The sequence below is a fragment of the Drosophila ficusphila genome, unplaced genomic scaffold (assembly GCF_018152265.1).
Source record: "Drosophila ficusphila isolate 14025-0441.05 unplaced genomic scaffold, ASM1815226v1 contig_758, whole genome shotgun sequence".
In the NCBI taxonomy this organism is placed as follows: domain Eukaryota; kingdom Metazoa; phylum Arthropoda; class Insecta; order Diptera; family Drosophilidae; genus Drosophila; species Drosophila ficusphila.
Window position 1 is genome coordinate 167,872 of NW_025064700.1, and position 60,948 is coordinate 228,819.

Here is a 60,948-nt window from a genome sequence, read left to right on the forward strand (position 1 = left end):
AACAAAATATCTCAAACAAACGCTGCAAGAGTACAGCGAAAACCAAATCAGAAGACGGCTGGAAAATCTGGGAACAAGGACATCTACAAACTACTCCCTATGGAAAGCGACTTAAAAAAGTGACAAAAGCAACTATACATAAACTTCCAATAAAGACAAATAAAAACTCATGGGCAAGAACAAACAAAGAAAAAGCTGACACACTGGCCGAACACTTTGAGGAAATTTTTACGAACAGTATGGACAACCAAAACCCAACTGTGCAATCAGAAAAACGACGATACACGAAATAAGAGAAAAATATTAAAAGTCAAAGGCAAAAAGACACCGGGCTATGATCAAATCAGTGGTAAAACACTAAAAGAGCTGCCAGACAATACGATTAGGTTTATAAGAGACATTTTTAACGCAGTAATAAGACTGAAGTTCTTCCCTTCGACGTGGAAAATTGCCCAGATTACAGCAATCCCAAAACCTCATAAAAGTGCAGCTCTTGTTAGCTCATATAGACCAATCAGCCTGTTATTAATCCTATCAAAAAATTTTGAAAAAATTTGAAAATTGCCAGAATTTAGCAATCCCAAAACCTCATAAAAGTGCAGCTCTTGTTAGCTCATCAGCCTGTTACCAATCCTATCAAAAATTTTTGAAAAAATTTTTAATGGTTCCATGATTGCAACCTTTGCTGACGATACAGTGCTAATGGCCTCTAGCTACACAGAAAAAAGAGCAGCAAACACACTTCAAGAGATCTTAACAACAACAATGTCATGGTTTGAGAAATGGGGCATTGAAATAAACAAGGACAAAACACAACAGGTGGTATACACAAAAAAGAAAATAACTACCCCAAAAACTAAGTACAAGCGCAAAATACCTGGGACTCACTATTGACTCAAAGGTCACGTGGAAAAAACATATACATAAGAAAAAAACGAAACGAAGTAAAAAGCAAATTTCGACAACTCCTTTGGTTTCTGGGAAGACAATCAAACTTAAAAGTATCCAACAAGCTACTAATCTATAATACAATAAGAAGACAAATCTGGACATATGGAATAGAAATATGGGGAACAGCCAGCCAATCCAACCTCATCATAATACAAAGAGCCCAGTCGAAAATATTAAGACTAATATCTAACTCAGACAGATACACAAAAAAAATGACCACATCCACAGAGAGCTAAGCACGAGACGATCCCAGAGATAATTAAGCAGAGTTGCATAATCCACATCCAAAAATTACTTTCGCACCAGAATCAAAGCCTTAAAGATATTCCGAGAAGAGAGGCACAACCAAGAAGACTAAAAGGGAGAACTCCCGCAGCACTAGCGCACCAATAATTTATGCCAATGCTATGGTGTTGGTAATAAGCTAATAAGCTTGTCTTCAAGAAAAATTACTTATTATTCTATTGATTGTAATGCATAAAGAGGTTAATAAAACAAGAAAAAAAAATGATACTGAGGAGGAGACGAGACGCACGGGAGTTCCAATTAGTCGATGAAAAATTCCAGATGACCGAGGACGGTCATATTCCTAAGGGGAGAGTTGTTAACACTGTTAGCGAGTAATCACAAGTCGATACAGATCTTGGGTGAATATTGGATCACCCTAGTGTTTAGTTGCAAAATCAGCATAAACGCCTTTAGAGGCCGAGCCTGGTTCCTATTGGTGCACGGTATGGTGAGTTATGAGAATTTTGCTAGTGTCAGCACTTTGCTGCACGAGCGGTCGGCTTGCCGGCCGCGCATAGCTTACGTTAAGTCATATATGTTTTCAGTTTTGGAGATTCAATAAAGAGCATTTGCTTGAATGTAAAACTCCGGCATTGGCCGTCAACATTTACTTTATTAATTGAAATTGTTTATCGTGCCTAAAAGGCCGTTAGAAACGGAGTTAGTTACTCCCGACGTAGTCTTCCTAAACGAAGAGAGAAGAGAGCCTGTGGCAACCGCCCGGCTCATCCATAAGAACAACCAGCCACGGTGGCAATTGCGTCCTCACCCAGAACCAGTCAATTGGATCGTTACCCCTTACCCTCATGAACAGCGGCGAGGGACAGCGCCAGTGGCGGATTATGTATTTTGCCGCCCTAGGCCCTGTCTGATTAGCCGCCCTTTTTAGAGAATACATTTCATTTCTTTGAATCCGTTCATATTATTTAGATATAACATTTATTTCATAAAACTATAATTGTTAAACAATACAAATAAATATCAACAACATAAATAACAGTCAGTTTTCTTAAACTATAATGTATAACTTAACTTCTAAATATCTTCTTTCTGGCTTTCGTCTGGGCAAAATCATCAATTATACCGTGGTAATCAATTTCTTGAACTAGTTTGGCTTCAATTGACAGTAGTGGTAAAGCATTGAGTCTCTCTTGGTCCATACTTGCGCGTAAATAAGTTTTGGCTCTCTTCAAGGTGGAAAAAGATCTTTCTCCTGAACAGTTCGTAGCCGGTATACTCAAAAAAATTAAGATATCGAGAATGCAATAAATTGAAAGTTCCCTGCGCGGAACGAATATCTTTTGGGTTCATTAGAGAATCGTTGAGTTGACAATCCAAATGAATACATTCAATCGCGAAAGTCTCTTCCAAATCTTCAAAATACCAATAACTAATTCATCTGCGCGAATTTTTAATTCATTGGTATCAATTTCATATGAATTGTCAAAAAAATTTAACTTTTACGTCGTGTCAATTGTACAATTAAAGTATCTAAAATTGGTTAGTAAACGTTGGTTCGAAACTTTTCTTCTCCAGAGAAAGCTGTTCTTTCATTTTCCCGTGACTTGTCAGCCTGAATTTTTCGGGTTAAATAAATATTATGGATCAAAATTTATGTATTATTCAGACTCACAACAATATCACATGTATGCAACTATATCACATCATTCGGTCGGTATATCTACATAAATATGTACTTGAATTTTAATAAAATTTTACAATAATTACGAATTATTGCTTTAAGCTATACAAGTTCGTTAATATGCGTCAATATAATTGCCAATATTGCGAAAATGAAACATCAATGTTATTAAATTTTTATTTTCTTCAAGTTGTTTCTATTTTTCAAAAAATTGACGATAAAAGGAATATATTTATTTGATTCTATAGAAATCATTTTGAAGAATAAAAATATTTTTATTTAGGAACAAAAAGATGAATTTCAAATGAATACTTACATATATCAATTCATATATAAAACACCGGAATCATTGAAAATAAAATAAGAAAACATCGTTCAATTTTAGAAGCGGCTCAATTGTAAGATTAACTTTACTAAAGATACAAAAAGTCAACAGAGCTTTGAAAATTCGTCAGCTTTTCAATATGCAGTTATTTCTGTTATGAAATATTTTTTATCAGTATTGCACTCACTGGTAAAAAAGTTAATTGTTAAATGAATTACTTTTTATTTCATAGAAATTTATTTGTAATATAAAAAAATCAGAATAAATCCTTAAAATGATTTGTCGTTATATTATATCAGATTTACAATTTTGACGTTCTGAAAAATTTGCCGCCCCCCAAGCTGTGCCGCCCTAGGCCCGGGCCTCACGGGCCTAGGCGGTAATCCATCACTGGACAGCGCGTGGTTACACAAATAAAACATTATTTGCAGCTAGTCATCAGCCAGGTTGCCCATTTGGATACATCTGATGAGCATCTGAGTGCCATATACATATCAAAAAGTGTGGGTATGTGTGTGTGTGCCAGGAGTTCACGAATTTTCATTTTAAAGACAGGTCCACTTCGGTAGAGACGCCAATCGAAATGTGCTTTCTGAGCTCGGAAGGAGTCTTCACAGGCAAACTAGATTCAGGAGAATCGTGCTGATTCTTGAGAAGAAACGCTGGGCCTCTGAACCAAAGGGCAAATTCCAGAAGCTTACTCGGGGAAGCACGTCTTGACAAAATGTCGGCTGGTTTGCAGTCAGTAGGTACTTAGCGCCAATTCATGCCACTGAATAGTTCTTGAACTAAAGATATTCGATTAGTAATAATTACTTGAAAACGTGAAGGTTCATCGCTTATCCATGACAAAGCTACAACAGAATCCGACCAACAATAAAACGGGCCATCGAAGAGATTCATGTTGCGTACGTCCCGCATCAGTTGCGACAGTAACCAGGCAGCGTACAACTCCAATTTGGGAACTGTGAGAGTCTTCAAAGGCGCCACACGAGACTTTGAACCAAATAGATGCACTTCTCGTTTGGATGCAACGCACGTCAAGGAAACTTCATTTGCTGGGTACGACCAATGTCAGATGACAATTTCAGCCATGATGTGTTGAGTGCCTCAGGAAAGTTCTCATCCCACTCCAAGTTTTCTCTCCAGACTGGTTGCAGGAAGAACCACAGGACCAATGACACCAAGAGAATCGTAATACCGAGCAATTGTGGACAACACCAGTCGTTTACAAGCTTTTGGAGAGACCTGTATGGGAGAAAAAGAAAAACGAAAAACATCCGCTGCAGGGTCACAAGCGAGACCCAGTGTCTTGGTAAAGTCGCTGTCATCGTCAAACTTTAGGAATGTTTTCTTTTCCGAGTCAGCAATTTGATCCAGGACATCGCGATCGGTGGAACACCATTTCCTGAGTTTAAAGCCACCTTATGACAGCAAGTTGGTGCTTTGAGTCATGATTTCGAGGACCTCCTGTGTTAGTTTCCCTTCTGTGATCAGATCGTCAACGTAGAAGTCTCGCAAAATGGTTTTGGAGCTGATTTGAAATGAGCTCTTCTTATCACTCGCCAACTGATGCATCGTTCGAACTGATAAAAATGCTGCAGGCTTAGTTCCATAAGTCACTGTATTAAGATTGAATACCTGCACCTCCTGGTCCGGTGAGTCTCGCCAAAGGATACATTGAAGGTAGCTATCGGGTTCAGCCACGCGAACAAACCGATATATCTTGCAGACGTCACCAGTCAATACAACAGAGAAAGTCCGAAACTGCACCAGTGCGTTGAACAGCATCTGTTAAATGGAAGGCTCTGCCATTAGAACCTCGATCAGCGGGTATCCACTTGACATTTTGGCAGACCCATCAAAAACGATTCGCAATTTAGTTGTGTTGCTATCTTTCTTGGAAACGCAGTGGTGGGGCAGAATATATATGCAAAGACACAAGGAGTCTTTGGGCACAACTGACATGTGATTTAAATCCAAATATTCACGAATGAATACCGAATATGGAATCTTGACTTCTGGTTTGCACTCTAGCTTTTTCTCTAAATTGAGAAAGCGACGATTGGCTTGATTGTACGATTCACCCAGCAATTCTTAAGTGCTCTTTGCAGGTAATTGTACGGAATATTCACCAGAGTTTAAACGACAAAAATTGTTCATGAAATGAGCCTCACACTCCAATTCTTCTTTGGTGGCTGTGACCACGCCTTCACCACAATTCTCAACCTCCCAAAAGCGACGGACTAGCTCATCCATACGACCTTCAACGGCAACCAATTCACGCTGCATAGCTTGACTCTGTAATGTAATGTCTGTAATGCCTTGATAGGAGAAGATTCACCTCCTGTTACGACCCAACCAAGCCTCGTTTTGTGCAATAGGGGTAACCCAGCAGCTAACTTAGTCTGTCTTACAGATAATAATTCAAAAAGCATGCTTGTTCCAATGAGAAGATCTATACGCTTTGTTTTATAAAATTCAGAATCAGCCAACTGAATATTAGAGAGAATATTTCAGCTATCAGGCTTAACGTTCAAATTGGGTTGATTGTCAGTAATCGCTGAAGCAACAAGAGCAGATAGGCATGCGAAGTAATCGGAGGTAGGCGACTTTAACTTAATGCAAACTGAAACTCTTTCAGAGCCAAATCGAGCATATCCAAGACCAGCAACTGATACGGTTGACTTCGTTTTAGGCAATTGCAACTGGTGAGTGAGTTGGGAACTTGTGATCCCGAGCATGGTAGCCAAGCACCTGATCGACTTTGAATGCTTATGACTGCAGTTGCAAGAAAGCCAATATCAGAATCCACATTTTGAGCCAGCAAAGAGGTAGAAGGGCTTGAAGCAATTGCAATTTGGCTTAATTTGCAAAAGGCTATAATGCTTAGACACGCAAATTCGACAGCAGCCTGACCCACAATTGCGCATTTGATGCCCCTTCTTTAAGCAACTAACAATACGCCAATCCATTTGCCTTTTGCACTCTTGTATTGACAGATTGGCGTGACCACAGCTATAAATCGAGTGATCACTGTTGTCACACACAACAGATCCATGTCCCAAAGTGTTGGTGGCAACTATGATGCTTTTGTTGCGGGTTTTTCCTGACTGTGAACCATTTGAGTACAAAGCTGCAGTGTGCTCTACATTTTCCAATTTTTGACAACACTTGGACAAAAATGTAGTGAACTGATCAATCGAAGGGATTTCATCAAACGCGGCAGATTCTTCAAAATTGACCTGAGTTTTGCTATCTTATTTCTGCAGTAAGACATGTACAAGAACGCAGTTTGAAATTTTCTCAACCGAACCCATTGACTGGAGAGCACGTAGATTAGCATTTATTATGTCCGACATATCTCTTAGGTTCGTACCAGACTGCATGTCCACTTTAGGGAGACACAAAATTGTTATTATGTAAGGTTGGAAGCTGAAACGCTTATTATTGAGACGGTTATTCAACAAATCCAAGGCTACAGCATAATTATCTTCACAAATTTCCAACGAGCGCACTGTATCCAAAGAGGAACCCTTCAGGCAAGACTTTTGAATGCTGCAGCTTCTCAATATTAGTGAGCTCAACGTCGTTATTGATGATGGCCTTGAACATGGACTGAAGTCGGAATATTCGGTATAGCCACCAGAAAATTCAGGCAATATCAATTCGGGTAAATGAGATCTTACCCAATTCTCGATTTAACTTAATTTTTCGGAGATTATTAGCTCCTCAAAGTAATCGCGAACCTTCGTTTAAATCCAGCTCCTCAAGGTTGTCATGGACTTGGACAAATGCAGCTTTGCTCTCGTCCAGGCGTCCAACACGAAGTTCCAATTCCTCCTTAGTCATTTAGTTTTATTATTTTTAATTATATTGCACTGTGCAATGATTTGCGCCAAAATTCTTGACCACCGAAAAAACTAGCGGAATTTATGTGCGTCTTTTTGCATATATGCAATAAAGGCAATGAACGAAGGCACAAATAGGAAACGAAAATCGGAGTTTATATTTTACAGCTTGCGCTTATGTAAATACATAGAACATGCCAGTTATATACATACCATGCGCGATCGCCAACTTTAACCGAACGAAAATAAAAAAAATATTTTTTTGGTTGCACTTTAGTTTTGATTATTCGAATTTCCATTGCTTTTATGTCACGTCGGGGTCACCAAAAATGTTGGGTCAGTGAGCTTTTTCACTTACCATAACCTTTGGGGGTGCCCAAATAAAATAAACCGCACAAATTTTCACTTATTATTGTACTTATTTATTTAAATAGCACCAACGCCTTAATTAACAAGGTAAATGTTTTTTATATTTGGTAAGGCAGACAGACCGATTTTCCTAAGCCTTTTTACTAGTAAAAGTATGTTGGTCAGGCAGACCGATTTGTCAGTGCCTTTTTAAAAGCGAAGTACATATGTTAACGAAAAAGAAGAGGAAGGCGATCAGCGATCGTGCCTTCTGCGAGCGAGTACAAAATCGACAAAAAGTTCAAAAGGAGCTATCAATTACAATTATTGATAGTGTTGCCGCGCAGGGCAAATAGAAAAACAAAGCCAAACATCGAGAATTTAATTTACGTTAAGATTTTAATTTCAATGATTTGAGTTAGGATGCGGCATAACCGAACAGCATGTTTAATTCAATCAAATGAACGTGTTTTTTTTCTGCTTTGTTTGGAGAATGCTTATAATGTAGTTTGGCTGAACATATAACACGAAATAAGGAAGATAAAGAAGGAGGAGAGTAGCTTCGTGCGAAGAGCGTACACAATGTGAAGTGTTAAACTACGAGACCCTGACTAGGTACTGGCGACCTCCTCCAAAAATAGCGTATAATTTTAAAGCAGGGGTGCAACGCCTATACACTGAGTGCACTTTTGTTTTTGTAGATGCTCTGTGCTTATGGGTAGTGCGCGCATAAGCACCGTGCATATGGGCTTCGATTTGCATGCGAAACAAAAACAATTTTGCTTGTTTCTTCAATACATCTCTATCCGTCGTCACGCTTCGCTGAACGCAATGTATTTTGTTTTTGTTTTTTCCTCGAGCACATGCACTGAAACTTATTTTTCTGTCTGCGTTGGCTTTTGATTTATTTCGTGGTGGACCATCGTTAGTGTTATGTTAAGTTTTTTGGCGGATCAAAATGAGTGATGAATTAGAGAGCAGTTTTTTTAGCATAAATTTTAAATGCGAAGTACAATGCGTAATATGCTTCGTAGTAAATATTTAAAACTTTTTTTTTTTTCTCTTAGGCTTCGGCCACGCATTGAGCGATAAGCGACTGAGCGACTTAGCGACGCTCTCTCGAGCGACGTTAATGAGCGATCGCTTTGAGGGAGGTGGCCACGCACTGAGCGACATCACTCGAGTTGATTAGTTGTAAACATTTTAAAATTGCCTTATTCTAGAGAGGTTCTACGAAATCTGTTTGAAAGCCGTTATAGTAAATATAGGCAATTAAAAAGAATACAAAGGCGTAGGTTTGGCGTTCATCCCATTAATCGATTGATTTTATTTTTATTTTATTTATATACATTTATGTATTTCTATTTTTGTACACTTTATGAGTGTCGTTCCATAAAACGATTCGGCTTTGAACAGCCGAAATTAAAGTTTCCGCGCATATTTTTTGCATTGTTTGCATTTCGTCGCTCAGCGATGCACTAAAAATTAAAACCAATTCTAGCGCTGAGCGACGTCGCTCTGACGCTCAAGAACTTCGCTCGTCGCTCAGCGGCTGCGTGGCCACTCCAATGCATTTTCATAAGCTTTACTATTTTACGTCGCTCGAGAGAGCGTCGCTCGGTCGCTCATCGCTCAATGCGTGGCCGAAGCCTTAGTGCACAGCTGCGTCCCAACACAAACGCGCCGCTACATATGTACACGTTTTCTTGTGGGTGTGTTAGTAAACGCACTGCCATAAGACGAATTTGAGCACCCCTGTTTTAAAGCAATTAAAAAAGCGTCATCAACAAAGATGTCGAGAAGACAACAGAAAAAAATATTGCTAAGAGGGAACACATTTATATTGAATAAAACAGCAAATCATGTGTATTGTTCATTGCTTATGATAAATGTTTATTCAACAAATAACAACAAGGAAGCATTCTTCGTAAAAAAAAATGGGAGTGGTGGAGTTCATACGAAATGAATGCCACCTTGCAAGAATGGTTTCCGAAAACTAAATGATTTTGCATTTAAAACTGTAAGTAGGCAAAAGTGGAGTCCTTGTTATTTTTCGGAATATATCGTAATTTATTTATCTATCGTTGTCTGTTTGACACAAGAGAAATTTAAGAAAAATTATCGCGAATGGTAAAGGAAACACATGTATATATGCTTTGCTTAAAATATTAGTTTAAAATCCATTCTATTAGTAGATTTCCGATTTGTGTGGCCATACGCGGCGTGTTCGACCTAAATTCAAAATTATTATACAAGAAAGCATACCACTGCAAGCACCTTGTGTCGGAATACGGTATTAGACAAAAATCGTTACGTGTTATGATATACCCAATGTACAAAAAAATCGTTCCACTCTTCCATAGTTTCTGAGAAACGATTTGCTTTGTTGTTTTGTTTTTATTATAGAAATATCAACAATAAAGAAGTAATGTAAGTCCGCATTTAATGCATTTAAACAGCGCTTAATACATGTTTTAAAACTCATCGTTTGCTACCTACAGCATTTTTTCTAAATAAAATGTATATTCAATGAGTTTGCTAACATTATACTTAAGTGCTGTGTTAAAATTCCTACCATTCATACAAACTTCTTTAAATTTAAAATGTATTGTCGCTTCTTTCTACCTTTATGGAATATGAAAGTAAACATATGTTGTGTGCGTAAACGTATACATACATGTTTTTAAGTTTTAGAGTTTCAAAATGGTGTTATACGAATAAAAATGCTATATCTATTACTAAAAGAATTACGGGCCTACATACCTGCATACATATGTGTACTATGGACATGTGCCAAAATTTTTTGGTTTTTAAATTGATTTTTGTATACAAAATAGACACTACATTTATACATTAATATGTACATCGATAGTATACCTTAGGGAGTTGTTTGGCCATTGTTTTGTCAAGAACATTGACTTTTTGGTTGATGTTATAATATGTACAACAGGAAAATAACATATGTACATACATACAAATATTGTTTTAAAATTGCACGTATGTACATAGTTCGAACAAAAATTAAGGAAATAGCTGAGTGCTGTTGTCGAAGAAAAGTCGTTGTTGCACTCGATCTAAACAAGTACGAATGTATGAATTATTGGCCCAAGCCATCTGTCTTGAACAACACAATCAAGTTTAATTTAAATTAATATTTAAAACTAAAATAACGATAACAAGTGCCGAAGCGTCCTGATCAAAATTAGCTTCTTCATATTTTAAAATTTTGCACAATTTCAACGAGTTTTTTTCTTTAAGCTGACCGTTGAAAGCGTCGTATTGCGCGGTAAACAAAAGGAAACTGCCGATAGCGGAGCGGCAAATTGTTTTGTAATTAAACGATAAGAGGAAATCAATTGGTGAAATGGTGGACAGAAGCTGCAATAGAAGCATCGCATTTGGTTAAATCGAACTCAATGCAATAAGAAGCTGTTGGCCCCATTTAGTAGTATTTTTTTAAGTTTAACTTTCATTTCGGTTTTTTATTATGTTAGCCAATAATTTTGTTTAGAAAGATTCCGCCTTCGTTTTTGTTATTTTAATTTCTATACCCTTGCAGAGAGTGTTCTAATTTCAGTCAGAAGTTTGCAAGATCAAATAAAGGATATAAAGGATAGATTCCCAGGCTCCCCGAGAAAAAGAAACTGTTTTTTTTTTTTTTCAAACTCCATAATTTCTATGCTCTACCGCTCACTTAACCGTAACAACACAAACTCGGCTGCCCGGACCATTTCTTTCAGATGGTGTTTTTACCCTTGTAGAGCAAAGGGTATTATAATTCTGGCCAGAAGTTTGCAACGCAGTGAAGGAGACACCTCAGATCCCCTAAAGTATATATATTCTTGATCAGCATCACGATCAGAATCCAAATACGTCAGTACGTCTGTCCCCGTCCGTCCTCCTGTCCGTTTCTGCGCAAACTAGTCTCTCAGTTTTGAAGCTATCTTGCTGAAACTTTCCCAAAAGGTGTGTAGTTATTGCACGCAGTATTTAAGTCGGAACGGGCCGGATCGGCCGACTATATCGGATAGCTCCCATAAGAGAGAATGAAATAAAAAATTCTAACGCCGTCATTTTTGATCAGATCGACTTGATTTTTTCAAGAAAGCGTTTTCGAATTGTTATTGAATTTCGGATTAAATTTGATCAAAATCGGATAACTATCTTTGCAGAGGTGCCTGGAGCTTCAGCTGATTTTGGTGTCTGTGTGCCTGTTGGATGGTGGATATCTTCTCGTCCATGAAGAGAAAACTTTCCCAGTTTTGACCTGCGGCCCGACGCTTCAGCTGACGGCATCTCTGTTGTGTCACGCGCTTATTGTCATCCGTAAGAAGCTGCACATTTTAGAGCTTGTAGGGTTTGGGATAAAGTTAATTTTTGGCAATCAACCGAACACTATCGATTCACTCCGATTTCACGGGCTATTTTTCTGACCGAGACACTGCAATTCCGGGTGATCCGCTTTTTCACGATCTGGCGAATTTGGGAAGTGTTGGCGGTGCATGGTCTGCCTCGTCCGGGAAGGTCACCTTCATGGTCAAACTCATAAAATCGCGGGATAGCGTCAGAGACAACAAAGTCGCATTGGGGGATTTCCTTGTTGTAGCAGTTTTAAAATTGCACAACGCTTGTTAGATATCCTAAAACAAATATCAAATACAGTAGAATCCTGTTATAACGACTCCGCCTATAGTGCCTTTCCGGGTATTGCGACGAAAACTCGATGGCTTGATTGGTCCCCAGACAGACTTATACACTTATATTCTTTAGCTTAGTGCGTCTTCCGGGTATAACGACGAAACCTCGTCGGTCCCTTGAAAGTCGTTATACTGTCGCTTCTACTGTAGATCGAAATCGCAAAAAGGGTAATATATTTGTTTCAGAAAAGCCAAAAGCTATTGAAAAATCCATTTCTGCAAGGCCTGCCCCATTACATATTTGTAATCCATTGCTTCCAAATTTGCCCGGGTTATTTCTTGTCACCTTGTATAAATAATGGAAAAAATTATAGCATCGTTGTTTTTAATCCCACGAGCATGATTTCAAAATATGGGCTGTTTTAATAACCCTTGAATCGAGAAAAAATTTTTATTAAAATCTGACAACGTTATCATATAGCCATAGGAAATATCGAAAAATCTATATAGAAATAACGGAAATAAAATTATAACATCGTTTCTTTTCATCAGACAATCATGATTTTTGGTATATTAAGTTTTCTAATGACTTTTGATTAAATTTCATCAAAATCGGACAACTGTATCACATAGCTGCCATATGATCAATAGTCGAAAATATGGAAAATTAATAGAAAATTCGTCATAGCTTCGATGTTGTTTAGCCTTTACGTATTTTGTTCGACATATTTGATGACTGCAAGGGTATATAAGCTTTAGTTTATCATGTAGCTGTCATAGGAAAGATAAAAAATATATATATGGGTGATTCCATATCAGATTTACAGTCGATATTGGGAAATTCGATGAGATATTTTTTTCATGCTCTTTATCGAAAATAAATCGACACGTATTATATTTTTTTATATGGCTCAGAAAATTTTTTTTGACAAAGTTATGATTTTTTGAATTTTTGATGAACTGCCTTTTTATTGATTGATTGATCAAAATTAGTTTTTGAGTTATAGAATATTCAAGATCATCATGCACGGTCCGCGCGTCCGGTCTCAGGGCGTGCGCCGACCAACGACTCTAACGAGCGTCAATTCGCTTCGCGCGCGCATAGTAAGGGTCAATGAAATGAATTTTTAATGCTATTTAATTCTATAACTCAAAATCTACTTTTGATACCATCAGAAGAATTTAAAGGATTTATTGTGATAAAAAAAAAAATCAAAATTGTCCAAGTTGGAGAAAAATTAATTTGTTATAAACATTTGAACTTTTTGTGGTGAAAAATTGTTTAAAAAAATTATTTCACGAAAGTTTTGCAAAGAAGAAGGAAGGTTGAAATTTTTATTTCCTGTAGATTTTTTTTCTGCGACGTACGGTTATCGAGTTATTGGGGCTGGAAAACGCGACTATCATCAATAAAAAGGCAGTTCATCAAAAATTCAAAAAATCATAACTTTTTCAAAAAAATTTTCTGAGCCATATAAAAAAATACGTGTCGATTTATTTTCGATAAAAAGCATGAAAAAAAATATCTCATCGAATTTCCCAATATCGACTGTAAATCTGATATGGAATCACCCATATATAAATAATGAAAACAATTATAACGTCTTTGTTTATTATCCCACGACCTTGAACTTTAGAACATTGAGTTTTTAAATATAAGGTTGTTTGGTAATGACATATCGGTTTCTTTATTGATTTTTGAGGACGATTTTAACATAGTTAGCATTGTCCGATTTAAGTGCTATATGCACCGTTGTCTTCGATGATTTTCTGCCATTTTGATGGTAACTTGTATATCCCTCTCCTAAAGAAGTCCTTGTTCCTACTGGCGAAAAACTCGGCGATTAGATTTTCACAATCCTCCCTTGAACTCAAAATTTGTCCATCGAAAAAATTTTGCATGGCCAAAAACAGATGGTAATCGCTTGGGGCAATGTCCGGACTATAAGGTGGATGCATTAACACTTCCCAACCAAGCTCCCGTAGCTTGTGACGCGTCACCAAAGATGTATGGGGCCTGGCGTTGTCATGATGGAACACAACGCCCTTACGATTCACCATGGTTGGCCGCTTCTGTTCAAGTGCAATCTTCAATCGCTCCAGTTGTTCACAGTAGAGGTCAGAATTGATGGTTTGGCCATAGGCCAACACTTCATAATGGATAATTCCTCTGAAGCCGTCAGTCCTGGCTTTGCCACCGTTTAAGACGACTCACCGTGCTTCGACCAGGATCTTTTACGCTTTATGTTGTCATATGTCATCCATTTTTCATCACCAGTGACTAACCGATCCAGAAATGAGTTTATTACGGTGCAACAAAGATTCGCAGATTGATACACGGTCGAAAAGGTTTCTTTGGGATAACTCATGAGACACCCATACATCCAGCTTTTTTGTTAAATTTTTCGACTTTAAATGCCTATGGACTGTTTCCGTGCTTAGTTGCAGCTCCTCTGCGATGGTTCCAATAGTCACATGACGATCTCGATCCACTATTTCCATGATTTTATTCGTATCAACGGTCACTGGTCGTCTGGAGGGCTTGTGTGTTTCGGTATCAAAATTGACACTTCGGAATCACCTAAACTACTGTTCGGCGGTTTGAATCGAAAGTTTGTTATCTCCTAAGACAGCAATAATCTGTCTGCGAGATTCCGCAGCAGTTTTTCCCTGTGCGAAATAAAATTTCAAAATTGCCCGAATTTCTGCGTTTGTGAACTCCATTTCAATTGATTGTAATTTTTTAACGTGGAAGCTCATGTAAACAAACTATATGTCATATTAAAGGTGATGCCAATACCTTTCAAACGATATACAGCCAGATACGATTATATTTGACTTCACAAGCGAAGCGTGAATTTTGAATGTAAAAACCGTTATGTCATTACCAAACAACATAATACCTTTGAATCGACAAAAAAATTAATAAAAATCGGACAACTATAACATATAGGAAAGACCGAAAAATTTATATAGAATTAACGAAAATGAACTGGAAATAATGATAACATCGTTGTTTTTCATAAGACAATCAAAAATTTTAGAATATATAATATACCCTTGCAGAGCAAAAGGTATTATAATTTCAGTCAGAAGTTTGCAACGCAGTGAAGGAGACACCTCAGACCCCATCAGGGGCGTAGCTACCGCCGTATATGCCGTTGGGGGCCAAGGAGCCCCCAAAGTGTGTAAGAGTGAATATTTAAAATTTGATTTTTATACCCTTGCAGAGCAAAAGGGTATTATAATTTCAGTCAGAAGTTTGCAATGCAGTGAGGAGAGACCTTAGACCCCATAAAGTATTCTTGATCAGCATCACAAGTAGAATCAGAATACGTCTGTACGTCTTTCCGTTCCCGCGCTAACTAGTCTCTCAGTTTTAAAGCTACCTTGCTGAAACTTTACCAAAAGGTGTGTAGTTATTGCACGCACTATATAAGTCGGAACGGGCCGGATCGGCCGACTATATCGGATAGCTCCCATATGAAACAAAAAATTCTAACGCCGTCATTTTTGATCAGATCGACTTGATTTGTTCAAGAAAGCGTTTTCGAATTGTTATTGAATTTCGAATTAAATTTTATCAAAATCGGATAACTCTATCATATAGCTGCCATGGGAAAGATCGAAAAATATATATAGAATAAATGGAAATAAATTAATAACATCGTTGTTTTTTATCCCACGAGCATGATTTTTTGAATATCAAGTTTTTTAGGAACTCTTATATTGAGAAAAAAGTTTCATAAAAATCGGACAACTATATCTTATAGATCAAAAAATCTTCATAGAAATAACGGAAATAAAATTATAACATCGTTGTTTTTCATCAGACAAGAATGAATTTTGGATGTTGTTCAGCCTTTATGCATTCTGTTCGACATATTTGATGACTGAAGGGTATATAAGCTTCGGCTTGCCGAAGCTAGCTCTCTTTCTTGTTTTCTAATAACTTAAATTTCGAATTAAATTTCATAAGAATCGGACATTCATAGAAAAATCGACATAGCTTCGATGTTGTTTAGCCTCTATGTACGAGTATTTGGTTCGACATATTTGATGGCTACAATGGTAAATAAGCTTCGGCTTGCCGAAGCTAGCTTCCTTTCTTGTTTGTGTATAACATCTTTCTTAAAAAATTTAAATAAATATCTTAATAATAAGAAACATTTTTAACGAATTTTTCGTCATCGTTTCAGAATGCGACGAATCGTCGCGCTATATACGCATCTTTTGGTATTGGATAGTTATTAAACGCTTCAAATTTATTGTCATCTGGCATTATTCCTTAATCAGTCAACCTATGCCCAAGGTATGTGACCGCGTCCATGTATAATAAACACTTATCGTGATTAAGCTTTTAATTAAAAACCCAACTCTTAAGCATTAAGTGTCACTGTTCTGGTGAGGTTACTGTACTTATTTAAAAAAAAAAAAAAAACAAATAAAATGTATTGTAATCATAGCTCGCAAATAACTGTTAAACGTTTTTTTCCTTACACTCTGTTCTCGAGAACAACGGAAAACAACCATGCAGTCTCGTTCACTCTCCGAGCAGCAGACTTTGCTTATATTTGTTTTGATTTTCTGTTGAGCGCATAACGATGAGCTGATCGGGAAACGCTTGTTTACTGAACATCGCACAATGAGTGATACGAGTGACCGATTGACTGAAAAAGTCACCGAAGAAAGTCTTTTCAATATTTTGTCTTCGTTTCGCTGCACAGAGTATGTACGTTGTACGTTCTGTGATATTGTAACATTCAATTTTCACGAAAGAAACTTCTTGAACATGAATTTTTCATATTTCAAGCTAATATTTTGATTGTGATGATTAAAAAATGAATCGTGTTCTTTTAAATTAATTTATTTTGAGTTTAGCTTAACAACTAATAAAGAATTAGAATTTACAAAATTGATGCACTTTTTTATTACATTCACGTCCCATTTCTTATAAATTAGAATAATCAATGTTCACAATCGAGATTCACAAAGCCAAGTGACGCGTAGAACCTACGAAACTTCACACATACATGCGCAAAGATTTTTAATCGTGTTTCGTAGGCAAACGGTCCGAGAATGAAAGAACAGAAAAACTGTTCTTCGGTTAAATACGAGCAATTCGGTTGCTCTCAGACTTTTTGCTCAAAGTCTGAGTGAAGAACACTTATTTTGAGGCCGCACGAATCGGTTAACAGTTACATATTTGTGAGCTATGCTTGTATTTCGACCTGATATGATAACTTTGTCAAAGTAACTAGAAAAACATTCCTAAACGGCACGAAGTTTTAAAGAACAAGAAAGGAAGCTAGCTTCGGCGAGGTGAAGCTTATAAACATAAAGGCTTAACAACATCGAAGCTATGACGAATTTTCTATTAATTTTCCATATTTTCGACTATTGATCATATGGCAGCTATATGATACAGTTGTCCGATTTTGATGAAATTTAATTAAAATTCATTAGAAAACTTAATATACCAAAAATCATGATTGTCTGATGAAAAGAAACGATGTTATAATTTAATTTCCGTTATTTCTATATAGATTTTTTGATCATTCCTATGGGGAGCTATATGATATACAGTCGAGCCCCGATAATTCGAAATGGCAAGGGGATCACTTTTTTTACGAATTAGACAGGAATTCGATTTATCGAGATTTTTTTCAAGGGATTTTTTTTCAAGGGATTTTTTTTCAAGGGAACAGAATTTTTTACGAATTATCGCGAATTTCGATTTAGCGGGGTACGAATTATCGGGATTCGACTGTAGTACATAGTTCGATTTTTATCAAATTTTTGAAGTGAATCTTCTTTAGGCGCATGAGGGTAAAATTTTTACAATTGTAACGGTAACGTCACGCAAGTATGCAACGGAAGTGACGAAAAAGAAAGAGAGAGAGAGCGATCGAGACCGATTGAGAGAGAGTACGACAGGGCGAAAGTAGCATGAAGCAACTAGCGATGGAGTGAGAATAGGGAGCAAGCAAGTGAAAAAGATCGAGAGAGAAAGATCACGCGTCTCTCCCCTATTGGGCACTACAATGAGTGCGAGTGAGAGGATGTTTTCTTATAAGTGCGAAAGGAACAGAAGAAGATGATGTTGTTTTACCCTTATGCTGTGCATGGGGGTTTAGAAAGAACTGTTATATGATAATGAATACTAAATGTTCCGTAATTTTTGGTTTGTGCCCAAAGCTGCTCCTCAGGATTCGCTCCTATATTGTCCCCCCTTTAAGGGGTTATATCCAGTTGCGAGGCCAAAAAAATTAGCTTTTTTGAAAATTATTTTTGGAGAGGCTATTTATTGTATGTATACGTGTTATATATGAAAAGATAGGTAATTTTTTCTAGTTTTAGAATACATTAAAAAAAATTTTTGGACTCCGTCGGTCCTGTAGAGGATCTTCTGAGGGTCCACTTAAAAAAGGTGTTTTGCGGTGAGGAAGATATCTCTGATCCAAATTATCAGAAATACAAAAAACCAAAAGGATTAAGCAAAGAATAGACAAATACTGGTAATGACACGTGGGATTTTCAAAATTTTGATTTTTGACAATACGAGCAGAGGCACGAAAAAGTGATTTTACTGCATGACAACGCTCGGCATCACGTTGCCAAGCTTGTTAAAACCTACTTGGGAACGCTCAAATGGCAAGTCCTACCCCACCCGCTGTATTCCCCAGATATTGCGCCGTCTGATTTTTACTTGTTCCATTCGATGGCACAAGGCCTGGCTGATCGGCAGTTAAACTCATATGAAGACATAAAAAAATGGCTTGATTCGTGGATAGACTCAAAAAATGAAAACTGCTGGCGTCAAGGTATACAAGCTCTGCCAGAAAATGGGAAAAAGTTGTGTCTAGCGATGGGTAATACTTTCAATGATTCAGATGTTAAAGTTTTTTTAATATAAAGTTTCATTTTTATCGAAAAAACAGCGGGAACTTAGTTGCGCACCTAATATTTTTTTATATGGCTCAGAAAATTTTTTTTGACAAAGTTATGATTTTTTGAATTTTTGATGAACTGCCTTTTTATTGATTGATTGATCAAAATTAGTTTTTGAGTTATAGAATATTCAAGATCATCATGCACGGTCCGCGCGCTCGGTCTCAGGGCGTGCGCCGACCAACGACTCTAACGAGCGTCAATTCGCTTCGCGCGCGCATAGTAAGGGTCAATGAAATGAATTTTTAATGCTATTTAATTCTATAACTCAAAATCTACTTTTGATACCATCAGAAGAATTTAAAGGATTTATTGTGATAAAAAAAAAAAATCAAAATTGTCCAAGTTGGAGAAAAATTAATTTGTTATAAACATTTGAACTTTTTGTGGTGAAAAATTGTTTAGAAAAATTATTTCACGAAAGTTTTGCAAAGAAGAAGGAAGGTTGAAATTTTTACTTCCTATAGATTTTTTTTCTGCGACGTACGGTTATCGAGTTATTGGGGCTGGAAAACGCGACTATCATCAATAAAAAGGCAGTTCATCAAAAATTCAAAAAATCATAACTTTTTCAAAAAAATTTTCTGAGCCATATAAAAAAATACGTGTCGATTTATTTTCGATAAAGAGCATGAAAAAAAATATCTCATCGAATTTCCCAATATCGACTGTAAATCTGATATGGAATCACCCATATATAAATAATGAAAACAATTATAACGTCTTTGTTTATTATCCCACGACCTTGAACTTTAGAACATTGAGTTTTTAAATATAAGGTTGTTTGGTAATGACATATCGGTTTCTTTATTGATTTTTGAGGACGATTTTAACATAGTTAGCATTGTCCGATTTAAGTGCTATATGCACCGTTGTCTTCGATGATTTTCTGCCATTTTGATGGTAACTTGTATATCCCTCTCCTAAAGAAGTCCTTGTTCCTACTGGCGAAAAACTCGGCGATTAGATTTTGTACAATCCTCCCTTGAACTCAATATTTGTCCATCGAAAAAATTTTGCATGGCCAAAAACAGATGGTAATCGCTTGGGGCAATGTCCGGACTATAAGGTGGATGCATTAACACTTCCCAACCAAGCTCCCGTAGCTTGTGACGCGTCACCAAAGATGTATGGGGCCTGGCGTTGTCATGATGGAACACAACGCCCTTACGATTCACCATGGTTGGCCGCTTCTGTTCAAGTGCAATCTTCAATCGCTCCAGTTGTTCACAGTAGAGGTCAGAATTGATGGTTTGGCCATAGGCCAACACTTCATAATGGATAATTCCTCTGAAGCCGTCAGTCCTGGCTTTGCCACCGTTTAAGACGACTCACCGTGCTTCGACCAGGATCTTTTACGCTTTATGTTGTCATATGTCATCCATTTTTCATCACCAGTGACTAACCGATCCAGAAATGAGTTTATTACGGTGCAACAAAGATTCGCAGATTGATACACGGTCGAAAAGGTTTCTTTGGGATAACTCATGAGACACCCATACATCCAGCTTTTTTGTTAAATTTTTCGACTTTAAATGCCTATGGACTGTTTCCGTGCTTAGTTGCAGCTCCTCTGCGATGGTTCCAATAGTCACATGACGATCTCGATCCACTATTTCCATGATTTTATTCGTATCAACGGTCACTGGTCGTCTGGAGGGCTTGTGTGTTTCGGTATCAAAATTGACACTTCGGAATCACCTAAACTACTGTTCGGCGGTTTGAATCGAAAGTTTGTTATCTCCTAAGACAGCAATAATCTGTCTGCGAGATTCCGCAGCAGTTTTTCCCTGTGCGAAATAAAATTTCAAAATTGCCCGAATTTCTGCGTTTGTGAACTCCATTTCAATCGATTGTAATTTTTTAACGTGGAAGCTCATGTAAACAAACTATATGTCATATTAAAGGTGATGCCAATACCTTTCAAACGATATACAGCCAGATACGATTATATTTGACTTCACAAGCGAAGCGTGAATTTTGAATGTAAAAACCGTTATGTCATTACCAAACAACATAATACCTTTGAATCGACAAAAAAATTAATAAAAATCGGACAACTATAACATATAGGAAAGACCGAAAAATTTATATAGAATTAACGAAAATGAACTGGAAATAATGATAACATCGTTGTTTTTCATAAGACAATCAAAAATTTTAGAATATATAATATACCCTTGCAGAGCAAAAGGTATTATAATTTCAGTCAGAAGTTTGCAACGCAGTGAAGGAGACACCTCAGACCCCATCAGGGGCGTAGCTACCGCCGTATATGCCGTTGGGGGCCAAGGAGCCCCCAAAGTGTGTAAGAGTGAATATTTAAAATTTGATTTTTATACCCTTGCAGAGCAAAAGGGTATTATAATTTCAGTCAGAAGTTTGCAATGCAGTGAGGAGAGACCTTAGACCCCATAAAGTATTCTTGATCAGCATCACAAGTAGAATCAGAATACGTCTGTACGTCTTTCCGTTCCCGCGCTAACTAGTCTCTCAGTTTTAAAGCTACCTTGCTGAAACTTTACCAAAAGGTGTGTAGTTATTGCACGCACTATATAAGTCGGAACGGGCCGGATCGGCCGACTATATCGGATAGCTCCCATATGAAATAAAAAATTCTAACGCCGTCATTTTTGATCAGATCGACTTGATTTGTTCAAGAAAGCGTTTTCGAATTGTTATTGAATTTCGAATTAAATTTTATCAAAATCGGATAACTCTATCATATAGCTGCCATGGGAAAGATCGAAAAATATATATAGAATTAATGGAAATAAATTAATAACATCGTTGTTTTTTATCCCACGAGCATGATTTTTTGAATATCAAGTTTTTTAGGAACTCTTATATTGAGAAAAAAGTTTCATAAAAATCGGACAACTATATCTTATAGATCAAAAAATCTTCATAGAAATAACGGAAATAAAATTATAACATCGTTGTTTTTCATCAGACAAGAATGAATTTTGGATGTTGTTCAGCCTTTATGCATTCTGTTCGACATATTTGATGACTGAAGGGTATATAAGCTTCGGCTTGCCGAAGCTAGCTCTCTTTCTTGTTTTCTAATAACTTAAATTTCGAATTAAATTTCATAAGAATCGGACATTCATAGAAAAATCGACATAGCTTCGATGTTGTTTAGCCTCTATGTACGAGTATTTGGTTCGACATATTTGATGGCTACAATGGTAAATAAGCTTCGGCTTGCCGAAGCTAGCTTCCTTTCTTGTTTGTGTATAACATCTTTCTTAAAAAATTTAAATAAATATCTTAATAATAAGAAACATTTTTAACGAATTTTTCGTCATCGTTTCAGAATGCGACGAATCGTCGCGCTATATACGCATCTTTTGGTATTGGATAGTTATTAAACGCTTCAAATTTATTGTCATCTGGCATTATTCCTTAATCAGTCAACCTATGCCCAAGGTATGTGACCGCGTCCATGTATAATAAACACTTATCGTGATTAAGCTTTTAATTAAAAACCCAACTCTTAAGCATTAAGTGTCACTGTTCTGGTGAGGTTACTGTACTTATTTAAAAAAAAAAAAAAAAACAAATAAAATGTATTGTAATCATAGCTCGCAAATAACTGTTAAACGTTTTTTTCCTTACACTCTGTTCTCGAGAACAACGGAAAACAACCATGCAGTCTCGTTCGCTCTCCGAGCAGCAGACTTTGCTTATATTTGTTTTGATTTTCTGTTGAGCGCATAACGATGAGCTGATCGGGAAACGCTTGTTTACTGAACATCGCACAATGAGTGATACGAGTGACCGATTGACTGAAAAAGTCTTTTCAATATTTTGTCTTCGTTTCGCTGCACAGAGTATGTACGTTGTACGTTCTGTGATATTGTAACATTCAATTTTCACGAAAGAAACTTCTTGAACATGAATTTTTCATATTTCAAGCTAATATTTTGATTGTGATGATTAAAAAATGAATCGTGTTCTTTTAAATTAATTTATTTTGAGTTTAGCTTAACAACTAATAAAGAATTAGAATTTACAAAATTGATGCACTTTTTTATTACATTCACGTCCCATTTCTTATAAATTAGAATAATCAATGTTCACAATCGAGATTCACAAAGCCAAGTGACGCGTAGAACCTACGAAACTTCACACATACATGCGCAAAGATGTTTAATCGTGTTTCGTAGGCAAACGGTCCGAGAATGAAAGAACAGAAAAACTGTTCTTCGGTTAAATACGAGCAATTCGGTTGCTCTCAGACTTTTTGCTCAAAGTCTGAGTGAAGAACACTTATTTTGAGGCCGCACGAATCGGTTAACAGTTACATATTTGTGAGCTATGCTTGTATTTCGACCTGATATGATAACTTTGTCAAAGTAACTAGAAAAACATTCCTAAACGGCACGAAGTTTTAAAGAACAAGAAAGGAAGCTAGCTTCGGCGAGGTGAAGCTTATAAACATAAAGGCTTAACAACATCGAAGCTATGACGAATTTTCTATTAATTTTCCATATTTTCGACTATTGATCATATGGCAGCTATATGATACAGTTGTCCGATTTTGATGAAATTTAATTAAAATTCATAAGAAAACTTAATATACCAAAAATCATGATTGTCTGATGAAAAGAAACGATGTTATAATTTAATTTCCGTTATTTCTATATAGATTTTTTGATCATTCCTATGGGGAGCTATATGATATACAGTCGAGCCCCGATAATTCGAAATGGCAAGGGGATCACTTTTTTTACGAATTAGACAGGAATTCGATTTATCGAGATTTTTTTCAAGGGATTTTTTTTCAAGGGAACAGAATTTTTTACGAATTATCGCGAATTTCGATTTAGCGGGGTACGAATTATCGGGATTCGACTGTAGTACATAGTTCGATTTTTATCAAATTTTTGAAGTGAATCTTCTTTAGGCGCATGAGGGTAAAATTTTTACAATTGTAACGGTAACGTCACGCAAGTATGCAACGGAAGTGACGAAAAAGAAAGAGAGAGAGAGCGATCGAGACCGATTGAGAGAGAGTACGACAGGGCGAAAGTAGCATGAAGCAACTAGCGATGGAGTGAGAATAGGGAGCAAGCAAGTGAAAAAGATCGAGAGAGAAAGATCACGCGTCTCTCCCCTATTGGGCACTACAATGAGTGCGAGTGAGAGGATGTTTTCTTATAAGTGCGAAAGGAACAGAAGAAGATGATGTTGTTTTACCCTTATGCTGTGCATGGGGGTTTAGAAAGAACTGTTATATGATAATGAATACTAAATGTTCCGTAATTTTTGGTTTGTGCCCAAAGCTGCTCCTCAGGATTCGCTCCTATATTGTCCCCCCTTTAAGGGGTTATATCCAGTTGCGAGGCCAAAAAAATTAGCTTTTTTGAAAATTATTTTTGGAGAGGCTATTTATTGTATGTATACGTGTTATATATGAAAAGATAGGTAATTTTTTCTAGTTTTAGAATACATTAAAAAAATTTTTGGACTCCGTCGGTCCTGTAGAGGATCTTCTGAGGGTCCACTTAAAAAAGGTGTTTTGCGGTGAGGAAGATATCTCTGATCCAAATTATCAGAAATACAAAAAACCAAAAGGATTAAGCAAAGAATAGACAAATACTGGTAATGACACGTGGGATTTTCAAAATTTTGATTTTTGACAAAATGGCGGCTTTCCAAACATAAAACTTTGTTTTTGGCACAAAAATTTCAACTTTGAAGTGGCTAAAAAAAATCGAAATTTTTGTCGGAGCCAAAATTCCCTGTGTCATTACCTGAAAAAAATATCTAAGAAGAGAATGTGAAAATTTCAAGTCAATCGGTCAAGCCGTCTCGGAGAAATTTTCCTCACCGACTTTGAAGACATCGTTTCGAGAAAAACGCATTTAAAGTTTTGGCTACTAGTTGAACTACGTGGGAGACGTCTTTATAAATACACTCATTACTCCAAAACTATTTACCGGAATACTGTGAAATTTTCAGACAATATTCTTAGATATATAAACATTCAAAATTGGCAAAAAAAAAAATTTCGATTTTTTCAAAATTGCAACTGGATATAACCCCTTAAAACATTTTTCTGCAATAGTAAATGTTACGCCTTTTATGTGCTTGCTGCAATAATTGCAACAAGTATTTTTTCATAAGCACACAAGGGCTAACGTATTGAGAAAAAATCGTCCACGTACAACCTCTTTCGTAGCAATAGGGGAGCAAACCCGAACAATTCTGCTGGCGATGAGACTACCTTGTATAAGTTCACAGTGCCATGCATGGCATAATAAGTATAAGGTAGTCTCGTCGCCAGCGTCACTCCTCTATTAGGAACTACAATGAGTGCGAGTGAAAGAGTGTTCTCCTGTAAATGCGAAAGAAACAGGAAAAGATGATGTCGTTTAACCCTTATGCTGTGCATGGGTTTGAAAATGACTTTTATATCACAATGAATATTAATTGTTCCATAATTGATAATTGATTATAATACCCTTTCTCTGCAAGGATATAAAAAACCATAATCTATTTCGGTTAAACAATTTAAATGAAAAAAATGTAGGAGTTGATAGGCACTTGTAAGTAGAGTACACAAAACTCATTAACTCTCTCAATTTACAAAAAACAACAAATTTGGTCAAGAAAACGTTGACAATACGAAAGTTTTTAAATGTGAAAATTTTCGTTCGTATAAGCGGTTTGTCGCTAATAGCGGAAAAACAACGTACTAAGCGGAAGCCCTTTCATATAAATTTATATGGGGACCCCCCAAACCATTGAGTTTTCGTCGCAATAAGCGGAGCATTTGATTCTAAAAAAAGGTGACGGTAATATTTTTTTTGCCCTTTTACGTTTTTCAGATTTTGACGTTTAGCACATTTTTCCGAAAAAAGCCTATCATGTTCAAATGAAACGTAGAGTTCAACAACTATCAAAGGATGACAGCCAAATTAATTCTTGTCAATTTGAGCTATTAATTGGCAGATTGTCAATCCCACAACGGTTGTAGACTATTGTAACAACACCCAATCAGAGGACTAAGCGTTGTGTCAACAGTCTAAAAACGTCGTAGGATTGAAAATCAATAAAAAGCTTAATTTAGCACATGATCCGTCCGATGCTAGCATTTTAAATTGATTCAATGAGCTCAGAATCCCCATCACCAAAAGACAAAAATGATCTTTAGTGGATATTTAATTTTTTCCACGTCTTCTTGCCTTATGTTATACAAAAATGTACACTGGTGTTGACCGAGAGAACGCCTCGAATTCCGTGATTTAAAAAGTCTCGTGACATAAATCGCCCTGCTAGGTCAACACGATTCACTCGACGCGACACACTATGGACTCGATGAAGTCTTTAGTCAGAGAACACCGTTACGTTTAACTATTGAACACTCTCTAAGGATATGCGCCAAATAACTGTCGCGCTTTACGCTTATCGCAGCAGCATTTAAGTCTTGCCACTACGTTTACGACCGGTCGTTAATTCTAGTAACGGACTATCGCAGTCTGTTGGGAGAATCCTCCCTCCCTTTCCAGAAGGAAAGAAAATGGAAGATGCATGGGGGAATCGGGCTGTGATTCCTTTATTGGGCGATAATCAGGAAGCATCAGGATCAACTTCAAGGTCGTTTACCACAAGATCCGCCTGAACCAGAGGAAACAGCTATAACGGACTCACAAGCAGAAAAAATTTTAATTTAAAAAAAATTTTAGTTTCTATTTCGGGTGTTATGTATCCGCGAACAAGTTCACGGCATCCGATCTTGGCATTACTCACTCTTAATATCACATTAGATCACACTTTAAATTCCTAGAAAAAAAAATTAAATTTAAATGTATTAATGAAATGATAAAATTACCTTAAAAGTGTGAATGAAGTTGTCCCTTATTCTATTTGTCGCGCCAAAAGACGTAATTTGGATCTGGATATTTTTTAAGAAGTGATTGGACTCTGGTGTGGAACCAGAGACTATTGATCACAATGGCTCTGGTGGAAGTTGCAAAGCAGGCTAACCAACCTTGCCACTTGCGCAGCACATTCTTTCCGATTCATTATTGAATTCAAGTGCGTGAAAATGACTGCAAATCGAGTCCATTTTTCTTAGTTTGTAGTAGACGATAACTTCACTTTCGCTGTATCAGCGGTTATATTTTTGGTTCCAGTTATTATTATTAGGTGGCACTACAACCAGATTCGGGTTTTGGCCGACCTCAACGTCTCCCTCCAGGCGCCTCTGCTCCTCGCGCGCCTCCTCCAATCTGAAATTTTCTCTCGAACACTCCAAGCGCTGCTGCATCCGTCAATGACATTTCCCATGCTTCTGCGCCATATAATAGCACGGGTAGGATAAGTGTCTTGTAGAGTGTTAATTTTGTACGGCGAGAGAGGTCTCTATTGGACATTTGCTTACTCAGACCAAAGTAGCACCTATTGGCAAGTATGATTCTTCTCTTGATCTCCAGGCTGACGTCATTTTCGGTGTTAATGGCAGTGCCAAGTTACGTGAACTCCTTGACCACTTCGAAGGTATAGCTATCCACTACCACATGGGAGTCTAGACCCCGCGTCTCCCTGCTTGTCGACAGCATATACTTCGTCTTGCCCTCGTTTACCGCCAAACCCACTTTTGCCGACTCTTTTTCGATAGCCGAAAATGCAGCAGTGACATCACGCTTGCTGCGGCCAATGATGTCAACATCATCGGCATACGCAAGGAGCTGGACACTTTTATAAAAAATAGTGCCAGATCGATGTACACCGGCTTTCCGCAGTACCCCTTCCATCACGAAATTGAAGAGATCGCACGACAGGGGGTCGCCTTGTCTGAAACCTCGAACGGTATTAAAAGGTTCGGAGAGGTTCGTTCCTACCTTGACAGAGCTGATGGTGCTGCTCAATGTCATTCTGCAAAGACGTATTAGCTTTGCAGGAATACCGAACTCAGACATGGTGGCATATAGGCGTTCCCTCGTCGGGCTATCGAATGCAGCTTTATAATCGACAAAGAGATGGTGTGTGTCGATGTTATTCTCGTGGGTTTTTTCCAGGATTTGGCGTAATGTGAAGATCTGGTCTATGGTAGACTTACCAGGTCTGAAGGTCCAATCAATGCGTTGGTATCCGGCTTCAGTCGTTCACATATTACGCTTGATAGGACCTTGTATGAGATGGTAATCAGGCTGATTCCCCGGTAGTTGGCGCATATCGTCGGATCATCTTTTTTCAGTACAGGACAAAGGACGCTGAGATTCCAATCGTTGGGCATGCTTTCTTCTAGCCATATTTTGCACAAGAGCTGATGCATGCATCTTATCAGCTCTTTGCCGCCGGCCTAGAACAAATCTGCTGGCAGTCCATCAGCACCGGCTGCTTTGTTGTTTTTGAGCCGCATTATAGCAACTCGGGCCTCCTCATGGCTAGGTAATGGTATATCCACATTATCGTCGATTGGTGGTATCGGGTTGCTTCCTCGAATGGCGGGATTGGTGCCGTCATCGCCTGCTAGCAGCTTCGAGAAATGCTCCCTCCATAACCTCAGCGTGCACTGCGTATCCGTAACCAGACTTCCATTTTCATCCCGGCAGTTATATGCTCTGATCTTGAAATCTTGTGTCAGACGGTTGACTTGTTGGTAGAATTTTCGAACATCATTCCTGTCCTGCAACACCGCAAGTTCCTCCCACTCTCGCCTTTCTTGCTCCCGTTTTTTCCGTCTGAAAAGTCGCCTCTCTTCCTTCCTTTTTTCCCTGTAACGTTCACACGTAGCTCGTGTTGCGCCAGACTGCAGCATTTTTCTGTGGGCGGCGTTTTTTGCCGCAGCTGCGAGGCGTCACTCCTTGTCATACCAATGGTTCCGAGTGGGTGGGCGCTTGAACTCAATGGGTGGTTCAGGAGCAGCTCGCATGGAGTGGGATATGTGCGCCCAGAGTCCGCCGGCATCAACAGGGAGAGGGATAGGTTGGTGGAGCAGTTCCGAGAGGTGAGTGGAGTAGGCTATTGCTGTCCGTTGTGATCGCAGCCTATTGACGTCAAGCTGTCGTTGCGTGATGGGGCGTATGTTTTTCGCTCGGCATAGCCGCATGCGTATTTTGGCTGCAACAAGATAGTGGTCCAAGTCAATGGAGACTTCACGGAACCTACGCACGTCCATCACGTGTCACGCATGCCTTCCGTCTATCACAGCGTGATTAATCTGGTTGCGCGTTTTTTGATCAGGGGACAGCCATGTGGCCTTGTGGATATCGAGGTGCCGAAATCTAGTGCTTCTCACTACCATGTTTCGCGCTGCGGCGAAGTTAATTAGCCTGAGACCGTGTTTCGAGGTGGTCTCATAGAGGCTGAATCGACCTACGGTGGGGTCTTAGATGCGTTTGCCCATCCTTTGCGTTGAAGTCCCCGAGGATGATCTTCACGTCGTGGTCTGCATCCTTAACAATATCGTCTTTCTCTTTCTTTCTGCGCGCAAATTATGCTAAGATCTAGCTTTGACGCGGATTGTATCCAGCCGTTTACTCACTGTGGTTAAACGAAGAGACGTGGTGGCGAAGTCTCCGACTCACTACAAATCCGCATCCAAATTCGCGCCTCTCCGCATGGCAGCTGTAGCAGATATCGGAGTTTGCTCGCTTGGAGCAACCTTGTCCTGTCTATCTCATTTCCTGGATGGCGGTAATGTCAGCCATTAATTTTTCAAGGGCATCCGCCAGTTGGATAGAGGAACTTCCCCAATTAAGGGCCGGACATTCCAGGTGCATATCCTCAAATTGTAGTCCTTTTTCATTTTGCGGTGGTCGTCAACATAAGGGGGAATCTTATCCGAGGCTTTCGCTTTGGTCTTCACTGGGCTCCACACATTAGCTTACTATCTAGCGGATGCTAAGATAGCTACCCAGGAGGCACCACGAGGAAGCTGTGTGTCAACTTGCAATCATTCGAAAACAGAGATAGCTCTGGCGGCCACCAAGTTGACCGCGATCAGAACACTTTACTCTGTACGAATGAAGCCCATCCCATTATATGTAATATCCCTGAACATTAAAACACTTGCTCAATGACACTCCAATCTGTGGATCCCATCCCTCAAGTGAAAATCCGGATGGTCTTCAAAATACGCTTCAACAGTTATGACCTCTTCATTTGACGAAAAACGCTTGCCACGCATACATTTTTTTGAGTTCCGGATAAAAAGGGAATTAATGGGGGCCAAATCTAGTGAATACGGTGAATGCTGCAACAATTTGAACTTTTATTATGGATTTTAGTAATTGTCAAAATGCTTTTTTGACACGATGCATTCTCCTGTCCTGATGATTTTTTGTTTCTGCAAACCTGGTATTTTTTCACGAATTTTTGTTGCAATAATAGGTTCACACCACTCTTTAGCCTTTCTCATGAATCGTCTCATGAAGTCTCATGAATCGACGCATAAAATCCACATTATCCTTTCTAAATCGCTCCGAAAAATCGCATTCTTACTTAAATTATGGCTCATACTGCCTTATTGGATATTATTAGTCTCTACTAAATCCCTCTCAGTTAATCGACGATTTTCCAAAACCATATCCTGTATTTTGGCTATGATTTCTGATCGACATCAAGACTTGTACAACCACGTTTAAATTCAGCAAGCCACTGTTCTACGGTTCTAATTTTAGGCGAACAATCAATTTACACCTTTAACATTAGTTTGTTCATTTTTATTGGCGCTAAAAAAAACAAAAAACAAGAATTTCACTGCACGATATTCAATTTTTTCCATCGTAAAAATGGCTTGTAAGCAAAGCATGAATTAACAGATTGAAATGAAACTTAATATATATATACCTATTATTTAGGAAGTTCTACGAAAACACACTGTAGTTATTGTTGTTGTTGTTATTCTTTTTTTTCATAATAAAAATTACGTCTATTAAAGTACTCATCCACTCTTCTCAACACATCAACCGGAATATTGACAATAGCATATCGACTGTTGTTCAGGTGATTTATATTCCGTGGTTGATCGACAAGGGATTTCAAATAACCAAAAAAAAAAAAACAAAATCATCGAGTCAAATCTGTAGCAAATGCATGCTTGCGAGCCGAACGCCGAGGAGAACGCTTAATTGACTACCTCACTCTTTCCACAGCTTCTGCTGGTGCTGGTCTATTCAAGTCCAGTTCTGAGTTTTAGCGACACTTCTACACTTCAGAAATAAGTTGACTGAATGAATGAAATTACGTCCAGCACCGAGTCTGGGAGAAAAAATTTCGAAGCGAGCGCGAAAGGGACGTTGCAAAGCAACAATTGAGCGACCTTCCCGACGGCGAAGGCCCGCTGCTCTAAAGACCACAGCATAATGTAAACTGACGAGAATGGAACAAACTTGAGGACGTCCCCCTTCAGATGCGCCCCTCCCGCTCCTCTACCTTCTTAACTCAAAGGTCCTCATTTTTCACAAATAAATAAGTTTCTCTGGTACGTCCGGTACATAGCCGGCCCAAGGACACTCGGAATATAAGTCACTGATTAAAAATTGTGACTTCAGTTCAATTTTGACCTCAACAAAGGTATAAAAAGTTAGTAGCTGTTGCACCTTCCTGCCTGAGTAATTGATATATAACTGGTTAACCCTGACAATTTGAATATCTGCGAATATAGCGAGCCCGCTCGACCAACGCTGAAACCGCAACCTTACCTCAAACAATGAGAGAAAAAAATGTTTCGTCGACGCATAGGAATTACGGAAATTTACTGATTCAAATGTTTCATTAAAATCGAGAAACTTATTTGCTACAAGAACTTAATGCGGGTAAGAAACAAGATAAGTACAAATCCTTAAGAAGGCAATTATGTCCAAGTTTGCTGAATCGGAAATGGTGATTACCTTTCAAGTAAGTTGATGCTGTATTTTTAACTGACAATCAACTTCGATAATCAAGAAATCGAAAGAAATTAAGGAAATTACACAGCTCCCAATTTTAAACAAATGATCAAATGATCCCCACTATTTGCTAGGGCTAGAAGACTTAATCCCGCAATCCGAGATGGTTCATTTGAAGTTTCGATAGTCGATTGGTTTTTTGTGCCATATTTTTATTTTAACGGCATAGAACACCTACCAAAGAATTTCAATTATTTTCAATCACTTCAGTACTTCTGTTGTCAGAGTAGCTAGAACTAAAAATACCATCGCTGATACACCGTCTTAAACATCAAAACACTCAATCCCTTTTCAAAACACGAAGATTTTTTAGTGACGTCGCTCACCTTTCCAGCATGTTACACTTTTGACCCAAAGACTTGATTATACAAAAATGGATTAATCATAGACGATTACCCCAATTACTGCCCAACAATCATTGACCGTTAAACTCGGTAGCCTGAAGACATTGCTATCGCGGACATGCAAGTAAGCCCGGTATTATCAACACTTATCGGGACGGGAATCTCAAGATATGGAGTCCCGGCTCATATCACGATATACCAAAGTAGACAGGGTCATCAGATCCAATCGTCTATTAAGGACTAGAAATTGCCACGATTAACCATAAGTCATGACACAACCCAGCCTTTATAAAAGCGCAGCAGACCTTATTATCCCCAATCTATTCAGTGAAACAAGAGATAATTGATACTCTCCGCTATTTCAAAAATCAAACTGAGTGTTTAAATTAAAAACAAATTAAAGATTAAGATTTATTTAGATTTAAAGAAAGACCAATTAAAGATTAAGATTTATAGAAACACTAAGTGTAAGAATATAATTGCTTAATTTCGATAGAATTCAATAATAAGTTATTATTTTTAAAACTTATTCCTCTTTGGATATTTTGTAATTAATTTTTTTAACTTAGTTGTAACAGTTTTTTAATTAATTTATGGAGCGGAATTGCCTTTTCTTAAATACAGTAGAATCCTGTTATAACGACTCTTATAGTGTCCGTCCGGGTTATGCGACGAAAACTCGATGGTTTGGTTGGTCCCCATACAAACTTATATGAAAGGGCTTCCGCTTAGTGCGTTTCCGTTTTTAGCGACAAACTGCTTATAGAAACCAAATTTTTCTAAAAAAATTAAAAAATTCAACCGGATATTGCGTTGTGCCGAAAAAAATACAGTGCAATAGTGCCAAATTTAAGCATCAAAACACGCTGTTAGAAATGTATGTATTTATTAGTGATCGGCACCCTTGCGTGTGTGCGTAGCAGCGACGCGAAGGATCTTAAACTGTCTCTGTTAGATTTTGCTGTCTCTTTAACAAGGCTGCTGCGAGAGAAAGAGAGAGTCAAAGTGCAATGCCGACGATGTGCAATAATAAGCTCATTCAGTTTTCAGTATTATGAAAATTTTTAGTTTTAATTAAAATTAATTTGATTTGTTTTAAAAACCTATTACGAGGACGGCAACCATAAATAAACAAACAAAAAAAATTTTTTGTTCCTTTTGCTTTGTGCGTCTTCAGGGTATAACGACAAAAAATCGACTGTCCCTTGAAAGTCCTATGACCTGATTCTACTGTAATTTTTTTTATAATATTGCGGTCGGTTTCTTATCAATAAGAACAGTACCTAGATTCTTGTGGTATGTATTGATAGTAAAGTATTAAGGTATTCGTGAACAAAAATTTTGCAAATATTTCGTTATTAATTAGCTTTGTAATTGCATTACTCGAAATAGGCAAATTCCACTGCAGCTTAATATAGACTGACTCCACTGCATTTGGTCGTTTTCTGTTCGCTTGAATAATTATGTTATTGGGATGCAGAATTGTTCCTTTGAGCTCCAACATATTCTTAGCTGATGTTTTAAGCTAATTTATGAAAAACTTATATGTAATGAAATAAACACGTTAAATAAAATAAAATGTAATATTATCTTCTAGAAAGATAGTCATATATCTTATCCAAAAACATTTTTAAACAAAAGTAGACTTTCCCCTACATTATGAATCAAAATCTTTATATTTGCCTTATATGTTAGAATTCTGTCAAGACTAATCTTGACATTATTAAATGATTTATGCATAACTTAATGAACAAACAAAAATCCTGCAATTAGAAACCGATGGTGCTTTGTGAGAAACAGGTATACATACCAACATTGATGTGGTTTAGCACACATTTAATTTTTTTTGTCGCGTGTGCGTGGCCTTTAAAAATAGATTCTTTTGATTGCAGTAAACACCCTGTGTGCTACCATTCAGTCTTGTAGTTCAAACGGTCCATTCTTAGGCGTTGATTTTCACATAAATATATATCTCTTGTAATTATTTGAATAAAGTTCGATTTAGGTGGCATATTTTATTCATTCGTTTGCATATTAGCTCAGTGTGTATATAAACAATGAACTATATTATTCGGCAATTAGCTAAGAGAGGAAATAAGTAATTTTTCCAAGACGCCATTTTGTCGAATTTTAAATTTACTGATTTTCAAATGGAATTTGGCAAAAAAAGGTAAATGTTTTTAAATAAGGGTTCGATTTTAATAATTCGAAGTGTTTTGGTTTATAAGTAATGAAGAGAAAACTGCTTTAGTTCGCATTGAAAATAAGTTACAGATTAAAAACAAATTTACAAATCTTTATGTTTGTGTATGTACATAGTATATTTATTGCCTACATTTATGTGCTTACATTTTTTTCATGCAGCTCATTATTTTATTAGTCAGTTAATCATTAAAGTTATAGTTTGTATTTAACGTATAAACAAATGTATGTATCAATATTTATGGCCTAAACTTTGAGCTGACTCTAATCATAAACTTTTTTCAGGTATAAGGGTGGTCGGACACCTATTAGGTCCAGTGAACGGCGACGTCCTCAAAGTGTTTCATCAACATCGACTCTATCACCGAGAGTTGTGTTGTCGAGATTGGAACCCAGAGAGTTTGAACGTCTACGATTATCCTACAAAGTTGCAATTGACCAAAGAAGATCTAGAAGCTGCCGTGGTATGAACATGGGTCAAAAAATTAGTGGTGGAGTCAAAACAGTCAGTCGTAATGATTCACAGTCAACCTTTAAACCAATTATACCAAGAGAGTTACAAGCTGATTTTGTCAAACCAGCGCGCATCGATATTTTGCTTGATATGCCTCCGGCGACTAGAGATTTACAGCTCAAGCATTCGTGGAATTCAGAAGATAGGTCGCTTAACATTTTTGTAAAAGAAGACGACAAGTTAACATTTCATAGGCATCCAGTCGCTCAAAGTACTGATTGTATTCGCGGAAAAATCGGGCTTACCAAAGGATTGCATATTTGGGAAATCTATTGGCCAACACGTCAAAGAGGGACACATGCTGTGGTTGGCGTATCTACTTCTGATGCGCCTTTACACTCAGTTGGATATCAAAGCTTGGTTGGATCGACTGATCAAAGTTGGGGCTGGGACTTAGGAAGAAATAAATTGTACCACGACTCAAAAAACTGTGCTGGGGCCACGTACCCAGCCATATTGAAAAACGACGAAGCTTTTTTAGTTCCAGACAAGTTCTTAGTAGCCTTAGATATGGACGAAGGAACATTAAGCTTTATTGTTGATCAGCAGTATCTTGGAATTGCATTTAAAGGCCTGAGAGGAAAAAAATTATATCCAGTCGTTTCGGCAGTGTGGGGTCACTGTGAAATAACAATGCGCTACATTGGTGGATTAGATCGTAAGTACATTTATTACTAATTTTAATATTATATATCTATATTTTTGATCAGCATCACGATCTGAATCGAAATACGTCTGCACCTCTCCGGGTGTCTGTTTCTATGTAAACTAGTCTCTCAGTTTTGAAGCAATCTTCCTGAAACTTTACCAAAAGTTGCGTAGTTATTGCACGCAGTATATACAGTGGCGAGCAAAAGTGAGTGCATGTTCGCAAAACTGACTTTCGTCGTCAATAAAAACGGAACGGTACGAGATAATTTAACAAACTAAATTTTTTTATGTTTACTATTTTATTTATAACAAATGTGAAAAAGAATCAATATCATATAAGGTAAATTCTAAAAGTTAGAAAGAAAAAACCAAAAAAACACGCATAAACTCACTTTTGCACGTTTAACCCAAATTATTTAAATATATCCATTTTAATATTTGGTCCGCAAACCCTTATTAGCCATAATTTTATTAATGCATTTTGGCATTCCCTCTACCAAATTTTTTATAACATCTTCAGGGATTTGTTCCAATTCCGATGTTACACGTTCCCAAAGGTTGGCCATGTTTCTTGGGGCTGTTTCTTACTGCCGGAGCCGTTTTTTCAAAATTGATCAAAGATTTTCAATCGGATTGAGGTCTGGACGTTGTGCTGGCCTCTCCATTAGCTGAAAATGTTGTTTGCCAAACCATTTTTTGACAATTTTCGGTGTGTTTCTCGGACTGCAGCTCAAAAAAGGCGAAATATGACTCCCAAACCGCTAGTCAAAGGTAGAAAAAAAATTATTGACAGACTCAGATGCTCGACTTATGATGTCCAAAATGTGAAAAGTCAAGCTGCTCATACCAAAGGGTGCTTCTATGGCCATTAATAAAAATGTTAGCCAGTGGACGGCCAGGAGAGCACTGCATAACATTGGTTATGTGTCAATCGTTAAACCTGCATTATCTGCATAGAACGTTAAAGCATAATTTGATATGCTAAAGACGACAAAAACTGGACTACTGATGATTGGAAACATGTTATCTGGTCTAATGAATCCAAGTTTAACCGTTTTCAATCAGATGGAAAGAAATACTGCTGGTGCAAGCCCGGTGAACGTCTTCAAAGGCACCATGTAAAGCAAACTGTAAAACATGGCGGCGGAAACAAAATGGTTTGGGGATGCTTCACATGGTGGCATGTTGGCCCTCTGCATTTGGTAGAAGGTAAAATGCGAAAAGAGGACTACCTAAAATTTTAAAAAATCAATCTTCCCAATTTTATGGAAAAATATGCTTATCCTGAAGACTAAATTGTTTTTCACCAAGAAGGGTGATCCAAAGCAAACAGCGAAAATTGTCAAAAAATGGTTTGGCAAACAACATTTTCAGCTAATGGAGTGGCCAGCACAACGTCCCGACCTCAATCCGATTGAAAATCTTTGATCAATTTTGAAAAAACGGCCCCGGCAGTAAGAAGCAGCCCCAACAAACATGGCCAACCTTTGGGAACGTGTAACATCGGAATTGGATCAAATCCCTGAAGATGTTATAAAAAATTTGGTAGAGGGAATGCCAAAATGCATTAATAAAATTATGGCTAATAAGGGTTTGCGGACCAAATATTAAAATGGATATATTTAAATAATTTGGTTCAAACGTGCAAAAGTGAGTTTATGCGTGTTTTTTTGGTTTTTTCTTTCTAACTTTTAGAATTTACCTTATATGATATTGATTCTTTTTCACATTTGTTATAAATAAAATAGTAAACATAAAAAAATTTACTTTGTTAAATTATCTCGTACCGTTCCGTTTTTATTGACGACGAAAGTCAGTTTTGCGAACATGCACTCACTTTTGCTCGCCACTGTAGGTCGGAACGGGCCAAGAGATTTAAAAAAAAAAACTACGAGCTTGTTTTTGGTTATATCGACTAGATCGTGTTTTTTAACTACTATCGAATTTCGAATTAAATTCTATCAAAATCGTATAACTGTATCGTATAGCTGCCACAGGATAGATCGAAAAATATATATATAAGTAATGGAAAAAAAAATGATAGCGTCGTTGTTTTTTATCCCACGAGCATGTTTTTAGGACATTAAATTTTTAAACTACCCTTGAATCGAGAAAAAAATGTGTATAAAAATCGGACAGGAATATCATAAGGCTCGAAAAATCTATATAGAATTAACGAAAATAAAATTATAACGGCGTTGTCTTTATTCAGAAAAGCACGCTTTTTGGAATATAGAGTTTTAACGAATCTTAAATTTCGAATTTAATTTCATAAAAATTGGATGACTATATCATATAGCTGTCATATGGACAACCCTCGAATAAATAGAAAATCGTCATTTTCGTTATTTTGATCGATGTATTTCATGACTGCAAGGGTGTATTACCTTCGGCTAGTCGAAGCTTGCCCTTCCTTTCTAGTTTTTAAATAAAAATAAAAAAAGAAAGAATGTCTACATTTTCATAATAAAACTTTTAATAAGTAAAAAGGTCTTAAAGGTTTTACAATTTTTATTTTTACATTTTTTTTTTAATTTTTTTTCTGTTTAAAAAAAAAAAAACAAAAAAAATGCTTTTATAGCTAACTGAACTGAAAACTTCTGAAATAATTTGAATAAGAAAGAAATTATATTACAGTAGCAGCAGAAGATCGAACAATCAATCATAATTTTGTATCTTAACACCTTCTCGCCGACATACCGCCACTGAGGGACGCCACCTCCCGCCCCTTTTTTGTTTTTTCAATTTCAAATTTTGTTCTTCTCAAAATAATTGTATTTTCACAGAAAAAAATTTTAGCTTTGTATCTTTAACAGTTTTCTCAAAAATTAAAAAAAAAAAAGTGTAATTTTTCGGGTTCACAAGGTGAGAACCTGCCAGAACCTATATCCAGTTGAAATTTTGAAAAAATCAAAATTTTTCTTTGCCGATTTTGAATATATATGTATCAGAGAACTGCAAAAATCACTATTTTCTTGATTTAATCATACGCGAACTTTTTCAATCAACTCAACTCAATAAAAAACATTGATGAGTGAAAATCAACTCATTTTGCTGTACGCATCATTCCAATCAAAAAAGTGAGCATGTTTGACGAAAGCTTCATTCGGATCAATTCGAGTTGATCGTGTATGAGTAAACGATTAGCGACAAGATGACACAAAGTGAGCATTACGAATGCAATGCATGTATAGTAACAATTTCTATGCGAGCTTCTTGAAGCTTGTTGTTGCTTGTTTTTTTTGTCTTCCTCCTTTTTAGTCAAATTCTTCGTTTCGCTATGACTCATATTTCATTTTTGTAATTCATAATTAGTTGCATTTTTTTATTTGATTGATATGGAGGGTATCATTGAAAAAGTTCACCTTCTTCTTCGCACATTTCATCTGTGGAAAAAGTTCCGTTTGCTGCACGCATGAGTAAAATCATACGAGTTGATTTTTGTGAGTTGAGTACTATTCTTGTTCAAGAAAATGATTGTTGAACCGAATGATGCTGAACACGAGCCGAACAATTTGGAGTGAAACAAAAAATCGCTCGCACCCGAGTTGATTTAAAATTTACAACGAAAATGTGAGCGCATGCAAGTTTGATCGGCTGATCCGAACAGTGTGATTATTCGGCTGTTGAACGCGTACGTATTTAGGAATATTGTCTGAAAATTTCAAAGTAATCCGGTAAATTGTTTCGGAGTAATAAGCGTATTTGTGAAGACGTCTCCGACGTAGTTCAAATAGTAGCCAAAACTTTAAACGCGTTTTTCTCGAAACTATGTTTTTAAAGTCGGTGAGGAAAATGTCTCCGACACGGCTTGACTGATTGACTTCAAATTTTCACAGTCTCTTCTTAGATATTTTTTTCAGTATGACACGGGGAATTTTGGGTCCGACAAAAATTGTGATTTTTTTAGTCACTTTAAAGTGTACATTTTCGTGCCAAAAACTAAGTTTTACGTTTGGGAAGCCGCCATTTTATCCTTTCGGTTTTTTGAATTTCTGATAATTTGGATCAGAGATATCTTCCTCACCGCAAAACACCTTTTTGAAATGGACCTTTAGGAGATCCTCGACAGGATCGATTCTTAAACTACGTAAAATTATCTAACTTTTCAAGCAAGCCGAAGCTTATATACCATTGCAGTCATCAAATATTAGGTTGTTTGGTAATGACATACCGGTTTTTACACTCAAATTTCGCGCTTCGCTTGTGAAGTCAAATATCATCGTACCTGGCCATGCTGTATATCGTTTATTGTTTACACGAGCTTCCACGTTAAAAAACTACAATCGATTGAAATGGAGTTCACAAACGCAGAAATTCGGGCAATTTTGAAATTTTATTTCGCACAGGGAAGCTGCGGAATCTCGCAGACAGATTATTGCTGTCTTAGGAGATAACAAACTTTCGATTTAAACTGCTGAACAGTAGTTTAGGTGATTCCGAAGTGTCAATTTTGATACCGAAACACCCAAGCCTTCCGGACGACCAGTGAACGTTGATCCGGAATAAATCATGGAAATAGTGGATCGAGATCGTTATGTGACGTAAGCATGGAAACCGTCCATAGGCATTTAAAGTCGAAAAATTTAACAAAAAAGCCTTTTCGACCATGTACAGTCGAATCCCGATAATTCGTACCGCGCTAAATCGAAAATCGTGATAATTCGTAAAAAATTCGGTTCCCTTGAAAAAATCTCGATAAATCGAATTCCCGTCTAATTCGTAAAAAAAAAAAGTGATCCCCTTGCCATTTCGAGTTATCGGGACTCGACTGTATTAATCTGCGAATCTTTGTTGCACCGTAATAAACTCGACTCATTTCTGGATCGAAGCACGGTGAGTCGTCTCAAACGGTGGCAAAGCCAGGACTGACGGCTCAGAAGGTGTTGCTGAGTGTATGGTGGGATATCAGAGGAATTATCTATTATGAAGTGTTGCCCTATGGCCAAACCATCAATTCTGACCTCTACTGTGAACAACTGGAGCGATTGAAGATTGCACTTGAACAGAAGCGGCCAGCCATGGTGAATCGTAAGGGCGTTGCGTTCCATCATGACAACGCCAGGCCCCATACATATTTGGTGGCGCGTCACAAGCTACGGGAGCTTGGTTGGGAAGTGTTAATGCATCCACCTTATAGTCCGGACATTGCCCCAAGCGATTACTAACAAAAAATTGAGTTCAAGGGAGGATTTTGAAAATCGAATCGCCGAGTTTTTTGCCAGTAGGGACAAGGACTTCTTTAGGAGAGGGATATACAAGTTACCATCAAAATGGCAGAAAATCATCGAAGACAACGGTACATATAGCACTTAAATCGAACAATGCTAACTATGTTAAAATCGTCCTCAAAAATCAATAAAGAAACCGGTATGTCATTATCAAACAACCTAATACTTATGTCAACCAAAATACATAAAGGCTAAACAACATCGAAGCTATGACGATTTTTCTATTCATTTTCCATATTTTCGACTATTCTTCATATGACAGCTATATGATATTATCGTCCTTTTTTGATGAAATTTAATTCGTTATTCAAGAGTCGTTAGAAAGCTCTGTTTAAAAATCATGCTTGTCTGATGAAAAACAACGATGTTATAATTTTAGTTCCGTTATTTTTATATAGATTTTTAGATCTTTCCTATGTTAGCTATATGATAACGTTACCGGATTTTAATGAAATTTTTTTTCTCGATTTAAGGATTATTAAAAAAAACTCCATATTTTGAAAATCATGCTCGTTAAATCGAAGTAAAGGGACCCCTCTGACCACATAAAGTATATATATTCTTGATCAGGATCACCATCTGATTAGATCTAAACGTGTACGTCTGTCCATTGTCTGTTTCTATGTAAGGTAGCCTCTCAGTTTTTAAAGCTATAGAGATGTGTAGTTATTGCATATAAGCTTTAGCAGACGAAGCTAGCTTCCTTTCTTGATATATATTTAACAAACCAGCTTTATAAAAACAATAGCCCCTCTACGAAAAACAGACCAGCGCTTTAAAATAGTACCTAACATCTATACACGAGTGTCATCTCGTTTTTACCGCAAGTGATACATACGGAGCTTTTTGTCCGTAAACCCTTAAATTTGGCATTTTGAGTGCAAAACTGCCTGTAATACCGATTACGCACGGGCTGCGGTTTGGTAATTTTTCTTGCGCATGCATCCCTAAAAAACAGCTGAAATCAGCGATTTACCGCACGGACGATAGGCACGAAAAATGCCAATTTTAGGGGTTCTAGGACAAAAAAGAAATTATATATTCGTCAAATGTATATGCGGTATTTAAAAAAAAATGAGAAACGTAAGAACCCACTTTACTTTTCCAGAAAAAAAAAATTCGCACTTTGTAATAAAAATCCTAATTTTGTTGACATATAATTACGATGGTAAATAGTTTCTTTGAAAAAAAAAAACGAAATGTAACTTCGGTAAAGCTTGACGGATTATAGATCTGCAATGTTCACTTTAATTTTATAAAATAAATAAATATTTACTCAAGTTTTTTTGTATCTTTTAAGCTGAACCCTTGCCTCTAATGGATTTATGTCGAAGAACTATTCGGCAAAAAATCGGCCGCGCGAATTTGGAGGAGCGTATTCAACAACTTCAACTTCCTTTATCTATGAAAACATACTTATTGTACAAAAACCGTAGATAATAGTTTTAATAAGTAAAATATGAACCAATTTTGAATTTTGCTGTATGTGATGAAAACAGTAAAAACTAATTGTGTTAGCTGGTAATAGTATTAGATCAATGTTAGTTTGTCAGTCTTCTAACAGGAAAAGTATAGGTATATTAATCTTAAAAATACTTTTATTTAGATAAAAACAAAACTATTGTAAATTTAAGATGCATGAAAATAATATTATGTATAAACTATGACTTATCAATTCGTAATAATTGGAGAATGTAACGTTATTTATGCTCAATTCGTGGTATATTAAAAAATGTTTGTAAAAAGAATAAAACATAATCTGCAGTTTTTAGTTTATTATGTTTATGAATATTTGAGCTTTAAATTAGAAAAGATCATATAAAGTTAAAATTACTTTTAATTTTTAAAATAAAAAAAGTTCTTATTTCAGGAATTATAAAGTTTTTACTCATTTTCATTCCCAGAAAACCAAAACATTGACTAATGACGTAGTTTGCAACACAAGTTGTCTGCTAAATGGTTCACGAAAATTAAAAACAATTCTTTTAAAAAACTATAAATAATGGCTTTAAAAATCCAAATTCGAATATTTGATTTTTTTTTAAACAGAGTTTGTATAATAGTGAAGTTAGTTTTTAAATAATGTACTTATGCATTTTACTTTGTTTTGTAAGGATATTATAAAAATTGAAGACATTTAATAAAAAGCCCTAAGCCAACTGAAGCATTAAATTGATTTTACTTTTGTAAGGAAATATCATTCTAAAAGTTAAAAAAATAGTATTACTTTATTCTTGCCATTCCCGCCTCGTCCCAACAAATCCCTGCTCTACAGCGTCCATACACAGTCATACAAAATTTACTCAGCATTAGATATATAGCATAAAATTTAATGATTGTCCCTGGAGGGACAGATTTTAAATAAACTCTGGAGAGAAAAAAAAAATTAGATATATAGTACATCTGTAGGAAAATTAATATTTAGGAAAATGAGTTTTAATATTTTCACTTTCTTGCCATGCTTTTCCTTTTGCGGGTTCTAATATTTGTGTAAATTATAAGGAATGTGGATTCTGTTCTTCGAGATTATAGTTATGTTGATTAGAGGTGTTTTAGGGATTTCTGGGCTTCTCTACAGGATACATACTAGGTGTGTTCAAAAAGTATACCGAATTTTGAATTTTCGAGGGTTACCTCGTATCGAATTTCGATTTTTTTTTGTGGCGTTATGTTGGTACTCATGTCTTTCACTTATGCCGACAAGCTCGGCCATTTTGAATGTACACTTAATTGTTGACATATTCAAAAAAATGGATCAAAGAACCTGTATCAAATTTTGTGTGAAAAACGAAATTAAGTGCGTGCGTGCATTCCGAATGTTGACTGTGGCATACGGAGAAGCTACCTTGGACCGAAGCACCGTTTATCGGTGGTACAAAATGTTCTTAGAAGGCCGAGAAGATGTGAACGACGAAGAGTGTGCCGTACGCCCGAGCACTTCAACAACAGACGAAAAAATTAATTAAGTGGAGAAAATGGTATTGGCCAATCGTCGAATCACCGTTAGAGAAGTTGCTGAGGACCTAAACATATCGATTGGCTCGTGCCATTCGATTTTTATCAATGATTTGGGCATGAGGCGGATCGCCGTGAAATTCGTACCAAAATTACTCAATTGCTAATGAGATGTTAAACTCTGTCCGCGACGACCCAATTTTGCTCCAGAGGGTCATAACTGATACGACGTGGAAACCAAAGCTCAATCATCTCAATGAAAACTGCCGCACGAACCAAGACCGAAAAAAGCGCGCCAAGTTCGGTCGAGTGTGAAAGTTTTGCTGACAGTTTTCTTCGATTGCAGGGGCGCACAGTGGGCGATTTGGTCTCGCTAGCGGCATTTAATTAATAACTTCTAAACTAAAATAGATGTCTTCAGTCGGTTTTTTTCACTGATCAGAGAAAAATCATAGAATTTTTTAGATAAAAAATATTTTTTTTTTAATTTTCTTTTATTTTTTTTTATTTAAAAAAAAAAAAATTTTTTTTTTATTTATTTATTTAAAAAAAAAAATTTTTTTTCGCATAAAAAAAAAAATTTTTTTTTATGTAAAATTTTGTTTTACTTTTATTTTTTAAACTTTAATTAACATATTTCATAAATAAACTTTATCTAAAAAAGGCTAGAATTTTATTTGGAATTACCGAAATCAGACGCAGGCATAGTAAAAATACTAAAATATACTAAAAAAGATCCCTTTTTGCTACTGACATTGTGCCTTAAAAGTACTATAGTTTGAAGGCTAGCAGGTACTAGCAGTTCATATTACACACATTGGACGCCACTGATTCACACTGTGGGCTAATAAAAGAGTTAGACTGAATCCACTTGAATTAGGTAAGTTCTACTCCACGAAAGACAGGTGTACGCTAATCCGGGCTCGTTGTTAATACACTGAATTACCACTACGTTTTTTGAGCTACACATTTATAGACCGGTCACAAACATTATTTTTTTTTGTAATACATACCTTGAAATTCATAAAAAACCAAACTTTTAATAAATTCACTAAAAATTGTAAATTCCAAGGAACTTGAATTCGATGCGCGCAAACAGGTAAAATTTTTAAAGCTCTTTGCAAAATCATACGCTGTGTTTGTCCGTTCACAGCTGATGATCAGCTGATAGTAGAGCTTTTAAAATGCTTGAATAAATCTAATCAAAGTATCTACAGGGTGGGCCATTTAAAGTTGACCCACTTGATTCTTAAAACAAAAACAAAAAAAGTGGACAATTTTTTTTTAATTCCAAAAATCATTTATTTTGGTCCAAGGAGATTTTTTTACAAAATATTATTAAAAATGATATCACGTAAATGGGCACCTTTAGCTCTGACAGCAGTGGTGTCATTTTTTTCTGAGCAAAAAAAGCTGGATCAACGAAAAAAAAAGCTAAAAAAAGCGGAATACCAGAGAAAAAAAGTTAAGAAAAAAGCTGATTTTTATAAAGCAATGTGCTGTATGTTTTTCATTAATAATTATAATATACATGAAAGTACGAAAACTATGAATTAAAGTACGTTTAAGATTTCGTCAATATCATCGGTAATCGGTAATCGGATAAAAACTCTGCTGAGCAACAAATATGCAAAGCGCTACCTCCTGCTCAGTGTTGGCTTTTTAGCAAAATGTATTTTATTTTTTTGCACAAATCCCTCCATAGCAATGCTGTGCTTTTTGTAGCAGCATGTGCACGTAAGTCGCTAAATTTTGCAGTTATGCTGCACTTACAATAGCTGCAAAACATTCGCGTAAGGTTTGTAGGATCCTTCCTCATCCACTCTTTAAACTCCGTGCTCTGTAGCCAGACATCTCTGACTTTTTGCTTGTAGGCTTACTTTGGTATCGTCAATATCTTTCAGCGCACGAGAATTTCACAAAGTTAGTAATGGAAGACGCTTCAATTTAGGTGCGATCTTTTGATGAAACTTTCTCGATACAAGTAAATATCCATTTTTTTGTCGATAGAAATACATTTTTAAAATTTAAGCCGTTAAATTCAATTTAAACAACTCTAAAATTTGAGTAAAAGTAAACTAAAAAAAAGCTGTTTATATTTGCTTAAAAAGCCAGAATTCCCGCTGCCCGCTGTTTTCATATTTTTCCCGCAATCGCACTTCAAAAAAATCCAAATCTGACGGGAAAAAAGCGGAAATGACACCGCTGTCTGACAGCCGAATGCATTCTTTTTTCAGCATTTTCCATGACTTTGGTCAATGTTTCAGACGATATGGCGGCTATTTCACGTCTAATGTTGTCTTTTAGTTGACTTAAGGTTTTTGGTTTATTAGCGTATACCTTGGATTTCAAATAACCCCACAAATAAAAGTCTGGTGCCGTCAAATCTGGTGATGTTGAGGGCCAGTCAAAATCACCACTTTTCGATATCAACCGCCCAGGGAACAATGTTCGCAATAAATCGATTGTTGCTCTAGCTGTATGGCAAGTTGCCCCGTCCTGTTGAAACGAGAAGTTATCCATGACATTTTCACGAATAATAGGCATCAGGAATTCCTGAGATCGTCGATAAGTCGATGTCGTAGGAGTCTCATCAATACTGGCTCGTACAGCTTCGATATTTTCATTAGAACGTCTTGTTCGTTGCCTGGATACATGACTGGCATTACTTAGATTACCGGTGTTTACAAATTTTGCGTACAAAGACTTAATTGTGTTTTTAACTGGAGCACTTTTAACTTTATTCGTTTTATGAAACGCACGTTGGGTTAACACAATTGAAAATTTATTTTCAATGTAGAGCTGAACAATTTGAGCGCGTTCCTTTGGAGTGTATTGTTCCATGGTATCAATTGTCTTCGACTGACGCTTCCAACGTGGTATGACGATCTGTCGACGCTGTCAAAAGTTACAGGGTTGCCAAATGGGTCAAATTTAAATGGCCCACCCTGTATTATCGAATTGTGAAAAAAAATCATAGCTTTTTGAAAGTTGAAATTTGAATTAAATGCCGCTAGCGAGGCCAAATCGCCCACTGTGGGGCGTGGTGCATCATGAGCTCTTGCCACAGGGAAGAACGGTCAATAAGGAATATGACCTGCAAGTTATGCGCAATTTGCGCAAAGCAATCCGCCAGAAACGCCCGGATTTGTGGAAGAACAAAAATTGGCTTTTGCACCACGATAACGCCCCTGGCCACACATCGTTGATTGTGCGCGACTTTTTGGCCAAAAACAACACACTAATGATGCCGCAGCCACCGTATTCCCCAGATCTGGCCCCCTGTGACTTTTTCTTGTTTCCTAAACTGAAGAGGCCCATGATAGGACGACGTTACGCTACGCTTGACGAGATAAAGACGTCATCGAAGGAGGAACTGAACAAGATAAAAAAATGATTTTTTGAACTGCTTAGAAGATTGGAAAAACCGTTGGCACAAGTGCATAATATCTCATGGGTATTACTCTGAAGGTGACAAAATAGATATTCATGAATAAATAAATAATTTTTGAAAAAACACAAAATTCGCGATACCTTTTGAACAGACCTCGTATTTGGTTTGAAGGGTGTCGAGAAGGGAGCTCAGCGATTATATGAATTCACATCTTCGAGCCCTGGCCAATACGGAATAAATTTCAGTGGATTCCTAATTCACATCGTCGCCCACAAACTGAATCAGAGGACGCTTGAAAAATGGGAGGAGGATTTGGCTATTGCACCTGGACAAGAGGTACAGGATGATGGAAAACCTGGATCAAGCCTTGATAACTCAAACTCCAGGCCAGCAGGTGGGATAGACATTATTCAAAAGCACCTCTTGCTTCTGCTACCAACTCAATTCCTATGGTATGCCTCTTTTGCATTGGTAGGGATCATTGTTTGCCAAAGTGCTCCCGGTTTTTAAATTTGTTTTCGAACCCTTGAATTAGAGAATCAAAGAAGATTCAGCTTTGCCTTAACTGACGCAAGGGGCGTCAATTGCAGCAATGTAAGTCTACTCATTGCAGACATTGTCCCATGAAACATTATTCTTTATTGCACATAACCCTGAGGCCCTCAGTTTCATCCAAATCACTTGTATCTCCATCATCGGACCCGTACTGGAATTCTTAGCCAGTGCCTTCTACTTCCTCAGCCTAAGTATCGCGCTCACATTCTGCATCGCAACCTTATCATCATTTGGCACACCCTCCACCCAACTGCTATAACTTACGTGAAAAATAGAGTTGATGCATTGCCAAGCCATTTTAGATTTTTTTTTTTGTTATAATTTTTGCGCGTAGTACCACCACCCGCTCAACCGACCGAGGCGAGGACGGGATTTTTAAAAGAATGAAAAGGTTTACAACTAAAGGAACATAATTTCAAGAAAATCTACTTGGAACCCAGAAATTTAGTCTACTTAACAAGTAAGCACTGTCAATTTCACCACGGATAGGATTGTGAATAAACACAGTACCAAGCATCTTTTAGGATAGGAGGGTAGGAATAGGTTTGCATTCCAGTTTGGGCGGCGTAGGGCAAAAAATAAAAAGGTTTTTTGGACTGATTCTATACGATCAGCGTGAACTCCGTATTGGGGACTCCATACTCAAGGATTGGTCGGACCAACGATATAAATAAAGTTTTGGTAACGTAAGGATCCTTAAATTCCTTCGACCATCGTTTAATAAATCCAAGCAATACCCTAGCTTTATTAACCACTAGCTGCCCGTCCTAGCTTCGCCCGGGTTTTTTTTTTTAAAGTTGCAAAAACTTTGGTTGTTCATTATTTGCGGGAATTAAGGAACCAATTCTGTGATACACCTGTCCTTGGATGGTAAAAGTAGGTGAAAGTCCACCCATTACGACCTCCTTATCTACTTCAAATGACGTCATCTGAAAGCAAGAATTATACCTTCTAATCCTGCTTAAAAACCGGCGCGATTCGTTACTGTCGTATAAAAGTAAAGATTTGAGAGGTTCCACTGGCTCGCCAAGTAATGGAATTTTAACCTTTCCACCAGAACAGCACATACCTGGAGTTTCTTCTTTCCATTTCAGTGCTTCACAATATCTGCATTTTTTATCCATTCTCCCAATGATAATCAATCGGTGATTAACATAGTCGATCAAAGGTTCATACTCAAAAGAGGCACCATTAAATGCCTCCCACGTTCTCATTGATAACGTACGTATTCTTTCTGCCTGCCGCTCAGCATTTAAAAGACGTCGTCTTAGTGAATCTTCGTCAGACTCTGCCGCAAACAATTGCGCGTGACGTTCGGCATCTAAAACTCGACGTGTCTGAGTCTGTTCCACGGTCTCAGCAGCTCTTTGAGATGCGTGGCGTTCAGCATCCAGGGTCTGACTGGCCCGAGTCTGCGTATAGGTCTCAGAAGCTCTTTGAGTCGCATGACGCTGAGAATCTAACATCTGACGCGTCCGAGTCTGCTCTTCAGATTCTTGGCCTCTAGCAACTTTTGCAGCTCGAGCTCTGCTAGAAATACTGCTTAGAGTTTTAAAAACTACAACGTAAGACGATTTTTTTATGAAAATTTTGATAAAGCAAACCTTTTTACTTAAAACGTAATGACTACTGCCTACCCCATTAGAACGATTGCGTGATTATTCCGTTTCGCCACCTGCTGTTTACCACCTAAGAAGGACGGCGTGATTATTTATAGCCTATTAGGATTTCTAGGTTATCATCTATCACCATACCAAATTTCATTAAAATCCGTTCAGCCGTTTAGGCGTTAAAGAGTAACAGACAGACAGAAACATTTTCACATTTATATATTAGTTAGGATGTTCAAAATATGAAGTGAAAATTTAAGCTTAAGGTCCAGAAGAACGCCAATATCGTCAACAAGCGTTATTATTTCCAAGGTTCTCCCACTAAGCGAATAGGTTACATTATGCGGATTGACCCGACAAAACGTCATCAGCTTGCACTTAGTGCTGTTTAAATTTAATAAGTTATCGTGACACCAAATTTGAAAATTTCTTAGGTCTGCTTGAAGGTTTAAATGACGGGAGTATTTATTATATTGCAGACACAGTTTTACACACATTCACAGAATGCGCAATGACCAATGGAAGATCATTAATGAACAGGGTAAAAAGTAATGGTCCCAGGTGGCTTCCTTGTGGTACACCAGGGGTAACTCTGAGGAGACTACTTAAGGAATTTTTGAAAAGCACTCTTTGTGTGGGGCCACTAAGATAACTAGAGATCCCAATTAAAAGATCAACTGGAAACCCTATCATGTCAAGTTTGCGAATCAATAGAAAGTTATTTACTGTAATAGTTTTTAATTAAATTTGTAAAACACTGCGGTTAGTTCATTTTTGCATTATATATTTATTAAAACATTTTCGTATAAACCTTATAGATTGGAGCTCCACTTCATAATGTGGCTCTCTGCTTAAGATATATTGGCCTTGGCTCACAATTCATATAGCTGCGCGAGCAGCGCCGCGGCCAAACGTTTATGTATATAAACATGTATATTAATGTACGTGTGCCGCTGCAGAGCAGCGGCCAACGCTTATGCATAAGTGTATATGAGCGGCGCTAGCAGCGGTCAACGCTTATGAGAGGGAGAGTGTTATGCTCACACTGTAAACGAATGATCGGCCGCGCATGCAGACATGCCGGCTCAGCATTTAGGATGCTCATAACATTGTTGTGTGGGTCGAATTACTCTGCACTTGAAGTGCTGGGAATATTTGGCCATAACCAAACGCCACAATGTTGCAGTGATATACATAAGTGGTACAGTGTGTACCCGATATGTGAGCATACTACATCTCCCCCTTTAGAAAAATAACGTAATAAAATGTAGTTATTTTGTTAGTTTTTACGTTATTTAGAAATGTTTTAATTAGTAGTAAAAATTAAACTTGTGGTATTACTTATGATTGATGAAATTATAGAAATGAATTTATGAATTTAAATGAAAAAAATTTTTTTTTTTTTTTTTTTTTTTTGGATCCGTTTTTTTCTCTCTTTTTTTTTTGTGTTAACTTTCTACGGAAATTCTATATTAGAAACTTTATTCTACAAAAAGTTTTAGTCTATCCTTATGAACTGTTTGTTTTTTGTTTTTATTATTTGAAATTAAAACGTTTTCGTTTTCCCCTAATTCCGTTACCGTGTACGGACCTGTATATTTATATTCTAGCTTATGCCCTACTTCATTTTTTAATAGTACTTTATCTCCTACCGAAATTTCTATATTTCTAACATTTTTATCATATAGCTCCTTATTCTTTTTCTTATATTCTTCTATCATTATCCTTGCTCTTTTGTATGCTACTTCTAACCTGTACTTACTTTCTTTAGCGTAATCTTCTATATTGTAGATTACTTCTATATTATTAATGGTATTGAAATGCTTTGGTAAATTGTTAGTTTTTCCAAAGACTAATTCATATGGACAATAGTTATGTACCATAGATGGGGTCGTGTTGAAACAATATACAAAATATTGAAGCCATACGTCCCAATCAGTTTTATCCACCGATATATATGAACGTATGTATTCATTAAAGGTTCTATGACTTCTTTCTATTGTTCCAACTGTCTGGTGGTGGTGTGCAGTTGATGTAATATTTTTTATTTTCAGGTATTTGCATAGGTCTTGTATAATTGAATTTTTGTATTCTGTTCCCATATCCGAAATGAACGTCTTCATTGGACCGTACTTTAGAATAAAATTTTCAAATATTGCTTTTGCAACAGTATTTGCGCTTTTATTAGCAATTGGAATGGCAATTAGATATTTTGTTAAATCGCAGATTAAAGTAACTGCGTATTCATTCCCTTGTTCAGACTTAGGCAGTGGACCGATCGTATCAACGATTACCCTGTCAAAAGCTGCTAGTGGTGTTTCCGTAATAGTTAATGGGGTCTTTGTATGCGTGGTTATTTTCGCTTTTTGACATTCTAGACATTTCCGTATGTATTCTTTAATATATCGAGTCATACCTTTCCAAAAGTAATGTCTTTTGACTTTGGCCAAAGTTTTGGTAATGCCAGTGTGACCTCCTTGAATGGGTTCGTTATGGTATGTAGACAGTATAGCTTCTTTTTCTTTTTCAGAATTTATTTGGGTCACCGGGTTGAGTAGCGCTACTCTTAATGATTTTAATGTTTTATTGCCCATTATCTTGAAATTATCTAATGAAACGTGTTCAAAGATATTTTCCCACGGTGCCACTTTGAGTTGGCTGATTTTATGTATACCGGCTTGCGTTTCAAGCCTTTGGAAAAACTGACCTAAGTCAAGGACTCCATTGGTATATAAATCGCTAACATCATATCTTGCAGTAATTTTTTTTCCATGTTTAAAAAGACATATCGTATTTTTTACGTGCAAGGTCACTACTTTTCGTACCTCGTCATTATGAATGACTTCGAATACGTTGGGCTTTGAAGCTTTTTCTATAGGTTGCCTAGGCAACTCTATTTCTTTATCTCCTGCGCAGGATTTCTGTCTACTTTGTAATCTTGTAGTGACTTTTTTTACATTCTTGGTGATATTTTGTAGTTCCTCGATGGTTATTCTTGATAACGCATCGGCTACATGATTGTCTTTACCCTTTAGATACTCTACTGTGAAATTATATTCTTCTAATTCAAGTCTTATTCGCGTTAATTTTGAACTGGGATTTACCATGGAAAATAAGTATGTAAGTGGTCTGTGATCTGTCTTGACAGTGAAGTGTCTACCATAAACATATGGTCTGAAGTGCGTTATTGCCCAATGAATTGCTGCAAGCTCTTGTTCTGTTGTACTTTTGTTACTTTCACCTTTGGTAAATGATCTTGATGCGTATGCAACTGGAAGTTGGAGTCCATTTTTGTTTTGAGTTAAGACTGCTCCACACGCTTGCTTACTAGCATCTGTTATTATGCAAAATTCTTTGCTGAAGTCTGGGTATTGTAACAAAGTTGGTTCTATTAAAGCCGATTTAAGGTGTTCGAATGCATACTGGCAGTCAGCTGTCCATTCAAATTTTACGTCCTTTTTGCATAACCTAGTTATGTGACGTGCATAATCGGCAAAGTTTTTAATAAAACGTCTGTAATAATTGCAAAATGCAATGAATCTTCTAGCGCTGTCCGCATCATGTGGGACTGGATAATTTTTTATGACGTCGTATTTTTTGTCGTCAGGCAAGATTCCTTTATCAGTGCATTTATGTCCCAGAAAAGTGACTTCGTGCATGAAAAATGAGCATTTTTCAGGATGTAATTTCAGGTTGTACTTTCTGCAATTTTCGAAAACATCTGTTAAATTTTTAAGCATGTGCTTTTCAGAACAACCAATGACAATAAGATCATCCATATAAAGGAATGCTTGGGAAGTATCTAGTCCAGAGAATGCTATAGTCATCATTCTCTGAAAAGAGTTTGGCGCTATCTTTAAACCGAATGGTAATCGCGTGAAGCGATACGAACCATTACTTGTTGAAAAAGAAGTTATATCCCTTGAACTTTTTTCAAGTTCAATTTGATGAAAACCTGACATTAAGTCGAGACATGAAAAATATTTTGCTCTACCTAGTTGATCTAGAATGTCATCAATTCTTGGGAGCGGAAATTTATCGGACAACAGTTTTTTATTAATTTGACGGTAGTCAATAACTAATCGCCATTTCTTCTTGTCTGAGCCTGGAAGAGACTTTTTCGGAACTAACAAGAGTGGGCTGTTATACGCAGATACAGATGGTTCCACAATTTTATTTTGAATTAATTTTTGAACTTGTGCTTGAATTTCGTCTTTTTGGCTATGGGGGTTTCTGTAATTTTTAATGTACACCGGTTCATCATCCTTCAATCTCAGTTTTTGTTTATAAAAATTATTAGTGCTTATCGATTCGGTTTCTAGTCCGAATACATCGCTATAATGTGTACATAGGCTTAAAAGTTGGGTTTTAAATTGTTGTGGGAAGTTTTTTGAAAGTATAGATAGTACAGACTTTTCTCTATTTATTTCATTGGAATCTACTACATCGTAGTTTGAAAGTGGTTCATATTTTAATTTATTCACGCTGACTACTTGATCATCGTTGGTTGTATTAAGTAGTCTTATGAATGCGCTTTGAGGTGTTGCTATAGTATTTGCTATGTATATACCATGCTGAATTTCTTGGTTTGGAATCAATATACTGTCTTCTGTGGAGTCTATTTTAATTTTTCGGACAACTTCGGATCTTGCTGGAAAAATCATGGAGTTATTGCCAGAACTGTATGTTATTGGAACATAAATCGGAAATTTTAGGTTATTAGGTCTAATTATAAGCCAATCTTCTGATGGCTTGAAGTCTAATTGACAGTTATATTTTTTGATAAAATCGATTCCTAGTATTCCATCACAGGGAATAGCGAAATGTAAACTTACAATATGAAAATTGTGTGGAATTATATATTTATCAGTTTGGATCTCAATGGAAATTTGACCCACTGATTTAGTAACTACCTGGCTAATGCCTTGAATGTTTATAAGGTTGTCTGATTTTATGTCGTGAAAGACGTCAGAATTTTCTTTAATAAGTGATATTTCTGCACCTGTGTCTACTAGAAATACAAGTTCCTTGCCTGTTACAACATTATTAAAACATACGAATATGCTTTGACTGAGATTGATGGTGTGAATCTTATGGTTTATTGTTGTTGAGTATCTAAGGGTTGCTGGGAGTTTCCCGAAGTATTCTGGGCTACCCTCACGTTATTGTTATTTGAATTGTTCGTGTTGTTTCCTCCATTTGAGCGACTGTTACCTCTGTAACTGTTGTTTCCTCTGGAGTTCGAATTGTAGTAGTTCGGCTGGCCATTATTGCGGTTATAGTTGTTACCATATCCACGGCCATAGCCTCTGCCGCGATAATTACCTCTGTAATTACCACGATATGCATGTCCTCTCTGAGTGTAGAATACTGTGCTGGCATTGCCAGTCATTTGTGTGCTGCAATTTATATATTTGCTTACGGCATCATTCATTGTTGGGAATGTGCCAGCTTCCAGGATGGTCTTCAGTTTCCCGTTTTCGCAGTTTCTAGTCATTGCGTTGATAGCTTCTTTAGTGCTGAATTTTTCAGCGAGCTCGGGTTGTAATCCTTCGTCAATATACGATGATTCCAGAAGCTTCCTTAGATTGTCCATTTCGGTTGTGAATTGTGTGGCTGTTTTTCCCTTCTGATATACGTTTGACATTTTTGCCTTTACAACGTCAGAAGTTTCGCCTACAATTGTGTCTTGCAATTTTTTGATTATTTCTTTTATTGTAGTTTCATTTTGTACTTTATAGAGGGTTGAGCCAATTATTTTTGACTTTATGACCTCTATTGCAATTGATTCATAATTGCCTTTTGTTAGATCAACTAACTTAATTGCCGTAATGAATCTTTGCAGATGGATTTTCTTTCCATCAAATTCCGGCACAGCGTGAGAAATGTCTTTGATATATGCCCGTTGGGCTGCCGATTCGTCCACCATGATGTAAGGCTTTTGCTCAATTACACTAGCACCGGTGTCAGAATCGGTTTGTTCCTGATCTGAAAATTCAGATTGGATAAGAATAGCCGGTATAGTCAGATTGTTTAAATCCGTCTCCTCAATTTCGGGAGAATGTTGATCGGAGTCTTCGGCCTCTAAAGGGTCGACCTCAGGTGTGTCTGAGTATTCCTGATCGGTTTCTACTGTTAACGGGGTGTTCAGTATCGTTGGTACCGAGATAGTTAAGTTGTACCTTCGTTTTATTGTTATTAGGTTTGAACGAAGTTTTATCAGGAATTTTGATACTTGGGACCAATGAGTTTTGTCTAAACGGTCTCTCTGGTCATGTATAAGCGTACGCGCTGTATTAAAGCGAGCCACTAATATTTCAGCATGTTTATTTATTGTTACTTGCTGAATCGTTCTATTTTGTGTTAACGACTTATAAGATTTGTCGAAATCACTTTTTAAATTTTGTAATTCCTTGTATAACTCATTCCATTCCATTATCGTATGGATATGAATTATTTCCTGTAAACTACCATTATAAGAGTTCTACCCAGTATGTCATGATCATCTATAACCGATCTTACATGAATACCTGGTATTGTACTCAATATAATTGCCTTCTGCGTCGCAGAGCAATGAATTAATGGCGATGTGTCAAGATTAAAAATATCCAAATAATTATATTCTAGCTCACTAATTTTTGTTGGGGTCGTTGAGACCAATTGCTGAATACGTTCAGCGAAGAGACTATCCCTTTCATAAACTTTTGCAATTACCTCTTGGGTATTCATGTCTTTTGATCATATAGTTTGTATCTGCAATATTTTATTTTTTCCAAATGTAATAGATAGGTTTTTATTAGGTTTTTTGAATATATATTTTAATGATTTATAGTCTTAATCGTTTTAGTTATTATTTGTTTGAGCAGCTAGGTCCTGCTTGTTTTTTACCTCCTTCCAGGTTGCCATTAGTGGAGGCAGTTATTTTCTTAGATGCTTTTCTTTTGGTTTCCCTATTTATTTTTGTAATCTCTGCAGATATTTCTGCACGTCGTTTAGGGTCTGTGCACCTAGTTAACGCGTCCTTTAGTCCTGCTCTTTTTCTGATTGCAGCAACTCTAACGCCTCCCCCTCTTTTGGGAATTTTTACCTTAGGGATTTCTGTCAGTTTTTCTTCCCTTTCTCGAATTTTTCTTAATTCCCCAGTTCTTTCTTTATATTCTTTAATTGTGAGCGGTTTTGGGCCCGCTAAAGGGTTCTCTTTAATTGCTTCCTGGAGAGTTTTTGACATTATGTCGAAGGAACTGACTCATTATGTTTATTTATATATAATATATGTATATATATATTTTTTTTTTTTTATATATATTTTCTTTTATATTTTATCTAAATCATTGGCCCTGCTCTGATATCTTTTCTTTAGTTTCTTATTATGCTGAGCATAAATCTTGAGAATTAAATTGATTACGTTTGTAATGGCAATCACTAAAAGCAATATCCACAGAGACTTAATGTCATCTGTGTGATCAACAATTTTTATGTCATTAATGACATTGGCTGTATTGTCTTTTGCCTGGCTCTCTTCGGAGCTAAACCAGCTACCCATTTTAACAGGGTTCTATTCAAAACAAAAAAAATAAAATCTCACTAACAAAAAAAATAAGAGAGGAAAAAAAAGAAAATGGAAGAGAAAAAAAAAAAAAAAATTTATCCTGATTCCTAGCTGGTGGTATGAGTTGTTAGTGTATATGAGATGGCTTACATGAACAAATTTTCAAACTGGTTTACATTTTAAGCTACGTTAATTTCTTAGTTTAAATTTATACCATCTCATATTGTTAGTGATGAGTTTATGGTTGGGATTGGGGTATTTTGTTAGTTCTTAATATTACCAATAAGGCTTGCGTAAACGCCTTGTGCCAAATTGGGATTTACTTATAAAATATGTACATTATATATATCATTTCAATTTTTTATTTATAAAAAAAAAATTTGTTGTTGTTATTGCGCCTTCTTCTTTCTTCTCAGCTTCCAGCGGCGGCTCAGGGGGCGGTCCAATGCCTCCCGCGCTTTGGTATAACTTCTGTTCTTCTCAGCTTCCAGCGGCGGCACAGGGGGCGGTCCAATGCCTCCCGCGCTTTGATATAACTTCTCCTACGGCGGCACAGGGGGCGGTCCAATGCCTCCCGCGCTTTTGATATAGCTTCCAACGGCGGCACAGGGGGCGGTCCAATGCCTCCCGCACTTTGATACAGCTTCCAACGGCGGCACAGGGGGCGGTCCTATGCCTCCCGCGCTCTTCTTCTTGTTTTTATTTTTATATATATATATATATATCGGTACCGGTGCCGGTCATCGCACAGGTTTATGGTTGATGATTGTATACGTTTTTTTTTTTTTTTTTTATTATTATTGGCCTTTTTGACTCAGGCGGCGCCGGTGCTGGTCATCGCACAGGCTCGTACAAATTTTCTTTATTTGGTTAATCCTGATATTTTTAGGTTGTATATCTGCGTTTGTGATTAGCACTTCAATTGTTGTGTTTTTCCATAAATTCCACTTAGCTTTGGATTCTTAGTAATTCCCATATTTTGAAGTAAAATATTTATATTTCTACCGGCGTTGTTTCTATTCGCATTTGTTGTATATGAATATTTTAAATACACAAAGAACTCGGTTTCAGATACCGCGCGCTTGGCGCTCTTTTTTCACACATCCGAAGTTGTGACTATGTCACGGTCGCCATGTAATAGTTTTTAATTAAATTTGTAAAACACTGCGGTTAGTTCATTTTTGCATTATATATTTATTAAAACATTTTCGTATAAACCTTATAGATTGGAGCTCCACTTCATAATGTGGCTCTCTGCTTAAGATATATTGGCCTTGGCTCACAATTCATATAGCTGCGCGAGCAGCGCCGCGGCCAAACGTTTATGTATATAAACATGTATATTAATGTACGTGTGCCGCTGCAGAGCAGCGGCCAACGCTTATGCATAAGTGTATATGAGCGGCGCTAGCAGCGGTCAACGCTTATGAGAGGGAGAGTGTTATGCTCACACTGTAAACGAATGATCGGCCGCGCATGCAGACATGCCGGCTCAGCATTTAGGATGCTCATAACATTGTTGTGTGGGTCGAATTACTCTGCACTTGAAGTGCTGGGAATATTTGGCCATAACCAAACGCCACAATGTTGCAGTGATATACATAAGTGGTACAGTGTGTACCCGATATGTGAGCATACTACATTACAGTGTCAAATGCTTTGCTGAAGTCTGTGTAAATGACATCAGTTTGAAAATGATTTCCAAAGCCGTTTATCACAAAGGACGTGAGCTTTAAAAGATTTGTTGTTGTAGACCTGCGCTTCATAAATCCGTGTTGGCATGGAGATATGACTTATCTACAAAGGTGCTGCAAGTGAGGAGTTTTGCTCGCTCAAAAAGCTTTGAAATTGCTGACAATTTAGAAATACCTCTATAATTGATAGCATCCGAATTGTTTCCCTTTTTATGAAGGGGAATAACAAATGACTCCTTCGAAACAAGGGGAAACTGACAAGTTTGTAGGGATAGGGTAAACAACTAGAGAAGGGGTTTTCACAATGCATTAGCACAGTGTTTAAGACACTGGTTGAAGTAAACTGGTGTAACACGCTGAAGATCCAAAAAAAGGAAGCTTTCGTTTAAAGTGGGACGAAATATTAAGTTCGACTTAGGTATGGCGTATAAATATTGCTCACTTGAATGAGACACTGTGAAGTAAGTTGATTGCAAGAATTGGGCAAACAGATCGGCTATTGCCTGATCAGTATTAGCCGTCATACTTTCAAACGAAAGCGAAGGCGAAAAGGAAGATGATCTATATAGCGGAACACACGAGTTAAAAAACGATTTGATTGCCGAATAAAAAATTGTAATGGCTTCTTCCATATTATTACAGGAGTACAGATCGGGCCAATCATTGTCAGATACAAGATGATTAAGTCTCAGAAAGTTTGCCCTGCGAAAACAATGAGTTCGCTTGGCTATCTTTATAGCATTATTTTTAACTGTTATACCAGTGTCGATAGTCACCTCGAAATCAGGGTGATACGGATCTTCAGGCAGCGTAAGTGGTGTTGCTCTAGAAAGAAAAAACACTTTCAGGATTTGAGACCTCTCTTGCTACTGTCAATGAGAACAGACGTGTTTTATATCGCTCCGCCGTGTAATTAAAATTACATCGTAAATAGCCGAATTCCATTTCGCGAAAAGACGCTGAGGTAACGCATGGGTACATGTACTCGTTTTGCCTATGGAAATATTTCAAGTTGTGTTCAAATTACGAAAATAAACAATAATACAGCTGATCATAAACAAAGCCAACGTTTAAGAGCACCAGCTCTGTACCGAAGAGCGATAATGAGCAAGGCTCGGCAACAACAACAAGATGAACGTCGGCTCTCGTCAATTAGGAACAACGCTTACTTTTCCATAAGAGCGGAAGAGTTAGAACCGACAACAACTGCAACACTAAAAGTGAGTACGGAGAGAGCACGCTCGCTCTCTCCCGCCTTATTATGTCCAAGCGGCGCATCACAAAAACAGCCGTGGAGTGCCCAATGCCCGTCCCCCGACCCCTACAACATTACCAACGATCTGCTGATAACAACAACGACCAGCACAATGCCATCGTTTAAGACGGTGACATTGACACTAGCGGCGACAACAACCACTACAACAACCACATCAACTGCAGTTTCTGTTTCGTCAGCCCTTACTGACAAGCTAGCCAATACCCAACCCAAAAATAACAAAAATGTTAATGGATCGTTAATTCAAACCGGAATCGATCGGTATGTGCAAATTAAAAGGAAAATAAGCCCACAAGCAGCTAAAAAAGCAAATGCATCAAAAGTCACGAAGAAAGTTGAAGCCACTGTATCAAACAATGCGCTAACAAGAAATAGATTTTTTATTTTGAGTGACCCAAAAGAAGATGATACCGCTCAAAAACCTCAGACCAAGCAACTAAAGCCACCACCAATCTTTGTACGCCAGGCAAATTGTTCTGAATTGATCAAAAAAATAACTGACCAAATAGGAGCAAACAATTTCTACGTTAAATCCTTAAAATGTGGTAATATAAATGAAACAAAAATACAAGTGGACAACGAACAAGACTATCGATCTGTTGCCAAACACCTTGACAACGGAAAAATAAATTACTACACCTACCAACTTAAAAGTTGCAAAGGACTACAAGTAGTAATAAAAGGTATCGAAGCAACAGTCCCTATTTATGAGATCATAGCTGGACTTAAAGTAAAGGGCTTTAATGTCAAACAGACTATGAATATATTAAATAAAAACAAAGTTCCGCAGACAATGTTCGAGGTAGAGTTGGAGCCGGAAACTATGAAACTAAAAAATAATGAAGTCAACCCAATACATAAGCTTCAATATCTGCTGCACCTTAGGATCACCGTTGATGAGCCCCACAAGCGGAATGGGCCTGTGCAACGTATGAATTGTCAGGAATACGGTCATACGAAGACTTACTGCACTCTACGTGCAGTCTGCGTTGCCTGCGGAGATGCACACTCAACTGAGGCCTGCCCAATAAATAAGGATAACCATTCTGCAATAAAATGTAATAATTGTGGG

At 37.1% G+C, this 60,948-nt stretch overlaps 2 protein-coding genes across 4 annotated transcripts; one reads left to right on the top strand and one right to left on the bottom strand.

Annotated features, from left to right (window-relative positions):
- Positions 1-9,704: 9,704 nt before the first annotated feature.
- Positions 9,705-42,614, top strand: LOC108100843 (protein gustavus). Of its 3 annotated transcripts, XM_043208872.1 has the most exons (5): positions 9,708-9,835; positions 16,242-16,354; positions 22,313-22,425; positions 34,733-35,619; positions 42,144-42,614. In XM_043208872.1, the coding sequence occupies exons 4-5, from the start codon at positions 34,914-34,916 to the stop codon at positions 42,281-42,283; spliced, it is 846 nt and encodes a 281-aa protein (XP_043064807.1). In that variant the 5' UTR covers positions 9,708-9,835; positions 16,242-16,354; positions 22,313-22,425; positions 34,733-34,913; the 3' UTR covers positions 42,284-42,614. The 3 variants fall into 3 exon arrangements, 2 of the variants coding, with proteins under 2 accessions (XP_043064807.1, XP_017060410.1); XR_006245775.1 differs by lacking the exon at positions 34,733-35,619 and having other exon boundaries at positions 9,705-9,835; positions 42,144-42,251; XM_017204921.2 differs by lacking the exons at positions 9,708-9,835; positions 16,242-16,354; positions 22,313-22,425 and adding an exon at positions 34,137-34,415.
- Positions 42,615-54,455: 11,841 nt separating this feature from the next.
- On the bottom strand, positions 54,456-54,953 carry LOC122320688 (putative uncharacterized protein DDB_G0283051). The gene has a single exon (XM_043208856.1). The coding sequence runs from the start codon at positions 54,951-54,953 to the stop codon at positions 54,456-54,458; it is 498 nt and encodes a 165-aa protein (XP_043064791.1).
- Positions 54,954-60,948: the final 5,995 nt, after the last annotated feature.

Excerpts from the sequence above, each read along its gene's own strand:
- LOC108100843 (XM_017204921.2), top strand. The coding sequence starts at position 34,396 with ATGGAATTTGGCAAAAAAAG. Across the intron at positions 34,416-34,732 it reads ATGGAATTTGGCAAAAAAAG|GTATAAGGGTGGTCGGACAC; the intron begins GTAAATGTTTTT and ends AACTTTTTTCAG. Across the intron at positions 35,620-42,143 it reads CTACATTGGTGGATTAGATC|CTGAACCCTTGCCTCTAATG; the intron begins GTAAGTACATTT and ends GTATCTTTTAAG.
- LOC122320688 (XM_043208856.1), bottom strand. The coding sequence starts at position 54,953 with ATGGACAATCTAAGGAAGCTTCTGGAATCATCGTATATTGACGAAGGA.